This window comes from Myodes glareolus, chromosome 16 (genome assembly GCF_982192425.1).
Source record: "Myodes glareolus chromosome 16, mMyoGla1.1, whole genome shotgun sequence".
Taxonomy (NCBI): Eukaryota; Metazoa; Chordata; class Mammalia; order Rodentia; family Cricetidae; genus Myodes; species Myodes glareolus.
In genome coordinates, this window is record NC_142041.1 from 4,417,045 (window position 1) to 4,489,133 (window position 72,089).

General features: G+C 39.5%; 1 long non-coding RNA gene across 1 annotated transcript; it reads right to left on the bottom strand.

Annotated features, from left to right (window-relative positions):
• Positions 1-25,430: 25,430 nt before the first annotated feature.
• LOC146891371 (uncharacterized) lies at positions 25,431-47,443 on the bottom strand. Its single transcript, XR_014997427.2, has 3 exons — positions 47,292-47,443; positions 28,266-28,429; positions 25,431-28,153 (listed from the first exon to the last, which is right to left on the bottom strand). It is a non-coding gene; the product is annotated as an uncharacterized LOC146891371 (long non-coding RNA).
• Between the last annotated feature and the right edge of the window lie 24,646 nt (positions 47,444-72,089).

A 72,089-nucleotide genomic window follows, 5' to 3' on the forward strand; every position in this document is an offset into this window, starting at 1 on the left:
GATGGGCAGACGCCAAGGCAAGACCTCCTCCAACAATCTGAAAAACAACATGAAAATATCAGATCCCAATGACCCTACAACAGAAGGATTTTAACACTCTAACCCAGATGAAGTGGAAAAAAGTGCCATTATGAAAGCAATAGAGTCCCTTAAACAGGATATGAATAACTCCCTTAAGGAACTGGTCGAGAAGTATAACAAAAAGTTTGAAGAAATGAGTATAGAAATGGATGAGAAATATAACAAAAAGTTTGAAGAAATAAGTAAATCCGTGAGTGATACCCTGAGAAACCAAGAAAAAACAATCAAACAAGTAAAGGAAACAGTCCAAGAATTGAAAACTGAAATGGAGGCAATGAAGAAAACACAAAATGAGAACCGGCTGGATATGGAAAACCTAGGTAAATGAGCGGAGACTACAGAATCAAGCATAACCAATAGAATACAAGAGATAGAAGAACGAATCTCAGATTCTGAAGATACCATAGAGAAAATAAATGCTCTGGTCAGAGAAAACGGCAAATCCAACAAATTCTCTTCACAAAACATTCAGGAAATCTGGGACACAATAAAAAAACCAAATCTAAGAATAATAGGGATTGAAGAAGGAGAAGAACTGCAGATCGAAGGCCCAGAAAATATATTCAACAAAATTATAGAAGAAAACTTTCCCAACCTAAAGAACGATATTCCTATGAAGGTTCAAGAAGCATACAGAACACCGAATAGATTGGATCAGAAAAAAACATCCCCGCGCCATATAATAATCAAAACACAAAACATAAATATTAAAGAAAAAATTTTAAGAGCTGCAAAGGAAAAAGGTCAAGTAACTTATAAAGGTAAACCTATCAGGCTTACACCGGATTTCTCTATGGAAACCATGAAAGCCAGAAGATCCTGGATAGAGGTACTGCAGAAACTAAGAGACCATGGATGCAAACCCAGACTACTATACCCAGCCAAGCTATTGTTCACTATCAACGGAGAAAATAAAATATTCCAGGATAAAAACAAATTTAAACAATACGTAGCTACTAATCCAGCCTTACAGAGAATATTAGAAGGAAAATCACTACCGAAGGAATCCAACATTCCCAACACGATCTACAATAACTCAAACATCTAGCGACCATTCACAAGCACAAATCAAAGAAGAAAAACACATACACTCTACTACTTAAAAAAAAAAAATGACCGGAGTCAACAACCACTGGTCATTAATATCACTTAATATCAATGGACTCAATTCACCTATAAAGAGGCACAGACTTAGAGATTGGATACGAAAACAGGATCCAACATTCTGCTGTTTACAAGAAACACACCTCAACCACAAAGACAGACACTTACTCAGAGTAAAGGGTTGGGAAAAGGTTTTCCAAGCAAATGGACCTAAGAAACAAGCGGGCGTGGCCATTCTAATATCTAACAAAATCGACTTCAAACTAAAATCAATCAGAAGAAATGGAGATGGACATTTCATACTCATAACTGGAACAATTCATCAGGAGGAAGTCTCAATCCTGAATATCTATGCTCCTAATATAAAGGCACCCACATATGTAAAAGAAACTCTTCTAGAACTCAAGGCGGTCATCAAACCACACACACTAATAGTAGGAGACTTCAACACTCCTCTCTCACCAATGGACAGGTCAATCAGACAGAAACCAAACAGAGAATTGAGAGACCTATTGGAGGTATTGAATCAAATGGACTTAACAGACATCTATAGAACACTCCACCCAAATAGGAAAGAATATACCTTTTTCTCTGCAGCTCATGGAACCTTCTCGAAAATTGACCACATACTCGGTAACAAAGCAAACTTCCACAGATACAAAAAAATATTAGTAACTACCTGTGTCTTGTCAGATCACCATGGACTAAAATTAGAATTCAACTACAATGCTCCCCCCAGGAAGCCAACAAACTCATGGAAACTGAACAGTCAACTACTAAATCACCCCTGGGTCAAGGAAGAAATAAAGAAAGAAATTAATCTCTTCCTTGAATTTAATGAAAACAAAGACACAACATACTCAAACCTATGGGACACTATGAAAGCAGTGCTAAGAGGAAAGTTCATAGCACTAAGTGCCCAATTAAAGAAAGCGGAGAAAGCACACATTGGAGACTTAACAGCACACTTGAAAGATCTAGAAAAAAAAGAAGCTGATTCACCCAGGAGGTCTAGAAGACTGGAAATAATCAAACTGAGGGCTGAAATCAACAAAATAGAAACAGAGAAAACAATCCAAAGAATCAATGAATCAAAAAGCTGGTTCTTGGAGAAAATCAACAAGATTGACAAACCCCTATCCAAGTTAATCAAACGGCAGAGAGAGAACATGCAAATTAATAAGATCAGAAATGAAAAGGGGGACATAACCACAGACACAGAGGAAATTCAGAGAATCATTAGATCTTACTATGAAAATTTATATGCCACAAAGTTGGAAAATGTAAAAGAAATGGACATTTTTTTAGATAAATACCATATACCAAAGTTGAACCAAGAACAGGTGAACAATCTAAATAGACCTGTTAGTCACGAAGAGTTAGAAGCTGTTATCAAAAATCTCCCTACCAAAAAAAGCCCATGACCAGATGGTTTCAATGCAGAATTCTACCAGAACTTCCAGGAAGAGCTAATACCCATACTCCTTAACGTATTCCACAATATAGAAACAGAAGAGTCACTGCCTAACTCCTTTTATGAAGCTACAGTTACCCTAATACCAAAACCACACAAAGACACAACCAAGAAAGAGAATTACAGGCCAATCTCACTCATGAACATCGACGCGAAAATTCTCAATAAAATACTGGCAAACCGAATCCAAGAGCACATTAGAAAAATTATCCATTATGATCAAGTCGGCTTCATTCCAGAGATGCAGGGCTGGTTCAACATACGCAAATCTATCAATGTAATCCATCATATAAATAAACTGAAAGAAAAAAACCATATGATCATCTCACTAGATGCTGAAAAAGCATTTGACAAAATTCAACACCCATTTATGATAAAGGTGTTGGAGAGACTGGGGATACAAGGATCATACCTAAATATAATAAAAGCAATATACACCAAGCCGACAGCTAACATCAAACTGAATGGAGAGAAACTCAAAGCCTTTCCACTAAAATCAGGAACGCGACAAGGCTGTCCACTCTCTCCATACCTCTTCAATATAGTGCTTGAAGTTCTAGCAATAGCAATAAGACAACATAAGGGGATCACGGGGATTCGAATTGGAAAGGATGAAGTTAAACTTTCGTTATTTGCTGACGATATGATAGTGTACATAAGCGACCCCAAAAACTCTACCAAAGAACTCCTACAGCTGATAAACACCTTTAGTAACGTGGCAGGATACAAGATCAACTCCAAAAAGTCAGTGGCCCTCCTATACACAAAGGATAAAGAAGCAGAGAGGGAAATCAGAGAAGCATCACCTTTCATGATAGCCACAAATAGCATAAAATATCTTGGGGTTACTCTAACCAAGGAAGTGAAAGACCTATTGGACAAAAACTTTAAGTCTTTGAAGAAAGAAATTGAGGAGGATACCAGAAAATGGAAAGACCTTCCCTGCTCTTGGATTGGGAGAATCAACATAGTAAAAATGGCAATTCTACCAAAAGCAATCTATAGATTCAATGCAATCCCCATCAAAATCCCATCAAACTTCTTCACAGACCTTGAGAGAACAATAATCAAGTTTATATGGCAAAACAAAAAACCCAGGATAGCCAAAACAATCTTATACAATAAAAGAACTTCTGGAGGCATTACCATCCCTGACTTCAAACTCTATTATAGAGCTACAGTATTGAAAACAGTTTGGTATTGGCATAAGAACAGAGAAGTCGACCTATGGAATCGAATAGAAGACCCAGATATTAACCCACAAACTTATGAACACCTAATTTTCGACAAGGGAGCTAAAGGTATACAATGGAAGAAGGAAAGCATCTTTAACAAATGGTGCTGGCATAACTGGATGTCAACCTGTAAAAAAATGAAAGTAGATCCATATCTATCACCATGCACAAAAATCAAGTCCAAATGGATTAAAGACATCAACATTAATCCGTCCACTTTGAACCTGATAGAAGAGAAAGTGGGAAGTAGTCTACAAGATTTAGGCACAGGAGGCCTCTTCCTAAGTAGGACCCCAGCAGCACAGACAATAAGAGAAACAATGAATAAATGGGATCTACTGAAACTGGGAAGCTTCTGTAAAGCAAAGGACACTGTCAGTAGGACAAAAAGGCTGCCTTCTGACTGGGAGAAGATCTTCACCAACCCCTCATCAGACAAAGGTCTGATCTCCAAAATATACAAAGATCTCAAGAAACTAGGCACTAAAACTCTAATTAACCCAATTAAAAAATGGGGTACTGAACTTAACAGAGAATTCACAACAGATGAACTTCGAATGGCCAGAAGACACTTAAGGTCATGCTCAACCTCCTTAGCGATCAGGGAAATGCAAATCAAAACCACTTTGAGATACCATCTTACACCTGTCAGAATAGCTAAAGTCAAAAACACCAACGATAGCCTATGCTGGAGAGGATGTGGGGTGAGGGGAACACTCATCCATTGTTGGTGGGAATGCAAACTCGTGCAGCCACTGTGGAAATCAGTGTGGCGGTTTCTCAGGAAACTGGGAGTCAACCTCCCTCAGGACCCAGCAATACCACTCTTGGGAATATACCCTAGAGATTTCCGAACATACTACAAAAGCATTTGTTCAACTATGTTCATAGCTGCACTATTTGTAATAGCCAGAACATGGAAACAACCTAGGTGCCCCTCAATAGAAGAATGGTTAAAAAAGGTGTGGAACATATACACATTAGAGTTTTACTCGGCGGTTAAAAACAATGGCATCTTGAATTTTGCAGGCAAATGGATGGAAATAGAAAACGCTTTACTGAGTGAGGTAAGTCAGACCCAAAAAGAGGAACACGGTATGTATTCACTCATAAGTGGATTCTAACCATAATTAAAGGTCTTTGAGCCTATTATTCGTGATCCTAGAGAAGCTAAATAAGAAGATGAACCTGATGAAGATTATTTAGCTATCCACCAGGAGGTAGGAAATAGACAAGAGTCCCAGGTAACCTCGGGTGCATGGGGGGGTGGGAGGGTCGATGGAGGAGGAGAGGGCTAGAGAGAAGGGAGTAGGGGAGGAACGGGGAAAGCTTGGTGGCCGCTGATGGAGGGGGGAGGGAGGTAGGATGAATATGGGATCAGGGAACAATATATTTCAACTAAGGGAGCCATTTTAGGGTTTACAGGAGACTTGATTATATATGGGATCCCAGGTCCAAGGAGAAATCCCCCAGATTGCTCTCTGGACAGAGGAGAGGGTGCCTGAATCGGCCGTGGCCCATGACCATACTGATGTATATTTTGCTTATCACCATAGATCCTTCATCTGGCGAAGGACGGCTATGCAGTCGGAGGCCCACATTGGAGCAACGAATTGAGCCCCCCGAGGTCCGGAGGGGGAGCGGAAGGAGGAGGAACATGAAAGACGAAATCAGTACTGCGAGGGATGCTATCACCCACTGATACAAGGGAACGGATCTGATGAGAGTTTACCAGGGCCAGTCGGACTGGGACTGAAGGAGGACGTGATCTAGCCAGATTCTCGGAATTTGGCCGGATTCTCTGACTGTGGCTGGCCCGGGGTCTTTCTGAAAAGCCATTGACTATGACACTGGGACCTGTTTCCTCTGCATATGCTGGATTTTGGGGATCCAGTCTGTTTGGAGGCTCGCCTTCCTGGACCTGGAGGGAGGGGGAGGGAGCTGGAGCTTCCCACAGGGCAGGAAACCCTGACTGCCCTGGGGGACGGAGGGGAAGGAGGGGGGGAGTGGGGGGAGTGGGAGGGTGTTGGGAGGGGGGGCGGAAATGGAAACTTTTATAATTTAATAAAATTTACAAAAAAAAAATATATATATATATACATGTATGGAAATGTCATAATGGAACCCAGTATTAAATGTAATTAATAAATACTAATGAAACATAAAAAGGATGTGTTTTCGAGGAAGTAATGTTGTTATGTATATATAGCTATCATAGTTACAGACCCAGAATTTACTACAGTATTATTAACTTATTACAGCTGCCAGAAAGAAACTAGGCGAAGAACACAAGAGACAAAGAGTAACTGTAGATTTTTGTTTGATGAAAGAAAGACTTCTGTATGCATGGCTTTCAGGAGATTAAAATATGTAAATGGGTTTGTCAAAGTAATGGCTCACAGCATGTCCTCATCCCAACTTTCCAGGTTGCTTAACAGGTTCTCAATGAGATTTTGGAAGACAGCGGTATGCCTGAGGAACCTCGGGTAAAACCAGTCCCTCACAAAACAGTTTGTGAAAAATTGAAAATGTAGATGTTGCAGTATTATAAAATCAAATTTCTAATAGACTATCTGGAGATCTCTGGCCCACAGACTGAGATTCAAGAGTAAAGAATTTCCGATCCTTTTATCACCAACAGCAGAAAACAATGTCCTCAGTTTGTTCCATTTCTTTGGAAAATGTCCTACATAGAAGTGGGAAACTACATAGAGGGGTTCATTTTGCAAAAGCAAGAGTCCTGGACATTCAAGCAAGTCCGTGTATTGCTATAAGACAGGCACACAGAAATACGAGTTCAAGGGAGATCAACGAGGTAAGATTGAAAAGGAGATTCACCATCAGAAAATAACTCTGTGTTGTTAATAGGAAATTTAGTTGTATTAAGTACCCAGAAGGCTAGGGTGGCATCAGATATTCAACAAAAAGAAGTACAGACGCTACCACCACAGAGCTGGAGGCAGAAGAACTTGACACAAAGCAGGCATGGGGAGATCAGGGGATAAAGCAGAGAGGAGTGCTCAGACAATGGAAACCGTGTCCAACCTACTCCATCTCCTAACACAGTCTGGCCACCAGAGCTCCTGCGTGTACCCCTAACCAGAATGTGACTGATCCCAGAGCCTCAGGTAGGAAAGAGTCTTAAGGATGATATCCTGGTTACGCAAAGATGAAAGAATAGCTAAAAGTCTCGTTCTATAGAAAAGCTAGCAGCCTCAGTTGAATTTCTTATTTTGACCTTTTGGCACATGACAATTGATGAAGGCTCTCTTCCTGCTTAAAACATATCTTAGTAGAAACGCTGCTAGGTTGGTGAAATTAGGACTATGTAGGCTAGAGCTACATAAAGTAAAATAAAGAAGGAATGGGGAATCCAGCTGTTCTCCCAACGTAGATGGACTGCTCACTTTTAACAAAACTTCTCAAGGCTCATCTACAAACACTTACCTGCCTTGCTGATTCACCGTGGTTGTAATATTTTGTCTCATCTTTATTTTTACAAGGAAAAAGATGGCTTTTTAGATACCATCATTAAAAATGATTTAAGGACAGTGAAACTTTTCCAAATTCTTTCCCTGTAAGATAGAAATAAAAAAAAATAGTCAAAAATAGAAAAAAAAAACTTGGAAAAAAAAGAGAGAAAACCCCAGGGAAAGAAAACAAAAATAGAAGCTCTTTCCTTGCACATTTGGTTTGTCACTTGTGGTTCAGATTGGGTGAAATGATGCCTAAGAACAGAATTGTAGCTTCCTTTGTATCAATGCAAAGATAGAACGTGATGTTCTGGTAATATAATATATCTATTTTCCTTAAAGTTTTGCCATTGTTTTCTTCAAGAAAACAGGGTTTTTTTTTTTTTTTTGAAAGATGGGTAGCTCGAAACACTCTCGTATGTCAACATCTTTTCTCACCTGACTCAAACCAGGATAAAAAAAGAGCTAAACATTCCACAGTGGTAATAATTGCAGTTTAAGTCAATGTTTACATTTTGTGTGCGAATTAGCACAAAAATACGTCAAGTAAAAGGAGTCCCCTGATTTACTAGGTGGCAAAAATAAAAAGTAAAGCAATATACGTTATTAATGACTTTGAAATGGCAGGATACACTATCATGAGAAATGGCTATTGTAGCAGCTGAGAATGTTGGTGACATCAATCACATGCAGAAATTATTAACCAGAGAGGCTAGAGCTTCGTTATGTCTCGTGAATGAATAAAGACTAAAAAGTTGGTTAAGCATTGGTGGAAGAGCATCATGTCTGGTGCAAAACATTTTTCATTTTTGGTGAATAAAAGAAGGCTAGGGTAAAGAGATGTTAGTTGGAGCCAGTCTCAAATATACACAGACCTGTCTGATTTTAGTTTAGAGACTCCAGGAGCAACTCTTGATGTACACGGCACAGAGCAGTAATTGGGGAAGATTATTACCCTAAATGGTAACCATAAGCAAGGGCTGGTGATTCTCAAATATAGAAACAAAATCAGCCTTGGCACGGGCTCTAGAGTAGCTCAAAACCAAAACTGGGAGCAATTGCGGTCCCATGGCCATCTGACAGCTATTTACATGTGTTTAATCTGAGGAGTAGAATACCTCAAACCATGTAAGGGCAGTGACAACCAAACTATTGAATAAACTTTCCAATAAAGAAATTTTCCTTACAAGTAGTAAGGAAACTGATAATGTGTGCTATCATCAATAGCACATATTCCTGTAGTCATTTTATTACTGCTTGTGTGTATCTCATGTATTTTTGGCTCAATATAGTAGACTTGATAAGCTTTTGAAACAACATTTTTTTTTAAATTGCAGGACTCATTTCTAAAGTATTTATTGAACATTAACCATGAGTCCATAAGCAGGAAATGAGATTCACCTTCTAGTCTTGTAGAAGCATTTTTGCTAATGGTATTATTTCTATTCTCCAGAGATGTTTTAAGAAATCGTTTTACCACTTCCTGTCTTGCTCTTTACTGAAGGCTCCGAGGGAATCTCTTCTCTATACTCCACACTTAACTTGACAAACTGTACAATGCGTTTGTAAGAACCTTCACACACTCACACTCCTGCCTAGGCATTGGCTCCAGGACCAAAGCAAGAGCAGGGAACTGAGGATAGACGTCGGAAGGAGCAAATAACAACAAAGTCAAATTCTATACATGTATGAAAATGTCATAGTGAAACTCAGCACTTTTGTGCTAACTAAAAATTGAACAAAAGATGATGTTTGAGACTACTTAGGTACACACTTGTAATCAGAGTGCTGATGGAGGCAGAGTCAGGATGCAACTCTCTACCCTAATTGCTGAGTTACTAAGGATAACACCTAAGGTTGTACACGCACACGCACACATACACACACACACACACACACACACACACATTCTGTACTCCTGGAACACACACTCATGTGTATGCACACATGTGAATGTACACACAACATATAAAATAAAATAAAGTACTCCAAAGTGTCTTTGTTCAAAGACGACGTTCAGACTCATAAAGAACAAATCATTATGAATGGGCCTTCAAAAACAGTCAGCAAATTTTGACTTCTCAAATTTATGAATCATGAAGAAAAAATAAAAACATTTACATTCAAGGTGTTTCTCTTCAAATGTATTTATCTTTTAAGCTTATTTTTATCAGTTTCCCAATATGCTGTTTGTTGTTATCACTAGCGTTGAAATTTAGACCTTAAATCTAAATTTAAGCCATGTACTAAATCACATGGTAGACTTTTTGCTATCTGTTAGTTTCATAGGCCCTAAATAGCAGTTTCTGCATTTCACATCGAGAACAGGAACAACAAAACATTAAAACCCCAATTTCAAAGGAATTCATCTGGTATATATACTTTAGACTTCATGGTGAATCACATGTGGTTCCAACTATGTCAATTCCAGCTTTTCTGGTTTGCTAGAAGTTGCATGAAAAGTTAAATTGTGTCATCCCTTGAAACCACTCTACTAATAAATGCCAACCATGTATGTTGCTCAGAAATGGGGCAGGGGGACACACAATAATGTTAGGGTTTTCCATTGCCATCATTGGTTAGATAAATTCCATTAGGTTTGGCCCCTTTCCTCAAAAGTCCAATTAGGGTAAATCCAACCCTCTATGAGAAACCTGGAGCCAATTACAATTATTTGGGGCATGCATGCTAATGATTCTCAGATGAGATGAGAATGAGTCCCAAGGCTTTTGACTTTCAAGTTACGGTGCCAAAAGCAGCTTAGAATTGGGTAGCAAGTGTGAAAGTGGAGACTCCTCTCTGTAGCCCCATGCCTGCTCTTTGGCATGCAGGCCTTCTGTTAATCATATCGGTCCACCCAGCACACAGGCTGCAGCAGCCTTTCAGGTACAGGCATCCTGCACTAGCAAGAGATCTTGGCTTTGCCCTTGAAAACGCTCCAGGTGATTTCTTCACTGCTTTCTTCAGGGGATTACCAGTTCAGTAATGATAATACAGTGAATGAGTGAGTGTGAGAAGCCAGGCAGAGAAAACAAACAAACAAACAAAAAACAACAACAACAACAAAAGTCAGCTAAAGTAGATTTCTGGGCTGACTACAGCTCCACACTTACACATTCTCACACAAACAAAACAGAAGACAAATAATCACTAATTAGACTGAGGAGGACCATTTGCAGGGAACGTTGGGATCGATCAGACAGGAAAAACGTGGAGGTTCTTGGTTTTAAGCGTATCTGTCGAGCACACTGTGAAAGAGTTACTGAGTTTGATTGCATGGAATAATCAATGAATCTTAGCTATGTAATGCCAGAGACTCACTAAGAAGCCTTATTTAGAGGATGCTTGCTCTAATTTCACTGAAATACTGGTCAGTTTTACTTATCATTCTATTTTGCTTAGGAATGTACTCAAATTAAACATTCTTTAAACACTGGCAACATAGAAGCGTTGTGCTCCAGAGATTCACATAAAATCCGGTTCCAGTTCTTAATTGCCTGACAATTAAGTCACCTGATAGGATGATTGGCAAGTAGGCAAAGTATGATTGCTAACCAACCTCCTGACACTCAGAAGCCACACCCCACCCATCTAAAAGTTCAATAAGCTCTTATTTCCTTTTGTAGGAGGCCGCTTGTTTGTTTCCAGCTGCCCAGACTTGAAATAACCACACAGAAACTATATTATTTGCAATACTGTTTGGCCAATAGCTTAAGCTCTTATATCCTAAACTAATCCATCTCCATTAATCTGTGCATCACCACGAGGTCATGGCCTACCAGCAAAGTTTCAGCGAGCTCCAGTGGAGGCATCTGTCTCAGGCGGAGGCTACATGGCTTCTCCCTGACTCCTCCTACTCTTTCTATATTTTTATCTGTATCATTTACAGCCTGGCTATATTCTGTGAAGCCATTGGCCAAAATCAGCTTCTTTATTCATTAACCAATAAAAGCAGTGTATATACAGAAGGACTTCCCACACAGCAGATCAACTTTTGTATGAGCTGGTGTGCATCTTGTTTTCTTCAAGGACATTCAGGTAGCAAGCCAAGGTCAGTTTTCTCTCTTTTCCTTGTACTGTGATACAATGCAAGAGATCAGCATACTTAAGACTCATGAAGAAATGGGCTGGCATTGTAAGTCATTCACCTGGGCTGGTTAACTCTTTATTACTTTCTTCTTTTAGACCATTAAGAATTCCATGAGTCTCACCTCAGTCAGTCTAAATATCTCTGGCTGGGCAAGACTATCAAGGAATCGTCACCATCTGGAGACAATCTTTCAAAGCCACCAGGTTGTTGTTTTTCATCTTCCAAAGAATTCTCATAGTCTTTGTTCCTATGTTTCTTCTGTAGTTAATGAATGCAAAGCACTTTCCCTCCTCATAGTGAGTCTTCGATTCTGGTAAGACATTCCCTACTGAGTCATGAGCATCCTGGTGCCTCTTACTTCTCCTTTCTATGAGAGGCTGTCTCTGCCTGGGCCCTGGGATGGTGGTCACTGAATCACTGCTTCATTTCCTACCATGTATTGAGCTATTACTTGATGCCCCATTCTTTACAGTCCTTTAATCCCCAAACAGTCTTTAAGGCAAGAATTATCTCTACTGTATTTTGGGGATAGTCAAACAAAGGCTCAAGATCTCAGAGCTACCAAATAATAGAGCAGGATTTAGTTCCAAGTCCTCTTTGCTCCTAAATTACATATAATCCTTCCAGGGATTAGTGGCAAGTTCATAACCCTTCTAAAGGCCTTCTGGATATAGCAGAGGATACAGCTCAAGATCGCCTTCCTACTGAAGCCACGTGCTTTCTATGGTCCTTAGGGCACAGGTCATGCAGAGGTGTGTGACTGACATGCCATATGTCTGAGGCAGGCTTCACCTCGTCCTTCCTGTCACAGTATGAAATAACCTTGAGACTTTTAGAATATAAAAAATATTTACATCATTAGATTTTTGAAGTTTGGGAACTGTAAATAAACATCTATTGGATACCACCATCTCCTTGATGGCTGATTACAGCCTCTTCTATTCTTCTTATTTCATTGTCTTTCTACCTAGAAGCAGATGATAGAGTAATCCTCTGACTCTAAGTGTCAGACTTTCAGGATTTTTCCATAAATGGTAGAAAGAAATTGGAGGGAACTTGGATAGAATTGTTACTTGGGCAGAAACAGAAACCTGGAATCCTCACTCTCCCTCTGCCCTCCCTCTGCCCTCCCTCTACCCTCCCTCTGCCTTCCCTCTACCCTCCCTCTGCCTTCCCACGCTCCTTCGCAGCATGATTTCCCCCATGTAGCATAAACTGATATCCAACTAATTATTGTCTTTTTCCAGACCCCTAAGTGAAGGGACCATAGGCATATACCACCATGCACAACTTGGAATTGATGATTTCTGGAACTGGGAAATCCCATCCTCATGTAGATAAGCAATTAGTGATGTTCATAGTACGTTCATCTCCCAGTACTAGGAGTCTTGATCTTGTTCTTACCTTGGTAACTTTATTATATAGCTAGAAAGACTCAACTAAAAATAGATTCTGTTAAATAATCTTCACTAATTCCTTTATTTGGAAGCACACATAACTGTGATACTCATGTTTTCTCTTAAATATCCCATGGCAAAACTTTGGACAAACAATCTGAATTATTTTATTCAGTATTCTCATTACAATGACATCAGTCTCTCATGTAGTTGGTCTACCCCAAGGATTCATATGAAAATGAGTTAAAAATATGTGAAGTTATACTTGAAGAATGGAGCTATTTGCATATAAAATACAATCATTAGTAATGCATTAATAGTTTGTTCTGATTACTGCCTGCTAATTTAAATTTGTTAAATGTTCTTCCAATATGAACAACATTATGAAAAAATTTAATGAATTATAAGTAAATCTTTCTCAGAACATGGGACTTATTTTTATGAATATGAATGCAATCAGTGGGCTTCTTTAGACAGAAAAAAATCAAGCAAAATTAGACAAGAAAAATCAATTCAAAAAATAAGATTAAAAGGAAAAGTTGGGAAGGGTGATTGGGGGACAGAGATACATAGAGCAGAACAAGATATTTAAGAAGGATTTTTTCCTGTACTGTATAAATATTAATTTTCTTTTCAAAATTATATATACATAAAAAACCTTTCCAAATCAGGGAGTAGCTATAAAAATGAGATTCAATAACCAGAAATTTAAAAATCATAAAAAATCAGAAAGTTTGATTGATGTTTTCTTTATGTGAATTTTTAAAAATTGTTGTAAATTACAATTTCCACATACAAAGGTAAGACTGAATCAAAGCTATATTATTGAATTCGAAATGTTGCTTTCAATTGCCCAGTTGACTTGATGAAGAGAGAAGTGTGATAAAAGGAATGTGAGCTTTGCAGTTGGGTCATAAATAACAGGTGATGATAAATGAAGACATTTAGGGTGTGGAGCAATCTCTCGTGGAGGGCCACAGGGGTTGGCATGAAGCTCTTGTCTCCTCTAACATCTGGATTATTGATGGTTAGCGTTAATGATCTAAAAGGCAGAGCACACAGCATGCTAATAAAATTTGCAGATGTTACAAATTTAGAAGCTGTTGCACACACCGGGAGACGAAGAATTAATACAAATGGACCTAATGAGATTACAAATATGGGGAGAAAAGAGGAAAATTAGATTCCATTTAGAAAAGTCTAACTAATCAACCTGAGGGGTGTGGAGGTACTCGTAAACTTGTTCACTCAGCCGGTCTGAGGACTAACCTGAAAAGAAATCAATTTCGATTAAAACCACACAGGCAGTAATAAGGGTGGGAATGAGAGTTGAAGCAGGACACAGAGATCACCCAGCACTGCTGCATGCAAATCTTTCCCGGTTGGGACAGCCCTTAGAGAAGACAGGACTAAGTGTGGGAACTGCAGAATAGAGAAGCTAAGAAGTAAGAACTCAGGTACGATGAATAACGATGCCAACAAGCACTCCCAGATTCTGGGTGGAGCAGTGACATGCTTGCTAACTCACTCCAGTTCTTTTTAAATAAAAAGGAAAGCAACAGCAAGGGTTTTGTTTCACTGGGGGAAGCCCATTTGGGTTTGCAGACTAGGCAGCTCTTTCTGGGGACAATGAATTTAAAAGCCCAGGAAACCCCAAAGCTGTAAGTTCATTTGATTCTCACAGAAAGCGGTAATAGGGCCTTGTAAAAGGATAGGGCTTTTTTTTTTGTCTGCTCTATGAACTATAATTCATAGAAATTATGTATTTTCAAGATGGTGATTTGTCTTGCTCTAAGTTATTCAGCTGCCACAACATTTTAACCCACTCTGAACCTCAGTTTTCTCATTTGTGAAGTGAATGTAATGGCGTCTGGTTTGGGAGTTGTGAAGGCGAGTGCAAAATGCCCATCAAGAAATTAGTACCGCCAACACCGTGAGTTCTTATGTAGTTGTCTCCCTAAAGGGATTCAGTTACTTGTTATTCTGTGAGCTTCTCGAGTGCATTGCAATCAGAATTCTAATGGGAAATTGTAAATCAGTCATTTCTGGACTGTAGGCTAAAATCTTAAGTATTAGAGCACACAAAAATAGAGGCAGGAATCGTGTCGGTCAGAAAAAGGAGTTCCCGCGGGGCTGCACAATGTGCAGTGATTGGAGTGGTGATTAGGGGACCAAATCGCCAGCCCCGCAAGTCCTTCACCTGGAGAAGGAAAAGAAGACCTAGGCCAAGCGTTGTAGCTGGGATTCAAGTGCAAGGACAGAGAGCGAAAACAGACACAGAGGCAGCACAAAGGCCCAGAAGTAGTCTCCATTGCCAAATTTGAAACACCAAAGGCCTCGATGTCAGAGGTTTCTCCTAAACTGGTTCAGCAAAAAGGATAAATAACAGCAGGAGTCCTGTAGATTTGCCATCAAGAAAGACGACCTGTGGTCATCCATAGCAAAGGCCAACTTTGAAGGACAGGAGACGGCCTTATGGGAGCACAGCGCGGAGAAGAGCTACGAGACAATAAGACGGTGACCCGGGGAATGGGCTGGGAAGGCAGGAAGAGGCAGGCAGCGCTCTGAGAGTCTGAGAATTTAATAACAGCTGAGGGTGCTATCGTGGGGGAAGCGATCTGGACCCTTTAGCAGGTAGCCGTCCAGTTGAAGGAAGGGAAGTGGGTTGCTGGGTGTATGCCCTCATGGACTGTATCTTGTGCCTCTCCTCTGCCATGCCCTTCAGAAGAACTCAGATGTACCTTACCACAACATAAAATGGAAAAAAAAATCAGTACCCTCATGCCAGATTCGAAATGAGCACACTAAAATGTGTAATACATTTCTCTCATCTAATATGATCCTTCTCTGCACAGAGGTTTATAGATGTTAACAAGTCAGGGGTTAACGAAAAAGTTTACTATAGTTCGTCCTACAAGGTCCTAAAAACAATTTTCTTTCTCCATTCAGTCATTTTACCACTAACTACAAGTAGCAGTTATTGAGTATGTTCTGTGTGGCAGCCATGATTCTATGTACCATCTTGGCCAATTTTTGTCATAATCACATGATCTAAGTATCGCTATCTTTTCCGTTCCATAGGCAAGACTGGTCAGATATGGAGCTCTGAGTGAACTTGACGGAACCAGCGCCTTAACTAGCAAAGTCACCTGTTTATTATTCAGCCTTTGCTTCCCAGTTTTCAAATGATTCACAAAGATTTCTTTAACGTCTCTCCCAGTGAGTTAAAAGCAATTTCTTCTAACAGTGCCTTAAACCCAGATCACTTGTTTAATTGTAATCAAACTCCTTAAGCTCAGAATTTGGGTAGTTGAGAGCAAAATAAAAATTATAACAAGCCAAAGACAGCAATGACTATTACCATGTTTGTAAAGCGTTAAGTGGTTTTTATATTTTCATATTTATTTCTCACAGTTAACTACTATATTTACTTTTTATTTAAACACTGAAACGTGTCAATATAAATCCTCACTATGTGCAATGAACTGGCATCAGTAACTCAACTTGAAGACATTATAAAAATCATAAGGAAAAAAACTTTTCACATTTTTAGAAACTTTGATGGACTGTTTTGCTGAGTGACAGTCAATGAGCACAGACAGGCAGCGTCCTGTGACGAGGAGGCTGCTACCGACAGAAGGAGCTGATGGATTTCTGAACCCCACGGGCACACAGAAATGGCAGAGCAGATTTTTGGGAAATTTTACACATTAGTACATAAACAGTCTGTCAAGAAATCCCACTTTTCAGATGTCTACCTCCTACGGTCTTCAAGACGTTACAGACTCTCAGAAATGTGGTTTACCAGGCCTCCATAGAAAATGATCGTCATCCCCAACCAAGCTCAGGAGGATGAATTGAAAAAGTGACAAAGCCTTTGAAAAAATTGACCTGACAGTGGATTGTGACCCACTGGGGTACTAGAGAATAACTTCATACCAAATTGTCTCTTGAAGACTTATGATATTGCCAGCAAGAGCAGATTCAAGTTGTGTTGAGTAGGAAACAGGATTGGAAAAGGGACATAAAAAAACATACATAGAGTGTAAAGTAACCCTGGAAATATATTAAAAAGGAAAAAAATCTTGGCAACAGTTTTCAAAACTGGGTGCATCAAAGCCAATTAGGAGATCAAACTGTATGGAGCCAGGATCATGAAAGTGAGGGTGACAATATAGGCAGCTTGGAAGCTAATTAGAATGGAGAGGTGATAATTGTATGCGCTGGGGTAAGGCAAACTGTAGAGTGTTGAATGGAAATGAGGGAGAGATTGAGAAGGGAAAGATCTCAAACACTTCTGCAGTGTGGTAGTAAATAGTCAAAAACAAAAATGTGAGAAATGAACCCTTGCTGAGGTGAGGAAAAACTCCCTAGGAACCCTGAGGTTGGTGGGGTGCTAGACTCCACAGATACCATGTTCCTTCAGAAAGGAAATTGTGGGTTTACTCGCAACCCCTCACTGAAAACATGTACCCCAGGCAGCCCTGTCACCTGCCTCTCTTGTAGAGATGATTTAAGAGAGTTTGAAGCCGTGGGATCAGTGCTCAACTTCCACTCCAAGTCCTAAGCTATTCATTTGGGCTTTGGGCCAACTCTTTTCTTTCTCGTTCGCCCTCTACGTTGTTACTCCTTTTCTATTCCCAATAAAGTTTGAGCTTATGGTAACTTCTTGCTGTTCGGCTTTGCTACAGATGGTTAGACTTGCCCAGAATTCAGTAAACTGTAGCTCCCTCCCTGAGGACAACCTGTTTGGACCAGAGGCCCATAAAGCTTGACTACAGGTGGCCAGCTCCTTCCTGGAACTATCCCAGACCAGACAGGGACGGAGAGCATCTTAAAGGTGGCGGCAGCACAAATGACTGTGTTTTCTTTTCCCTAACTTCCTTTATGAACACCCACGAGCATGACAGTCCCCCTGTCCGGCCTTTATCAGAGTAACAAGCTGCTTACCTCAACACTTTCTCAAGGCGACCTTTTCCAGGCAGCTGCCAGGAATTCTGTCTCTCCTCTCCGCTAAGTGCATGGTTGCTTCATTGAAGCAAGTTAAATGGCTTTTTGTTTGCTTGCTTGCTTGATTGTTGCCCAGCGAAGAAGTATTATAGATGAACGTCTGAAAGTATTTTTCAAAGGAAAAGTATTAAAGTCACAATGTAGCATTTTTAAGCTAATGAAGTACCCAAATTTTTTTTAAAAAAAATAATACACAATTGGCTAGCTGTGATTCTAATAAATGAAATTTTAATTTAGTATATCAAGCAAGTAAAATTGGAAGTAGATTCAGAAATTAATTTAGTGATAAACCAAATAAGATAAAGCATAATGGAGTGATTAGTTTTCTCTAAATAATTAATTCCTTTAGAGTACAGACAATTCCAAATCCCCAATGAAAACTTCGCAGTAGACAACGCTTGTTAAAATAACTGCTCAGTGTTCAGAGATCCTGAATGTCCTCTAAAGGTCCCTCTGCTAAAGGTTTGGTCCCCATCTTGAGGTTATGAGAAAATGGCACAACTTTAAGAAAGCGGGGACAGGAAGTCAAAGCGGGAGTGGGGCTCTGCCTCTTCCCTTTTCTCCCTTGCATTTCCTGCCATTGTCATGCCGCACTCTGCAAGAGGTCTGACATCACAGGATCTGCCTGAGTGTGTACAGAAACTCTCAAAAATGTAAGCTCATATTAACCTTTTCTTTGATCATCTTGGTCAATTTTTCACTGTAACAGGAACGTTTCCTGAGTGTGGTTTCTTTTTAAAACAATGAACAAAATGGCAAAATAAAACATACCACAATTATACATAACCACTCCTAAGCAGATGAACTGATTAAGACTAAGTAAAACTGGAATAGAGAACTGTATCAGCCAGCTAAGACCTTAAAAACATATATCACAATTACACGACATTCTTCAAATAACTACAGAACAGACAGTGTATGTTGACATCTGTAAGACACACGATTGAAACATCTGCAGGACATCCAGTATGAAATAGATTCGTTCCTACCTGTGGTGGTTTTAAAGAAAATGACTCCCGAAGGGAGTGGCACTATTAGGAGGTTTGGCCTTGGTGGAAGAGGTGTGGCCTTAGTGGAGGAAGTGTGTCAGTGCTGGAGAGGGCTTTGAGGTCTCCTATGCTTGAGCTACGCCCAGAGACAGAACTCCTCCTGTTGCCTTCAGAGCAAAGTGTAGAACTCTCCATTCCCTCTCCAGCACCATGTCTGCCTACATACCGCCATGTTCTGCCATCATGATCATGGACTCTGAATGGTTAGCGAGCTATGCCAGTTAATTGTTTTCCTTTGTAAGAGTTTCCATGGTCATGGTGTCTCTTCAAAGCGACAGAAACCCTAAGATGCCACCTAAAATTCTGTTTTTTAAAAAGAGAAAATTCAGATTTTAAAGATATGACACCTATTTTCAAACTGCTGAACATTCACTGAAAGGGAATTACCATTGATGATTATCAGCCTTCTCATCACCTTATGACAGCAGGAGACATCCATGACCTCGAAAAGACAGAAGCCTGTACAGAACCCGACAGAGTCCTTGAGTTGAGACCAAGCTGAGAATTCAGGGAATCCATGTAGGACAGTTTCCATGATGCAGGACTCTGTGGTGAGATCTGCACATATACCTAGTGGGGTCATTATACATGGGGCAGGAATGTAACTGATCAGCCAATAAGGAAAAGGCCCTAAAAGGCCTTGTCATAGTGGTGGGAGACAAATTAGCCCTAGAAAAATATTACAGCTATGATCCTACCCAACATATCCTGAAATGCCTGGAAAACCAAATCTGGTTAAGTAACTTATTTTTTTTTCTAAATCAATTATCAAGAGTATTTACAGGAATACAAAATACTCAAAAGAAAAAAATTTACCATGTCTGGTATTAAACCAAAAAAGTTTATTATATGCAAAGAAACAAGAACACAGATCACATGAAAAGAAAAATGAAGCAATGAAAGCTAAGCTGAACTGGGATAAACAAAACCTGACTGTTCAATTCTCTCACCTTGGCTGACTTTTTTTTTTAACCCATTGTTTTGTGAAACCTTTAATAGTAAATGCAAAGATTTCCTAAGTTCTGTGAATTGCTCTACCATGTCACCAAACCTAAGAAGATATCGGGAAAGTCCTGATTGTACAGTCAGAAGTGAGCATGGCATGGGAGCCCACAGATCTGTCACTTGCCTTGTGTTTGAAATGAAGACTTTTCCCTGAACTGTAGAACCTGTCCTAACGTCAACATTGGACCAACTCCATACAAAGCCAATATCCTAGTCACCAAATAGAAAATACTCTACCACCACATGCATAAGTACATATTTTAAAAAAATACTTAAGCAAACATATTTGCATGATAGATATTCCATAGCAATTATTGTTACCCTAACTTCTTCAACTATTCCTCAAGATTCATCTACTAGGGAGAGATTCTCTGTTAGAGAATATTATTTAACTAGGTAAGGCTGTGTTACACATTTTTCATGCTGTGGAATAACATTATTTTAATTGTATAAAGGTGTGTTATGTTTATTTATGCTGCATTTTTTAACGATGTAAAGATATGTGTTTAATTAGAAAAAAATGTGTTGTGTTTCACCTTGCCTGTTTAAGGCACCTGATTGGTCTAATAAAAAGCTGAATAACCAATAGCTGGGCAGAAGAGGAATAGACAGGGCTCCCAGGCAGAGAGAATACATAGAAGGAGGAACGAACGAGAAAGAGAGAGAAGGAAGAAGAGAACAAAGAGAAAGAAGAAAAGAAGGGGATTTTCATGGGGCCAGAAGCCAGGCACTCACCAGACAGTCAGAGAGACAGCAGAAAAGTAAGACATACAGAAAGAAAGAAAGAAAGAAAGAAAGAAAGAAAGAAAGAAAGAAAGAAAGAAAAAGAAAGAAAGAAAGAAAGAAAGAAAGAAAGAAAGAAAGAAAGAAAGAAAGAAAGAAAGAAAAAAAGCAAAAAAGCTCAAGGTAAAATGTGGGTAAAGAGAAAACAGGTTATGTTTAAAAAAACAGCCAGCAATAAGCATAAAATAATAAAATAGGCTGAGCATTCATAACTAATAAACCTTTGTATCATGATTTGGAAGCTGGTTGGTGGCCCAAAATAACAAGCCTGGTCCAATTCCCATTACTCTGTCTGAAATCTTAGACTTCCCCTCTAACACCTCAAATCTTTCATGCTTTTTTGCTCCCCTTTTTACTTACAGAGTTCGTGGACTTTATGTAACTTATTTTCATTCTTCTCTGCCTTCCCAACAGAATTCCAGCTCCCAGGAGGCTCCGACTGTGTTTCAGTCGTTCACAGTGCTATTGGCTGTGTGTGGAATGGGGCTAAAATGCGGTACATTTCTGAGTGAAAAAGATGACGGAATGAGGTGGAAATCAGAATGTAATGGAGTCAGCAAGGAGAAGTCTTTAAGTTGAAAATTCCTAACACAGAGAGAAAAAAAAACATATGCGTATCAATGATAGAAGAACTGAAGGTAGATGGTTAATGCTCAGCTTGGGTAGAGGTTGGCCCTGTAGGGCTTGGGGCCTGTTAGAGAGGAAGATAGTGAGGTAAGTGAAATCTTCAGCAACATAGGGAAGCAGGGAAGCAGGGAGAAATGGGGGGGGGGGGGGATGGATGAGGAAACAGGTCTAGATTAGAAAGAACAATAACCCAGCTTTTGGATGTGACATACAACTCCTTTCCAAATAGTGACTAGCACTATAGTGTTTAGAACATGATGGGGGACAGAGGTCGGGAGAGTTGGTGGGAGAGACTTCTGAATTCCGCAGGATTATCACAGATTCCTTCTGGCGAGAGCCATCCTCTAACTCTGTGGAGTAAAATACTGTTAAAGCCTATAGTGTTGGTTTAAATTTCTTTCTCTGTTTCATTTATGTCTTTGGGAGACTTGCAGGTGAACATGTAACATTAGATCGTAGCAGAATTACAATCCTGGAAAATCTCGGGTATAGACTTTCTGTTATTGTAGGCAAGCAAAGCTATTTACCCACTTCAGCATCTTCAAGACTCTTGAGAATTGAATGGATCTTCCCTTTATGGCTGAAAATAAACCTAGAGTACTTCATTATGCTCCTTAATAACAAAGCCCTTTTGCAAACAGGCAAGCCATGAGCCGCGCTGGAGATGAGTAATCACATCCTAGCAGGTTAGATGATCCATCATCTTACATATGCATAAAATATTCAACATAATGAACATGTTAGAGGGCTATTGATCTACTCCTGTCCAAGTCACAACAAAACATGATTGGTTTCTTCGTGATCGAGAGCATTTATTAGACCCTGGGGCTTATCCACGTGAATCTGTAGAAGGCCTTCCATGCTTGATTTCCAGTAGCGCTCAGACAGCTGAACTCCTAACTCACCCGAGAGCTCAGCAAGTGCTGGTTATTGAATTACTATGGAAAGGCTGTTACGCAAGAAGTCTTATATTTATGGCTGTTCTTATTTGTATCATTAATTTCACAGCCTCAAGTTCTGGGCCAATCACAAATCTCAAAAGTCATGGTCAACGTGTGGAGCTTCCATTCAGTCCCCATCCTCTAGTGTCTTCCCAAAACTTCTCCGCATTCCTCCTTGCTCCTCTACCTTTCTCTTTTCCACATGGCTCTCTCCTTCCACATCCCCAAGGCCATGTTCACACCTGTTCTTGTTGTATCTTGGTTCATCCACAAAACACATCTGTCCTTTCTTCTCATCCAGACAACTCCACCCATCTTTTTAAGACTGCAGGAATGGGGACAATTGTGAAGCACCTCAATTAAAATGACTTGGAGTAAGTATTAATTTCATCCAAGAATACTCATTCTTAGCAATGCTTAATAATAGTTCTCCTTCAACTGTACTGATCATTTCTATTTTAGCCAAGATATCACAGATCATGCCATCTATCTCTACTGCTCAATTAAGGTTCCAGACATGAGGGAGCTCTTTCTAGACCGTGGATCCCCAGATGATTTAGCCCACAAAAGAGAACCACTCAGGCAATGCACAGATTATAATATGTATTAAATAGTCATTGTTTTAAGCTATTGTATTTTGGGTGGAATGATGCAAAATAGAAGCTTTTTATCTCTCCCTCACCAAAGAGCAACCTTACTGTCTTCTATTCTTCGAAAGTGTTAGGATCTCAACACTAACGAGAGAAACCCCAGTCCGGTTTACTAAGTTCTAGATCCTATGCTAATCCGCATAAAATCTCCAGGTGAAATTAATGACAACACCATTTTATCAACATAGGATCTGTGGATTAAATAGATTACGTACACTGTTCAAGTTCACAGTAGCACTGGAGTTAATGGATCCTGTATTTGAACGCAAGACACATATTAATCCCGAGGATTAGCCCTGAGTCAAAGTTTATGTGTTTAGTTATCTGGCCTGAAAAATGGACCTACAATAACACTAGTTAAACTTTCCATTCATCGTTTCAGCCAGGTCCTTGTCATAATGCTTAGCACAGCAAAGGTATCTAACAAGTACTTACTGAACTCAAGTAGACGAACATTTCACTTCCTTCCAGTTCTGTTTCTGGTTTGTCTTTGTGCTTCTTGCCTACCGTGCCAACAAAACAAGCTAAAACTTGATGCGGGAGATGTATTGTGTCAATTATATTTTAATAAAACGCTGATTGGCCAGGCAGGCAATATAGGCGGGAAAGCCAGATAGGAAGTAGGAGTGGAGCAAAGAGACTGGGAGTATTCTGGAAGCAGAAGCTCTCTCAGCCACTCCTGCGCAGACCACCAAAGAGGCAGCATGTAACTTGCCCAGCTGAGAAAAGGTACGGAGCCATTATGGCTAACATAGATGAGAATAATGGGTTAATATAAGTTATAAGAGTTAACAAGAAGCCTGACCTAATGGGCCAATCAGTTTATAACCTGATGTAGACTCCGTGTGATTTTCCTTGGGACTTGCTGGCTTGTTGGGGTACTGGGCAGGACAGAAACCCCAACAAACTGGCCCCGTCATGTTACAAAAACTAGTCATATGGAAATAACACTTTTATATTAGGTATACTAATTTGAAGCATTTTTTAAAAATGGCTTTCCATCTCACTTTGAGGACTTTCATGTTTGGGTGTCTTGTAAGAGTCACAGTATTGGGTTGCCAGCTCACTGAGATTCTCTGGCTCTGACTCAGAGCTCAGTAGGGGAGCATTTGAATGGAAATTCCAAGATTTGGTCTCTAGTAAAAGGAACCTATTGGAATCAGTCAGAGTAGGGAACTATACATATCAGCTTCTCCAGAATAGGATTTTCTGAAATTTTAATTTAAATCCAGTTTGTTGGTTTGTTTTCAGTTTCCATCAAACAAATCAGTCACCTTTCATGTTTTATTGCCATTTGGTCACACAAAGTGCTGAGCCCTGTGTCTGATTTTAAGTGTACTGCAACACATTTAATGTCAAACTATTTTTCTATATACATACATACATACATATACATATATATGCTAGACACATCCTAGCTACCTGGTGAGTTCTCAGTTCTCTCCTCTTTCTCTCCCTATCTATCTCCACTCTCTTTTATCTTCATCTCACAGTATTTTTGAAAAATAATAGATATTTGGCGTTCTCTCTCTCTCTCTGTCTCTGCCACTCTGATTCTCTCTGTCTCTCTGTCTCTGTGTGTGTGTGCGCGCGCATGTGCATGCACATAGCATCACCGATGGGTGAGATTGTGGGGTTTTCACTGCTGCTCGTTGCTCTTGCTCATTGGATAGAGCGGGAGAGCAGGATAAAGCTCACAGCTTCCCCGAATTGAACTTCATTTCTTCTCCAGTCTGTCTGGCCTTATTTAAGAGTGTCAAAGTCTTCCAACATTTTCTCAAGGATCTGAAGTTTTCAGAAAACATATCTTGCTCCTAGGCAGTTTTCCCTTCATTTTAGAAAAAAAAATCTTTAAATAAATTCAGCATTTCTTATTGAAGTAAGCTTAAATCATTATAAAACAAAACATCCGTGATGCTCCAAACTGTTTAAGAATTTTAATCAGTCTTTTGTCTTATTTCTTAGCATTACTTTTCAAATGGTTTGGATTTAGGCAAACCTAAAATAGATTTTTGCCAAAACTCCCTCACACCCTTAATTTTTAAACCCATGTGTATTTTAAGGGAAATTTAATACATATGCTTCTAATTCATGGGCACTTAACTCATCAGAATGCTGTTTTGTAAGACCTGTTTGAAGTTAAAGAGTCTTTTTGGAGCCTTCTTTTAATAAGACTTTTCAAGCCTTTATTCTTAGAAGCAGGAAGTCATATTTTGCCAGGAGTAAATGAATTTCAACCCCCTTACTCAAGGTTCACATTTAGTCCAAAACTGGCAGCCAAGATACTTTGTGAACAACATGCAAAAGCAAGTTCTTTTGCTTTTAGGATTATTTTTAATAAATCAGTTTTATTTGTGTTATGCCTTAAACTCAGACAATAGATCAGTCTTTGTCAATCTTACTTGAACATGCAAAAGGTGTCACTATTTTTGAAAAAACCTACCTCTAAAGAACAACAACAACAACAACAACAACAAAAACAACCAAAAAATCAAAACAAAGAACTCTGTATGCATCATAAGTCCTTTAATATTTGCGGATGTATTTTACACAATGAGCCGATACAGACAGTTTTCTCGGGACAAGAAACAATAAAAGTATTACACATTGAGCCGGGCATAAGTGTTGGGAGGGGCATGATGAAAAACGGGGAGCGATCATTTACATAGTAACAGATGACAACACCTCTGTGCCTATAAATATAGCACAACAGGGACATTGATGGGTTTTAGCACAGGTCCATGTGTCAGAGAATCTGACACAAAATACAAAGATAAAGAACAAAGGGACTAAGATAAGACATTTAACAAGATGCCATTAATGAGTTATGAAGACAACAGCAATCTTCGAGTTGTTTTTTTTTTTTTTTTAATATGACTACTTGAACTATCACGTCTATTGATGGCCGCAGCTGCTCCTCTGTTGTCTAGCCTGGCACCACCTCTTAGCCTATAGCCGATGTCTAGGGAAGAGACGTGTCTTGTTTTGGTTTGCATAATGAAAAGCTAGTGAAAGCCACAAACTACAGAAAAGTACACTTATCTGGCATTCTTTGTGATTAATAAACCCATCGTGTTTAAACAAAGCCAGTGATTCTTATTATTGTAATCAGCTCTAATTATTGTGAGCATAACAAAAATTACTACATTTAAGCAATTTTTTTTTCTGTTGATAGAAATGAAAATGATTACAGTCCAGTCGCTATCATCAAGACAGACAGATGCTCTAAGGCCTGGGGAACCCCTAGAGTTTAAAAATTCTCTACTCAGCAGGCACAGGAGTACCATAGAGCTTTTGCCTGAGGTGAAGGAAGTTCTTGGTGTGGGAGGAAAAGTAGGAAGAACTGCATAGTTTTAGTGAGAATCAGGCAGTCCCGTGAGAGAGCACACACTTTTGGGGTGACCCGCAAAGATACATTTTGGAGGCTGAGTCAGTAAATCAACCAACATAGTCTTTTTGTTTTTCTCACTACTCAAGAAAAAAGATCCCCAGGGAAACCTAAAGGCTACATAAAAAGCCATTCATAACGCCCTTCCTTTGTATTCTCTTTTGGTTTTCCATGTTCTCTTCCTGACTTTTCTTTGTTCCTTTGTTGGATCTCTCTCTCTCTCTCTCTCTCCCTCCCTCCTCCCTCCTCCCTCCTTTTCTTTCTCTCTATTTCTACCCTCTCCTTAACACTCTGGCACTATTTATTTCACTCTGTTTGTGTTTATAGTGAATCTGCTTCTCGGTGCCCTCTTCACATTCCATCTGTTCTTTGTCCCCAGGTTCACCTCTTCTGCTTCTAACTAGTCTGCTCTGTTTTTTCTCCAGGACTAGAAACACAAAGGCAGAAACAACCTCTTTTTTTCCCCTTTTCTTCCTTAACATCCACTCTACCCCAAGCCTCAGACAGCACTAAACAGTAAATTAACACTGACAGTAGGAAAACTCACTTTAACCCTTGTGTGACAACAGAGGAGTCAAAAACAAACTTGCTGGTTAAAAACTGACTCAAAGCATAGGCACAGATATGCTTAACAAACCAGTGAGCCCTGGTGACATCAGTCACCAGGTTATGACCTACTATGGTTGTAGTCCTGCTGAGTTATCTAAGCTTCCATCAAGGCTTGACATGACATATCCATGTGGCTCATTCCCCATCCAATAAGTAAGCAGACCTTAGCAGCAAGACAGTCCCGCTCCTTCTGGCTGAATGCATCCAACCACAATGCTGTTCCTCCAGAAGGCTCTTGGTCTGTGCTTAGAAAGTGTTTGTTTTTAGAAAGCTTCCTGTTGCTAAGCTGAAAGCAGCCTCACTGGATGTTGCAAGCAGAAAGTTGAGGCACTCAGGTTTTAGTGTTGACACCTCATTCTCAGTGCAATGGGATTTGGAAAGACCTTGGGGGTGGTCTGCATGTGACATTTTGTTTATTGTGGATTGGTTGCTGGGTTTATGATTCTTCTGTGGCATCAGCAGGAGTGAACTGAGACACTGTGATGCTCCTTGCTGACCACAGACATCATCTGTTGAGTATTGATCTCTCTGTATTTAGACATTGTTGGCAACTTCCCTGGATTTAGAATCACCTGGGAGACCCATCTCCGGTCATGTCTCCAAGGATGTTTTCAAGATTTAAATCAGGAGAGAAGATGAATCATAAATGTGGGAGCTCCATCTGCTAGGGTGAGTGGGGAACAAAGTGTGGGAAAAGACGAAAACCACATGAGTGCCAAAATCCCCTCTCTATCTCCTGATTTATCCAGATGTGCACCACGTCTGCCACAGCAACGAGCTGTTCTAACTCCACAACATCCCCTTCATGGTAGACTTTATCCCAGTGAACTGTGTGCCCTAATATCTCCTTCTCTTTTAGTTTCTTTGTATCAGCTGTTCAGCAAACACTTTCACTCTGGTTTGTGAACTTTACTCGTGAATAGTCATGATAGTCAAGGGCTATGTGGTAACTAGCATAACTAGTGATAAGAAGGGACCTGAGATATGCTGAAATGCCTGGGAGAAGCAGAAACTTCTCAAGGGGAAACCACTCTAGCTGCAGCTGGCCCCATCCAACAGCCAAAATAAATGATTAGGACGAGTCTCACAGAATACCATGTCAGCCTGCTTAGAGACAAGATCCAGTGGACCGCATCTCACCTGTGGGAGATCATTCGCGGCCAAAGCAGCACAGATGGACCAAAAGGCCTCCCCTAAGTCTTAGCATCAGCTTATGTCTGTGGCCCCCATGCTTTCTCTGAAAAAAGGAGGAAAGACAAAAGCAGTTATCGAAAGGCAACAAGTTTCATAGTGAATTTACAGTGTGAAATTCACTCACTGAAAACAAGCTAACCTGAAAAAGCTCTTACCTTTCTCTCCTTTCTCATTCCCACTAGCAGAGAGTGAGGCACTCTGTAGCAAAACAAGTTGTTTTCTTTCTTCTTTTGTCATGTGTCAGAGCTTTGGAACCTTAGTTCTTCCAGGATGTTACTCAACCAGTCATGACGTATTACGTATCAAGCATCCCTCTAACCTGCAAGATATAATTACAAAATATGACAAATATGCATACATGTGAGAATAAAATCATCTACTTGGCATATAGAGGGCATCCGGCATGTCTTAGAGTTCCTATCGCTGAAAAGAGACACCATGACCATAATACTCTTATAAAGGAAAACACTTAATTGAGGAGGCTCATTTACAGTTTCAGAGGTTCAGTTCATTACTGTCATGGCAGGGAGTGTTGTGGTGTGCAAGCAGATGTGGTGCTGGAGCAGAGAGACGTACATCATGACTCAGAGGCAACAGGAAGTAGACTGACAGTCACATTGAGGGAAGCTTGAACAGAAAAGACCGCAAAGCCTGCCTCCACGATGACGCACTTCCTCCATCAAGGCCACAACTCCTAGTAGTGTCACTACCTTTGGAGGCCATTTTCTTTCAAACCACCACAACACACACATATATAATATGCAATGTAAAAAGTTTTACTTTAATGTTTGATAACTCTACATTTCTCTTTTTTTCCTTGACCAATCCTTTCTCATGAAAGGCTTTTAAACCTTCAGATTTTAAACCTAATATTAAAACCCAGATAATCATTCCTGTCAACTTGTTTTCACGCAAATGATGAAATAGCTGCTGACTTTTACTTGCCTGCCCCCCAATGTTACAGGTCATCTTAATAGCTGTTCAGAAGCCTTAAAGTCATGATTCTACTTTTAGGTTAACCTCCAAGTTCTTCTGCTATTAAAGGATCAAATAGGTGCTATCATTTTAGTTGATATAAAAATACCACAGGGATTTTTTCCCCATATGTTCACTATACAGGAGGAAGGGACTGTGGGAAATGCATACTTCTCATTTTTGTTTAAAATAAGTAGGATGAGTCATGATTGCTGAGTCTTTTGCCATCTGCATCTCCTCACTTTAGGAGAAGTTGCAATGAATATATCACTCAGACTTTTTGTCCCTGTGAAAAATACTGAGAGTAACGGTTTGTAGAAAGGAAGATTTATTTTGGATCACAATGCTCAGCTGGTCCCATTGCTTTTAGGCCCACAGTAGGACAGAAACATCATGGAGGAAGGAGGCAGTTCAGGGAAACTCTTACCCTCAGAGCCTATGAGGCAAAAAAGAGTACGTGCATCCTAGCAGACCTCATCTTCCCTTCCCTTTGAGTCCATCTGAAACCTCAACCTGCCAAAAAGCTGTCCAAGAATGGAGCGGTGTGAGCAGAATCCTGAATGCTTGTGAGCAAACTCCAAGAAAACAAGACAAGAGTCTTGTGACCTAAATTCATTTCTTCCTTCCTTCCTTCTTTCCTTCCTTCCTTCCTTCCTTCCTTCCTTCCTTCCTTCCTTCCTTCCTTCCTTCTTCCTTCCTTCCTTCTTCCTTCCTTCCTTCCTTTCCTTCCTTCTTTTGCTTTTTAAAATTTATTCTTCTCTCAAACAATATATCCCAACATCAATTTCCTCTCCTTTTACTCCTCCCAGCCCCCACCTCACTTCTCCTCTCCCCCAGATTCACCTCTCCTCCATTTCCAGTCAAAGAAAGACAGGCCTCCCAGGGGTATCAACTCAACACAGAATAAAAAGATGCCATAAGACTAGGCATAAACCCTCATATAAAGCCTGGAAGAGGCAACCCAGTAGGAGAAATGGGGTCCCAAGAGCAGGCAAGAGAGTGAGAGACACCACCTTGACTGTTAGGAGTCTCACAAGACCACCACGCTACAGAACCAACATGTGGAAGACCTAGAGCAGACCTATGCAGACTTGTTGACTGCTGCTTCAGTCTCTGTGGGCCCCTAGTGTTCTCCCGGTGTCCTTGAAGCACATACTTGTTCTTGGAATGTGCTTTCCTGTTTCTTCCAGGTGTAGAAGATGGGAGTGAGTTTGCTTTAGCCTATTCAGTGCAACTGGCTATTGTTATTTGTTTATACCCCTTTGTAGAAAAACGTGTTTTTGTCACATGTATCTTGCTGTTGTGATTGTACACTTGACTTACGTGACTCTTCTAAATTCTCAGAATATAGACTGGCTGATGTTCTGGATAAAGTTGGCTATTGCATGGGACTTTTGTCTGCCTTATGTTTGTGCTTCACTCTCCCAGGTTCACGTGGCCAACCAGAGCGGTAAGCACCAGCCTAGTAGATGGGATCCTCCACATTCAGGCAGGCCTTTCCCTCCTTCGTTAATGGTCACTGGAATCACATCACAGACACTCCTAGAGCTGTGCTTCACCAACCTAACTGTTCTCAATCCAATCAGCTTCACAGTGACAATTAACCGGTATGATGGCCCAGGCCTGAATGGAACCGTAAACAAGTTTTTCACAATGGGCATTCTTAAGTACTGCCATTAGTGGAAGTCTTAAACGATTGTTAGCTGGAACTAGAAAGAAAATTTTCTTTTTATGATGCTTTGGTCTTTTATCTGTGTCCCTCCACATAAGTGATTTTGTAAAATTAGGGCGGAAAGTATCAGCTGAAAGAGCATGCTGCCACCTTTGGGAGGACAATCAAAGCACCCCTGCAAAGGTCTTGGGGAAGTCGCACACTCTGTTCTCATCCTTCTCTTGACTAACTTTCCTTTCTTCTCCATCTCTGGGGAGCCAAAAGAGTAGCTTTGTCCCTGGAAGTGCGCTTTCTTGCACTAAAACATTCAAAACAAGAAAAAAAACCTATATTTTAGTTAGAGAAAAAAGGTGAAAAGCGAACTTAAGCAAGGTCAGGTCTAGGACTTAAGGAAAAGAGCTGCCCTTGGACTTTCTTCATTATAACAAATCTTCCTACTTTATGAAAGAGAAAAAAAACTATGTTCAGCAAGATTTTCTAATTTGCAAAATAAGTTATAAAGATTAACTCAGTCAGCTTACAGGGGGAAAACATCAGAGATTTCCAGCTAAAGACCCACTTAATACTATAAAGTACGATTTACCTACTGTGGTATCTGTTATAAATCCCAGGATAACTGCGCCTGCACAGGATACTAGTGAAAAATGGGAACTGTTGACCCAGTTCTTCTACATCTTAGGATGACAGCTAAAAGAAGTGTATTAGAAGCTGGGCTCCTGCAGAAGACGGGCTGAGAGAAGTCTGTGTAGCCTACCGTCTATGCAATCTCATTTATGCTCAATCGTGACGTAGTTTACAAACACTGCCGCTGACTCTTATTAAACCTTCATTTCCAAAAGTTTCCAGAATGACTGGGAACAGACATCTGTTTCCAGTATCCCAAGCCTTTCTCACTGAGTGACTTTGGGATTCCCTGTGAACTTTTGGAGCCTCAGAGTCTCCCTCCCGCCCCCCGATGTGTTAAAATGTGGGTTTTCACCAACTTCTTCTCCCCAAGATGTGTTAGAATGTGGGTTCTACCAGCTTCTTGTCTCCCCCAGATGTGAGTTTTCACCAGCTTTGTGTAACATGTTTTTTCTAATAGTGGTGGGTTATATAATTAACTGTGCTGCCGACCTATGTGGGCAAATAAACACAAGAGATATTTAACTGGCATAACATACTCCATTTATAAAATTAATCATCAAAGAAAAAGAGACCCTAAATCTGATAAAAGAGAGGGGGAGGGGATATAGAAGATGTTGAAAGAAAACATAGGAAGGGTTGGAGGGAAAAAAGAAAGAAGGGAGAAAAATTTTTCAGTTTCCCATGATTGTCTCAGAATATGAGGTTGCTTTTCAATTACCCAATGCGTGCATGTGTGTACTTAATCATAACGGCAGGGAGGCAGGTTCTGTTAATTCCTGTCCTGGGAGTCATTGCCTTTAGTCCTTTAGAAGCAGTGGTTCTTAACCTATGGGCCATGATCTCTTTGGGGTTGAATGACCCTTTCAAATGAGTCACATATCAGCTATCCTGCATCAGATATTTGCATTTTGATTTATAGCAGTAGCAAAATTACGATTATGAAGTAGCAATGAAATGACTTTATGCATGGGGGATCATGAGGAATTGTAGTTGAAGGTCACAGCATTAGGACGGTTAAGAGCCACTGTCTAGAGGATCCTGCGTATGCCATTCTAAGTGGCCTGACACCCTCATCGTTGTCTTCCCTTCAGATAGGTTAGAACTCAGCATGATGGTTAATCCGCATTGCCAACTTGATTGGGATCTGAATCACCATGGAAACACAGCTTTGGAAATGTTTGCCAGAATGGATGTGGATGACACCATCATTCAAGTGTCTTCCCAGACTGAACAAAAAGGAGAAAGTTAGTTGAGTACCAGCATTCATCACTTTCTGGTTCCCAACCATGGATGCAACAGAACCATACGTCTCGTGATCCTGCTGCCAAGATATCTCCACAATGCACTAGAACATTAAACTGTGAGGTAAAATAATCCATTCCTTTATTAGTTCTTTGACCCGATGTTTCCAGGAGAAAGTAACCTGCTCTCAGTCTCTCCAGTACCCTGGTCACCTTAGTTATCCTCTTGAGTTAAGTAGCCACAACTTCATGATAGCAGCATATATTTCATGGGATGGCTGTTTGTGTTGCCAAGAATTAAACCCGGTGCCCCAAACAAGCTAGACGAATACGTTCCTGACAAGCCACCCTCAAACGTCATCGAGTCTCTTCAGCTCTTCATTCTTTACAAGTTACTGTCCTGTACGCTCTTCCATTCCATGGGAGAGTGTGTACACACGACGGTGGGTGAATGCTGTTTTCCCCACCTATCAGGAGCTGAGACTGAACCTGGAATTGACAAGGAGACCTGCACATGACTAGAAACCAGTGTGGTGATACCAAGACTTGAACACAGAAATGTTTACAAATTCCATTATGGCTGCATTCTCCTGCCTGTGTCTGTTGGAGAGGGAAGGCATTGTGGTGGGTTTTCTTCCTTCACCAGCATGTACTTTAGTCATCTTTTAAAAGTTGTTTTATTTAATCTCTAGTCTAGTTTATGAAATGAGATTTTTCATATTGTTACGGTAACTGTCACAGTATTTGATATTTATATTATAGTATTTGAGTATTTGTCACAAAACAAATAAATACTCAGCCAGTTTCAATTTTCATAACAGCCGGAGGCAGTCAGAGTTGATTTAGTAGATAAGGGAGATTAGAAAAAGAGGTTTGAAGGAAAGAACAAGAATCTAAAATGATTGCAGAGAAACATAGCAAAGGTTGAGCCCTCAACATTGTTTTTTTTTTCTCAAAACTTCCTCTGCTCTAGTTAAATATTCTTTGATATTCCTATAATGTTCTCTATGCCAGAACCAATTCACTGCCAGCTTAAAAACTGAGCATTGTATGAATATATACTACAGTTATCAGCAAACACCACAAATCAGGGCTTTTTTCTCTCCATGAGAAGTTTTACAAGCACACCGTGAGAAATTCTTCACACTTAATATTAGCAAGAGTTTTTAAAGTGACAATAATCTAAGAAAATTAACTGGGTAACATCCAAAGAAAGAATTTACATATTGTTTTTAAGATATATTATTTTATGTGCATGAGTATTTCCTATGTATATATACGTACCACACGTATCCCTGGTGCCCATGGTGGTCAGAAGCCAGTGTCAGATCCCTAGAACTGGAGTTACACATATTTGTGAGATGTTCTGTGTGTATTTGGAACTGAACCTGGGTCTTTTGCCAAAATAAAATGGGTCCTTAACTACTAAGACAGTTCTGTGGCTCCTTTTTTATGATATGCCTTTTAAAAGTTAATCAGCATATCCTCATTGTATAGGATTATGGGTTTCATTATGAAATTTCTGTATGTGTACACATTATGACACTTGTATCATGTACTCTAATTGTATTCAACATTCTTCTTTGTCCTTGTTCTGTTTCCCTCCAATAGTTTAGAACAGCTTGTTAGTTATTTTTTGGCTTTTGTCTTCTTTTGTTCCTTGTTTGTGACAAGAGTGTAGCTTAATAGTCCAGACTAGTCAATATATATATATAGTGTGTGTGTGTATATGTATATATATATATATATATATATATATATATATATATATATATATATATATATATATATATACACACTCCAATCTGGCTTCTCTCAGCTTCCTGCCTCAGTCTCCCAGAGTATTGGGATTTTGGATATAAACCACTATTCCCAAAGGTATCTTCTCTCTCTCATTCAATGATCTAGATTGTTCTGGAATCCCCTACATAGTTGAGACTCGCTGGCCTCAAACTCATTGTTCTCCTGCCTTAACACCATTGTGTGACTTTTCCTGGAGAGGCATGAGCAAGTATATAAATACTCAAGATTGTATATTTGATATACAATAAATATCAAAGCAACAATTTCACCAAACTGCCTTGATGAACCAAGGAATTTACTGGGGTTACTTACAGGAGTTTGGGGAAGGGTTGATTTACAAGTGCGCGGATGACTCAATGGCCGCTACATTACCCCAAAGCCTACCTCAGGCTCGTTTATGACTCGGGAGAGCTGCATCCTCGGTGGCTTCCTACACAGCCTGCATGCAGTTGGGCAGGTTAGAGAGTCTCTTCTCTTAGTTGTAGTTAGTGTTTATGAAACCTTGGTGTGTTAGTTCCTTTTCTATTGCTGTGATAAAAGCCATGACCAAGGCAACTCATAAAAGAAAGTATTTAATTTGGCTTATGGTTGCAGGGGTTTAGAGTCCAAGACAGTAGAGCAAAGGTGAGGCAGCATTAATACCTGAAGGTTCCCAGCTTGAGTGCAGGCAGGAACCAGAGACAAAGTGGGCTTACCCCCAGTGATATACCTCCTCCAGCAAGGCCACACCTCCTAATTCTTCCAGACTGTTCCCTAACTAGAGATCAAATATTCAAACATGTGAGCTAATGGTGTGTGTGTGTGGGGGGGGAATTCTCATTTAAACAATCACGGAGAAGAGGGCTTTGTGGATCTTTTAAGTTCTAGGAATTTTCTGAGACTTTACTTTCTGAACCTAGCAAAGGTTTACTTCATACATCTTAAGAAGCCTCTCTCCAGAATTGGATGTTTCAATTTTAATTTAAATGAGTAAATTTTATTTTAATTCAGTTTAATTTGAAATTGCTACAAAATGGCTTAAAGACTGTCATAAGCCATCTAATGTCAAACTTGTCTTTCATTGTCCCATTCTGTTGTTATGGAAACTGAGGCCACCGAGCTGGTACTGATAGTTCTGGCCCTAAAATTAATTACCTCTGTGCCCTCTAAGATAATATCTTCTATACGGCCTAGTCTTTAGACCTGCCCACACGGACAACCTCACGTTAAGGTGGCTTTCTCTGTTTGGAGGAAACAGCGAAGCATGTTAGTTTTGTGTGGATTTTTCCAAAACAGGAAATGGATGTGAATTCTACTTACCGCTGATTATCTCTGGGATCTGGAACGCTTTCCCAGAGAACAGAACCCATATGGCCTGTGCTAAGGTTGACTTTTTTTAGCCCTCCTTTGCCACATCCCTCTGTTTGTTTTCTCCTAAATGTTAATTTCTAATTTGAAAAGCATGCTTAAAGAATATACACGAAACTCTTCAAGACTATTTTTAAATATGTTCCTGATTGTTTGGTTAAATCGAGTGTGCATATATTCTGAATTGACAGTTCTTAAGAGTGATGCCTTATTTATCCCTAGTTTAGAAATAGTACTGAAGAAAACTGTCCCCAAAAGCACCAGCTGGCCTTGTGGCATGCCTCACACACTGTCCTATGGCGGTTAGGGCATTAAATAGTGCTCTTGTTTAGGGCTGCCATCCTTGGTTTAGTTTAGTGTTCACAGAGCTGAAGCATTCAAGATAATTTCAATCGTGCTGTCTAATTATGAGGGATTGTGGTGAACAAAGAAAGGCCCAGTACTGTATTTAATAAGAGCCTGAACTGCACAAGTGTGTGAGCAAGTTGCTGCCTACCACACCCCCTCCACTGCCATGGCTTCTCACTCAGATTTAATAACCATAATACAACAAACGAGTAGCCGTGAACTCATTGCAGACATGCTGCAATGTTAAGAAGGAAGAGATGTGGAGTAGAATTAAAGGTGAATTCATGAATTCAATAAGTGATACGGTTTCTGGACTTATGACTCAACTCGTAGACACACGAGAGCAGCTGTCTTAGAGTTCCATATATGGATTGGGATATTTCTTCCTTTTCATGGTTTCAATGTACACTAAAGAAATGTAATTAGGTTGGGGGGATGGTCCAGTAGGTATTGCATTTGCATGAATGAAGTCATGTATTTGAATGATAACACCCTCATAATAGTTGAACCTAGGGTTACTTAGGGTGGAGAGAAGCGAATCCTGGGGTCTGAGTGGGTGTCGATTTGACTGAAACAGTCAGTTTCATGTTTGATAAGAGAGTATGTCTCAAAGTGTTTGAGGAAGACACTTGACATTAACCTTTGGTCTCCATACATGTCAGAATGGGTGTGTGTGCACTTGCACTTATATTTGCGTACACATGTTTACAGCATACATGCATAAGTAAAAACGTAATTAAGAAATTTAATGACAGCAATTTTTTAATTGTGCTGCATAGACAAATTAAGACAGCTGCTAAGTCACCAGGCTAAATAACAATATGGCTGTACTGTTGAATATGTAATCTATCATTGATCAATACAAAAATTCACAAAATCTGCTTACTCAAGTGGGTTATACAGTCTTAGTTACTTAATAAAGAACTCAGAAATACAGTAAACTATCATCTGACTGCATTTATTAGAATCAGTGTAGTGCTTACTGATAACTGGCCTCATTAACTGAACAATAAGATGCCCCTGGGTGGAAAGCCATGCTGGTATGCATTTAATCCATTCCGAGTTCTTTCATCTTTCTTCAGTTTTCTTAAGAGGCAGTGACTGGTTTCTAGTGTGTGTCTGTGTGTGCGTTTGGCTTTGGGGAAGCTCTTCTGTGGGTTACTCCATTGAGAAGAAGATTTCACGCGCTAGGATCTGAATGAAGCACAGCAGTTGTTATGAAGAGATGGAAAACACCGTGCCCTTAATCATGCCTCCACACCTGCATTTCTGAATTCCATTTTCAGATGCAGAAGGGAATGTGAAGGCAATTAAAGAAATTCCTGTATAGACGCTATTGGAAATGAGTTAGTTGGGTTCACAGGGCCGATGGTATATTGAAGAAAATCTAAGAGCCTGGAGAGATAAAGCAAGCACATGTTACTTAATTACTGGTTATAGCGGTTAGAGTCAAAATGAAATCATGACATTGTGTTAATAAAATCCACATTAATATCTTTTTTCATGGAAATACTTCTATTTAAAAGCCATGCGTCTCAAGAAATGAATGAGATTTTATTTTTAAAAGAGTAAGTTAAATTCTAAGTGCATCCCTAATTGGCATAACAACTGCTGAAAGATTATATTTCAACTGAACTTACTTAATCAGTCTTTAAATTTCACCAACAATTGTCTAAGCTTTGCAGCAAACTCAATGCAGTATATATCTGCTGAGAGCCTACTGAGTGCTCTGACCAGCATGATGCTGGTTTCTGAACATTTGATTTATCCCTTGGGGACAGTTGCTCTTTTTCATACTTATTCTACTGTTGATATGACTGGAAACTCAATCTGTTTACTGCGTCCTATCTCCCATGACAAACTCCCGGAGCAGATGCCAGCTTGCTGGGTAACACTGAACAAAGGTTGGTTAACACAATGTCTAAGTCCACAGGGCTCTGGTCTAGATGGCAGTGGGGTGAGTTTTAAACAGAGCAGTAGGAATGCTGTGGTTCTTCTGTGAAATAGGAAGCATCTTCTCCGTAGTTTCAATAAGAATCTTTTTGGTGGAAGAACAACGGGGAAACAGGAAAAGATCAACAACAGCATCCTCCATCCTCACCAGCCTGGGTGAAACAGGAGGTTGAGGACATGGGGCAGTCTAATGAACGAGGCACTAGACACTAAGATTCGGCATGTCACAACATAAATACTATGATAGCCATTTTAATTATTCTTCATTTACTCCAAACTTGAGTGATGGAACCAAGACAGATGGCTTGGCTCCAATTTGATGTCATTAAAAGAAAATCGTGCATATTTTTGCTCAGCATAATAATATAAGAGATCATTTTTGAAAACATTAAATAAATACTTTCTTGTGGAATGTGTTTGGGCATAAATATTTTCATTGTGACTAGAGGTCTCTACTACCCTTGGCACTCATTCTTTTTAAAAATCAACTCTTTCACCTTGCTGTCTAGTTTGCTTTTATCTTATCATAATCGTTTTACTCATGCAAATTAATTAAGCAGGATAAACTTCTCAGTGGACTTGGCCCTTTCCGGGATCTTACTAAATTACAAACTGTTTTTTTTTCTTTCCATAATCATCACTTCCAAATACATATCAACTACTGTGTGAACATATGGCTGAACCTCATTTCCTAAAATGCTGATCTCATAAACATGAAGAGAAGATGCAGCATCTCCATGGGTGGGGCAGTGTTGACAGAGGGGGTATTAGAAATGCTCTCTGAAGGACATGCAATTTCAGATATACAGCAGGAGTAAGTTCAAGAAATTAACCATAGCTGAAAATGTCTCTCAGGGGTAAAAAACTTGCTAGGAGTTAGCAGAAGCCCTGACTCCATCACCTGAGCAAGAGAAAGCTGCTACATAGCATGATGAGGCAGTTATGAAACAATGGGTTGTATTGTTGAAAATGCTACAAAAGTAAATTTTTAAGTGCTTTCTCCACAAAAATAAGAATGGAGAAGTAATGTACATGTTAATCAGCTCAAATTAGTCATTTCAGAATGTGTTTATGTTTCAAAGTCAGAAAGACAATGCATTTTCACAGAATTTAGCTAGCTAATTTTTAAAATGTGTAACTTTGTTAGACTTTTCCTTGTCTTATGGAGGATTTGTTGTTGTTGCTGCTGATTTTAGTAGCCATAAAACTGTTTATATACACAATTATTTAAATAGATCTTGAGAAAATTATGGAAAAACCAAACGCAAAATGTTATGTGCTATATGGTGGCATTTATAAGACTTAATTTCAATTAGTATATATTCATTGTACAAAATGAAGAATTTCATTTTGACATTTTCCTACAGATAAATTGTGTGCCTTTCATACTCACCCGCATTATGTGCTCTTGCTTTCTGCCTCTCTCACCCTTCTGGTCATTTCCTCTTCCCAAAGGGCTCAGCTTCTGAGCTACATCTTCTATCTCCATTAATACAATGGTCTCCTGTTCTAAGCACTCTCTGTAAGCCCCAGAATTAGAGCTGAGACTGAATCCCAATGATAGACAGAGTGCTGGCCTTGCATGTACAAGACACTGGGTTAGAATCCCAGCATCATGAAGTGGACGAAAAGAATATCTGTATTTTCTATTTTGAGATAAGGTCTTGATTTATAGTCCAGACTTGACTGGAACTCAGTATGCAAGCCAGTCTGTCCCCAGAATCAGTCCTCCAGCCTCAGCATTCCAAACGCTAAGATTGCAGATGCCCGCCATCCCATCTGGTTAGGTTCAATTTGTATTTCAGAAGAGTTTCAAAGGCTCTTAACAATTTAAAATGGCTCGGCTTGTTGCAGCCTGGACAACTAGAGCCACTTCTATTAGCAGAGATCTTTTCTTAGGGTTTCTAATGTTGCCAGCTCTGCCCATGGTTGCATAATTGATCTGTTCAAAAAAGTTACGTTTGTTGCTCTCTATGTTGCTCCTGTTGCATTGTTTTTATTATATTTTATAACTTGTTTCATAGCAATGTGCTAAACAGTAAATATAATAACTCATATCCCATTGTTAGCCAACTAAACACCATATAAACTTTCAATAAATAGTAGCTCAACACACTCACTCACTCACACACACACACACACACACACACACACACACACACACACACACGGAGCATGGTAATGCCGTTTAGCTTTCGACAGACAAGTTCTTGTTGAAGAGATTATAGGAGGCTATGAATTGTTTACTGGGCAAAGCGCACTGACATTAGCTCTTTACTTCCCGGTTCTCCCTCACTCATCAGTCAAATATTTGTTGACTCCCTCCAATGTGTGCAGAACTCTTCTTGGTGTTTAGATAGCTACCAAGTGGCATAAAACACTTCCTTCTTTCAAGCTATTATGATCTAGCCTTGGATATATCACTTCCACTTAAAGAACAGGTGTCCCCCGACCAACCGCAACTGAGCCTTCTTCAGTTCTCAGCTCGATAAATTGATCTGTTTTCTGTTATCACTAAAGGACTGAATCAAAACCCCAAGTTCTTCCAGATTTATTTATCTATCTAGAGTTTAAATTTTCCATATAAAAACCACTCAGAATTTAGACTGATATGGTCACAGGAAGAAGACGCTGACCTGAAACTGCGGAGTCTAGCCAGCTCTATGACCATGAATAAGTCACTTCCTCTTCTGGAACCTCAGTTTTATTTTTATAACCCAGAAGTCGAAAGAAAATATGATGGAGCCCCTTGGCAGCTGCAGCAGATGACAGCAAATTTGTTGCCCAGAATATAAAGTTCTTTGAGATTTTTCCTCTTTGCTAATGAGTCAACCATGCTGATTTCTCAGGAATATATACTAAACACTATCCTTGTAAACTATCATAATCTACATAAATTTCTTATGGGTATTCTTGGCTAAATTGTCAAAATTATGAGTTATTGTGTGTATATGTGTGTATGCATATGTGTTGGTGGGTGTGAGCGCACATATGTGCGGTGATAGCCAGGACCTGATGCTGAGCGTCTTCATCTTTCTACCGCTCTCCAGTTTATGCCTGAAGACAAGTTCTCGTCCTAACCTGGAGCCAAGTGCTTTACGACTCAGACATATCTTCAACCAATGAATAGTTTTTAAAGCATAGGAACTAGGGAGTAGAGCATTTCTCAGTAAAATCACATATTTATTTGTAAAACATTTATTTTTATTACTTTTTAATTGTGTGTGTGTGTGTTTCTGGGTGGGAATGTGTGCACATGTCTGCAGATGCCCTCAGTGGTCAGAGGGCTGAGGTCTTTATCAATATTGGAAAATGAAAAGATATAAGTATATTCCTATATGTTTGTAAGAAAAATCAGAACTGTATCATGTTTAAAAATTCTCTATATATTTTGTCTAGACAATGGATGCTCCTATAACCAAGAGTATATGGCCAGCTCAAATTAGGCTATGTTGTTTTGTGTTTGATATTTGAGGGTTTTTGTTGTTGTTGTTGTTGTTAAACTTTTTCTTAAGCACACAGAACTGGGTGAGTTAAGAGAGAGGGATGATACAAATCTTAATTAATAAGTAAGCCATAGTTAGGAGAATAGTGGCTAATGGGTCTATATTCTACCCTCCCCCGTTTCTCACATATCTATGAACTGAAGCCAGTGGTCTCTGGGATCAACAGTAATTCAAAAAGTGCCCAGCCACTTCCATCAAATCATGTCTGCCTCCTATGGTATAAACCTGGTATTGCTTACTCGAACTCCGTCACTTTCTAGCCTTTGAGAAATGCACTGGGAAATGCATTGTGGCCTATGATTGCCCTGTCTCCTAGTTCATATGTATCAGGACCGAGCCTCGGGCTGCCTGACTTTTAGTTTATGAATTAAAAGCTCACTCTTACAAATTAAGAGAAAGCATATCTTGGAGATTTCTTCCCATTATGTAGGCTGAACATTTGTCTCGCTGATCATGTCTGTTGCTTTAAAGAAGCTTTTCAGTTTCAGGGGGTCCTATTTAATAATTGTACTTAGGGTCTGTGCTACTGGGGTTATATTTAGAAAGTAGTCTCCTGTGCCAATGTGTCCCACTTTCTCTTCTATGAGGTTCAATGTGGTTGGTGTTATGTTGAGGTCTTTGATCCACTTGGACTTGCGTTTTATGCATGGTGATAGATATGGATCTATTTGCATTCTCCTACATGTTGATATCCAGTTATGCCAGCACCATTTGTTGAATATGCTTTCTTTTTTCTATGGTATAATTTTAGTTTCTTTGTCAAAATCATAGGTGTATGGATTGATATCCGGGTCTTTGATTCAATTCCATTTGTCCTCCTGTTTGTTTTTTTGCCAATACAAACTTGACATCAAAAGAACAAATAATTTAATAAGCATTGGTGTACAGACCTAAACAGAGAACTCTCAATAGACGAATCTCAGATGATTGAAAGACACCTAAGGAAATGCTCAACATCTTTAGCTTTATCAGAGAAATGTAAATCATAACAACTCTGAGATTCCATCTCACACCTGTCAGAATGGCCAAGATCAAAAGTACTGATGAAAGCTTATGCTAGAGAGGATGTGGTCTAACGGGAACACTCCTGCGTTGCTGGTGGGAGTACAAACTGGTACAGCTTCTTTGGATATTAGTACGGAAATTTCTCAGAAAATTAGTAAACAATATACCTCAAGACCCAGCAATATCTCTTTGGAGTATATACCCAAAGATGCCCAATCGTATCAGAAGGACATGTGCTCAACTATGTTTATAACAGCATTATTTGTCATAGTCAGAACCTGCAAACAACCTAAATGCCCCTCGACTGAAGAATGAATAAAGAAAATGTCGTACATTTACAAAGTAGAGTATAACAGCAGAAAAAAATTAATAACATCATTAAATTTGCAGGCATCTGGATAGATCTAGAAAACATTTTGAGTGAGGTAACCCAGACCTAGAAAGACAAATATCATATGTACTCACTCATAAGCAGATTTTACACATAAAACAAAGAAAAACCAGCCTATAATTCACAACCCCAGAGAACCTAGACAAAAAAGAGGACCCAAAGAGTGTCATGCATGGATCTAATCTACACGGGAAGTAGAAAAAGACAGGATCTCCTGAGCAAATAGTCATCATTGGGAGAGGGTAGAAAGGGAGAGGCGAGGAAGGGAGGGGAGTGGAGAAAAAGATATAGCTCAATAAAAACATTTTTTTAAAGAAAGAAACCATATTGTGGAGAATAGTACTTATCTGAAACCAGCAATTTGCAAAATCAAAGCAATAGGCAAAAGAATAGCTACATCATAGATACCATGCTGACAATTTTCCATGCCTGAAGACATTTACTCAGAACAACCTCATGAGAACTATGATACCCAAATTTATAAATGTTTTTCTCTTTGAAATAGTGAGTCAGGCAGGTATATTTAGAAATGCAATTTTTGAAGGTCTTTCAGGTGGAAAAGAGGAAACATAGCAGCTATGACTGGCAACTGGCTAATGTCCAAGAGCAAGCAACCGATTAGTAAACCTTTCCCATGTCAAGCAACCTAATGTGCATTCACAGGGGGATGCTTTAGGCTTTTCCTCAATGATGTCTTCATCCATGCCAAGTGCTGCACTGAAACCATGCTAATAACCCCACACAACTGAACAACTACTGCCAATTTGGCACAATCATGGGTCCTGGAGAATGGCAACGAGTTACTGCTTACTGCTATGCCTCTCAGGATATTCTAAATTAAGGTTTATTTGGGGTAAACCCATCAGAATGTCCTCACATTCAGAGACTGTGATTCAGCATCAAATATCCCAAGCAGGGCATCCACAGCAGAGGAGAAAGTACTTAAGCTGAAGGGTTGGGGTAATGTGGTAGGTGATGAATGCTGTGAATATGTTTTACTGCCATTGGTTAATATAGAAGATGCTTTTAACCAATGGCTTAACAGAGTAAAGCCAGGCTTAAAAAGATATATAGAAAGAATAAGCAGAGTCAGGGAAAAGCCGTGTAGCTGCCCACAGGAGAAGGACACCTCCATCAGAGTCCATGGAAAACTTGCCGGTAAACCACAGCCACGTGGCGATAAACAGATGTATAGAAATGGGTTAATTTAAGATATAAGAGTTAGCTGAAATTTTCTTAAGCTACTGGCCAAACAGTATTGTAATTAATTCAGATGTCTGTGTGATTATTTTGGGAGTCTGGGCAGTTGAAAAAGAAGCAGCTTCCACAGAACAGACTGACTACAAACTACACAAGTGGCAGCAACATGGATAAGTACATCAACATAGAACCTGGGCGAGCTTGGGAAGTAATTCTAGACACAAAAGAACAGAGTTAAACATGACTTCTTGGTAGCAGCTTTTCCTCAGGTGAGCTATGTTCGCTAGAAACAAGCATGTCTCATTTAGGAGAGGTTTCCTGACTCAGTTTTAGCTGTAAAAACCTTGCAGCTGTTTTAAGATGTACCACCACCAAACACTTAAGTGGTGTTTATGAATAGCTGACAGTGTGCTTCTTGGTGATGGCAGGGAAGATTATTGAATCTCCACAGAGTTGTGGCAATAAACAGGGCCCCTGCCAGTAACTTCACCATGAGGCTAAACACAGAAAGCAAAGGAATGGGGTGGATAAAGACGTCAAAACCACACTTTAATCCTAGCCACATCACTTAGCAAATTAAAGACTCGTGTGTCAGAAAAAAGAGAGATATATGGCAAAGATAGATTCAGAAGGGGGAAAAAAAACCTCTGAATGGTTTACAGTGAGTTTAAAAATATATGTAGGCTTGTGAGAGAAAAGAAAGAAAGAAAAAGAAAAGTTGGGTATAGTAGCAACACCTTTAAAACTAGTACTTGGGAGACAGAGGCAGGCAGATCTCTGTGAGTTCAAGGACATCCTGGTCTACAGAATGAGTTCCAGGACAGCCAAAGATACACAGAGAAACCCTGTCTCAAAAAAAACAAAAATTAAAAATAAAAATAAAAGAGAGTTTAAAATAAAGACCCAAAAAGATGGAAAATGCACAGAAAATCTGGAAACTGTATATTACTGTGTTGTCTTTAAATTGTTTTATGGCTGAGGAAGGAGAAATAGCCCCTAAAAGATATTTGATTATAAATGCTCCTGGATTAATCCAACATATATATATTTTGAAAATGCCTTGATTTCAAATTTTAAATCAAAAGATATGTTGCTTTGGAGAAGAGGTTTTGCTCTTGTTTCCATGAGAAATGAGGGCTGTCAATTCATTCTGGGTTAAGAAAAATCAGGTTTGACCAAAGAAGACCCCCTGCCGATAGGATCAGATGGCACAGATGACCCAACATTCTCGGTTGGAGTTCCCTCTGAGTTCTAAATCCAGAACAACCTCAAGACTGTTGGTTGAGATGATCAAACCTCATAGAATATCCCAGTCAGGATTTGGCCATAATCCTAAATTTTCTTAAGGTCCCCATAAGATTATTAGCACATTCAATCAGCATGAAGTAGTCTAGAAAACTATTCCCACATTCCCACAAAATGGATTATAGATGTTTTTCTTTGTTTAGAGTGTTTGTTACAAGTTATTATGGATAATGGTCAGGAAGAAAGCTAAGCAAAGGAGATTAGATTCAGAATTTTGGGGGTTTTGTTTTTAAGTAAAGTAGGAGACAATGGTCTTGTAACCTGTAAAAATTTGTCACTAGTACTGGTTTTAATAAAATGCTGATCCACCAGTAGCCAGGCAGGAAGTATAGGCAGGGCAACCAGAATAGGAAAATCCTGGGAAGATGAAAGGCTCAGTCTGCAGTCATCACCCAGACATAGAGGAAGCAAGATTAGAATGCTTCACTGATAAAAGGTACCAAGCTACATGGCTAACACAGACAAGAATTATGGGTTAATGTAAGAAATAAGAGTTAATAAGAAGCTTGAGCAAATAGGCCAACCAGTATTGCATAGAGGGCCTGTTTGTTCTTCCCATCTGACTGGCTAGCTCAGCCCTGAAATAGCCACAGAGAAACTGTATTAATTAAATTACTGTTTGGCCCATTAGCTCTAGCTTCTTATTGGCTAACACTTACATATTAATTTAACCCATTTCTATTAATCTATGTATCACCACGAGACTGTGGTTTACCGGGTAAAATTCCCAGCATTGGTCTCTGGCAGCTCCATGGCTTCTCTCTTACTCCTCCTTCTTTCTCCCAGCATTCAGTTTAGTTCTCCACTGTTCTACCCTTTCAGGCCAAGCCAGTTTCTTTATTCATTAACCAATAAAAGCAACACATAGACAAAAGGACCTCCCACACCAAACGAGTTTATAATTAACGTAGACCTCTGTGTGTTTCTTTGGAACTGAATGACTGCTGGACCAGCAGGGAAAGAAACCTTTGTCAACACTGGGGGATCTATTTCTAAGACTTAATGAAATTATTTGTCTGTTGAAAGTTTGGTAAACTGAATTTCTTTTTAGATTTTGCAGAATAGGGGTTCAGCCAAGGAAGGTATACTTTGTAGACTGGCATTGTAGCATAGAGTCAACTCTGTTTTATCAGAAGTTATTTGTTGGAAATGACAGAGGTCATCTTTCACCCCAAACCCCTGTACTGGATGTTTTCCACTCCAGATCTGTTTCCCAGCCTTTTGTCGTCAGCTGAGGCTAACCTGGAGAAAGAACACACCTTAAGTTCCAGTGACTTCTGGTTTCTGGCTGGACTCACTCAAAGGACACCCCATAGGAGACAAGCGGTATGAGTGACTTGTTCCTCCATCCTATCCTGCCACCCTTCCTCAGCCTAACTGTGTCTCCAACTAAAGGTGTCTGTCTTTTCAGGTTTAGGAAACTGATTTTTTTCCTTCTTCATTCCTTTAGACATACAAACTTAACAGCTGTCTGCAAGATACTGGCTTCTTCTGTTTGAAATTCTACAGTTACACCTGCAGACACCCCATTATAAAGAAACTCTTACTGAAGTAGCCATTTTGAGTCAGTCATCTGTTTGCTCTTGAAACAGTGATGGACAATCCTATCATTCCCAAATCCAGACATAAACCAGCTCCAGATTTACTATATATTTCCATTTGTATGCTTCTTTAGAATACACACATGCATCTACACCACACACACACACACACACACACACACACACACACACACACACACAAACACACAATCCTGGAGAAATCCCTTTGATCTTTACTTTTCTGCTTTCTATTCACCTTTTCCTTACCTTCCAAAAGGCTACAGTCACCACTTTCTTTATCCATTTCTTAATGTCAACCTGGAGCCTTTATTCCTGCTCTTGCTGATCTCCTATTTCTCCAGACATGAAAAACTCTGACAGCCAAATGGTTTACAGAGACTCAGAATTCCCTGTGAACACAAGCTGCAAGTGGCAGAAGTGACTCTTGCTAGCTGCCAGTGGCCTTGATAGCGCAGGTGGGGCTGTATGCAAATGAGCGCTGAAGTGACCACAGTTCTTCACTTGAGACTAATGTGTTTCAGGGGAAAAAAATTGTGAAGGGGTTGAGAGATTTCTGATAATTCTTATCTGTGCCAGGTGCTTTGAACCTCTTAACTGACCCTGAGATAATCAGTTCAACATTTTTCTTTCATTGCAGAATATAAAAACAAAATCTTTAAAGCTAAAGAGAAATGTTCATCATTGATTCAGTTGCCAAACATATTCAGGGCTTACTGTATAAAAGGTGTTGTGTTTGATGGTGTATACTTAAAAAATGGACAGCGCACAGTCTCTGCTTTCAAGAACTACATAGCTACCGATCAGGAGAGAAGTAAGCAGAGGAAAATACAGTGTTCCAAGAGCAGAAACTGGAAAACCATTAAGCTGTCCTAGGAGCATAATGAAGGGGTTGACGAGCTTTCTTGTGGGATCGTAGGTCTTCCAGAGGTGGTGTTTGGATTAAATCAGCAAAATAAACATGTGCAATGGCACACTTAGCAATCTCTTCAGTGCTCTGCAGAAAGCTTAAAATCAATTAAGCTGGGGCTGAACGAACAGGTAGGACCACTCGCTACACTATCTTGCGGACCTGGGTTCAAACGCCCAGCACCTAAGGAAAAAATACAGAGTGCGGCTCTGTACATGCTTGTAACCCAGCACTGGGAGAGAAGTGAGACAGGAAGATGACACAGCTTGCTGGTTGTCACTCCAGCTCCAGGTCACGACAAGACACTGTTCTCTTCAAAATAAGGAAGGCAGAGAGTGATGGAGAAGCACATCCTGACCTGAACGTACACACACGTACACACACACACAGACACACATATAAATACTACAACATACCACACACAAACTACATATACACACACTACAACACATATACACACATACCACATACAAACAGTCCCCCACACAATACAAACACACAGGCATGCGCAATATATACCACACTACAAACACACACAAAAAGAAACCACACAATACGTACACATCTACACCACACACAATCACACAAACACACTCCACATACATACTCACATATATACACAAAAAATCGAAGAGATTCAAAGTGTATGTATTATCCTTTCCTCTTTGTTTTTTGTTTGTTTTCTATGCTTTTTTTTTTGGTTATTGTTTGTCAGAATCTTGGTTTTGTTTCCCAATGCAGATCGTCTTGATTCAGCCTCCCCTCCAGAGTGATTACAGACATGTGTCACCGTGCCTGATGGTCCTCTATTACTTTGATAATTTTTTCCTGTATTTCTTTTCTATGTTTATTTCTGTTTAGTTACCTAAGCTACAAAGTAGGATAATAGCCATAGAAAATTTGTCTGATACCAAGTCCTGCCTACATGAATGGACAGAGAAGAGTGGACAGTGGTCAGGATAACACTGCGCTTGCAGATATAGGTGTGTTGCTCTTCGTATTTACAGGAATTCCCCCACACAAAAAATCCTAAACCTTTACCCCAAAACAGAGCTAAGTTGACTATAGAGTACCTTAACTTTTTAACTACAGAGATTTTTATCTAATACATTATTAATTTTTTAGAACTTTTAAATTTTACTTTTGAGATTATATAATTAAGTATAATTAAAACATTCATTTCTCTCCTTTCCTCCAAACCCTCCATATATCTCTCCCTTCTTTTCTTCAAATTCATGACCTCTTTTTTCACTAATTGTTATTTCATGTGTGTGTGTGTGTGTGTGTGTGTCTATATATATTTCTAAATATAACCTGGCAATTCTGCATAATGTTACTTGTACATATGTTTTCAGGACTGACCATTGATACTAGACAAACAACTGATGTTCTATTCTCTGGGGAAGGTCACCTATCCCATTCCTGGCTTTCCTCAGTTACCCTCAGTTCCTTTTGTTTTTATACAATATCTTTTGATCACACGTACTCTCCCCCTACACTTCCTCCTAGAGTAACTATCTCCCTTCCCCTCTCTGTCCAACCTTGAGTACTTAAAAGAAAACACCCACAGTGAGTCCAATTTTTGCTGTCCCTATATTCTTGTGGGTGAGGCCATCCACTGGAGAATGAGCCACCTACTAAAGGCCACAACTGTGAAGAAAATTAATTTTCTCTCTCCCAGCAGCCATCAATTACTGACTGCAGGGTACTCATCTTCAGTTAACACATTTACAGTGCACACCTTACACCTAGGATTCAGGGAACCTCACAGAAGATGGGGCAGAAATACTGTAAGAGCCAGAGAACCATGACAGTTGTTGAGAGATGTTTTTTTCTTTGAAAGAAAGAAAGAAAGAAAGAAAGAAAGAAAGAAAGAAAGAAAGAAAGAAAGAAAGAAAGAAAAAAGAAAGGTAAGGGAATTGACCGCAGTTGGGAACTGTGCTTGTTTGGGAAAGTGGCAGTAGTAGTAGATCTTTCTCTACAGTCATAAGTAATCGGATAAATGTATAGTGTGAGGCCTGAATTCCTTTCTATTGAGAAGTTCTTAACTCCAATTCTGTGACTGCTGGTTATCCCCAGGATATGACTGCCAAAACACACACACACACACACACACACACTACATATATGTAATATCTCGCCATGCTGGTCATTAATGTGGTTTTTGACATAAAGATGGAATAGGATTATTTGATTGTACTTCTCCACTGTCAGGTTGCATGGTTCCCTATGAAACTATAATAGCTAGTTTCCACATCTCAGTAGAGCAGTGTCTGGGAGTTTACATTTGATCTACAAGTAGGGGGGGGGGAGAGATTGGTAATGGTGTTGGATTTGAAACTTCAAAGCTCCAGATGACAATGACATATCTTCTCCAACAAGACCATACCTCTTGATCCTTCCAGACAGTCCCACCAAGTGACTAAGCATTCGAACATATGAACCTGTAGAAACCATTTTTATTCAAACCACCCCGGCCATCTTTCTTCCGAAATACTCTTTCCAGTCCCTGAAGTCACCACTTTATCTCTGCCTTTAAGAACAGCTCCCATATGCATGAGAACCTGTACAGTGAGTTTTCCTGAGTCCAGCTTATTTCACTTGAGAGGATGTCCTCCAGACTCATTTATTTTGCTACACATGATAAAATCTCACCATTTTTAATGCATGGATACTCCACTGTGTATACATATGACTTTTTTAAACCATTCAGCAGTCAATGGGCTATTAGGGAAAGCCGCTATACACATGGAAGCACAGTTGTTTCTTCAATACACTGACTTCTTCCCTTTAAATATGTGACCAATAAAGGAATTAGTGAGTCATACACATATAGATATTTTTGGAAATGTCTAAGCTTCCCAAATTTGAGAGTCCATTGACAATGCTAAGAGAACAAAGGAAGAGCAAGTCTTTGATCCTCTTCTCACTAGTTAGTCATCATACTAGTCTGCCTCTCAGGAAAGACACTACTGCCCTTGACTCTTCAGTTTTGTGATAAATTATTCTTAATATTTGAGCACACACAGAGCATGTGGTAATTTCATTTAAAATTACTACTATCAAAACCAAGGATTCACTTAGAAGTCTATTTAGAAATGATAGAAAATTGCTGGACATGGAGGCACACACCTTTAATCCTAGCACTCTGGAGGCAGAGGCAGGTGGATCTCTCTGAGTGTGATGCCATCTGGTCTATAAAGTGAGTTCCAGGACATTCAGGGCTACACAGAGAAACCCTGTCTCAAAAATCCAAAAAAAAAAAGTGCTAGAAAATTTAAACAATCTTTCTGTCAAGAATATGTTACCAGTGTTGAGAAAGTAAAAAAATTTGAATACAATATTAGAAAGAAATGAAGTTTAAATATTACTTAGAATATGAGTGGAAATCTGAATGTTTAACGCTATCCTTTAGTTTTTGCTCATTTTGCAAAGTAACAAAATCCAAATGTGAATACTCTAAAATTGCTTACGCTAAACAACATGGATCCTGCCTTCCTGTCTCAGCAGCAGCAAGGCTTGTTAGTTATTGCTCTCACTGGATGTTCTGCTACTTTGATGCTCACATTGAACCCTGATGCTGTTTGCTGTGCCAGAAACTTGAATGGAACAGGGTGAGCAATCTCACATTTCCCAAGCAGATGCTTGTTGTAAGGAGGCTCCTTATTTGTTCCCAGCTGCCCAGAACCAAAATAATCACACAGAAACTGTAATAATTACAACACTGCTCAGCCTATTAGCTTATGCATATTTCTAGCTCACTCTTTCTGCTTAAATTAACTCATTTCTAATATTTTATATTTTACCATGAAGCTAGTGGCCTACCAGAAAGGTTCCACCTAGCAGCTTGTGCTTTTCTCCTCTGGCAGCTCCATGGCATCTCATGACTCCGCCTTCTTTCTCCCAGCATTCAGTTTAGTTTTCCCTGCCTAGCTCTACTCTGCCCTATCATAGGCCAAGCAAGTTTCTTTATTCATTAACCAATAAAAGCAACACATATGCAGGACTTCCCAAACCAGACGCTCCTTGTTCTAGATCCTCCCACTGGTTTAAGAAAACACCATACAACTTAGAACCCACAAGGAGATCATGCACAGAGTACTGAGGCCAAACAACTGGCTCAAAGTTCCTACAACATCAATGTGTGAAGGCTGGTGCTAGAGGGCATTAACTAAGCCAAGCTGCTGACCACTGGCTCATGATTAACCTTGACTGCCCATAATTACGGTAAAATACCTGATGACAGTCAATCGATAAAAATGAAAGTTATATTGTATCAGGTATGACTAAATCTCAACCCACAGTTGATTGGCTCCAGGTGTTTGGCCCTTAAACACAGTAGAACCTCACAACAGTTTGCCTGTGAGCCAGCAAAGCAGCTGGGAAACCAGAGGAAGGTCAAGAAGACTGAGTGGGAGTAGCCCCTTCCAAGGGCATCCACTAGTGATTTATCTTCCTGCTCCTAGCCTATTCCTCCTGAAAGTCTGACCATCTTCCAACAGCACCATCAAGTAGGAGCTAAACCCTAACACCTATAATATGGGGGAATGGTGTAGAAGGTCCTTCTGTCTTTGTGTTGCTTTCATTGGTTAATAAAGAAACTGCTTTGGGCCTGTTGATAGGTAAGAACTGAGGCAGGCAGAGAAGACAGAACTGAATTCTGGGAGGAAGAAAGCAGAATCGAAGAGCCACCATAGATCTACCAGAGACTTCGCTGGGAATTTTACCTGGTAAGCCACTGCCATGTGGCGATACACAGATTAATAGAAATAGGTTAGATTAATATGTAAGAGTTAGCCAATAAGAAGTTACAGCTAATGGGCCAATCAGTGATTTAATGAATACAGTTTCCTTGTGATTATTTCGGGGCTAAGCTAGCTGGGTGGCTCACCTTGCAACAATTAGCACCCAAGCTAGCTGGGTGGCCAGGACGAACAAGCGGATCCCTGCTACAGGGGAATAGTTATGATCCAAATCATAACAACTACAGATACACAGGAAATCAAGAAAACAGGAGAGATGATGTCTTTTGCATGTCAGTGGCTTCAAAACATTTTTATTGCTCTCGTTTTATAACAATCAAATATAAGCTCAGAAAATGGATCCAGCATACAGTAATTCCATAACAGTAGAGTAGTAACCACAGATAGTGCAGAATGGTCAGTGTACACTGTTTCTGGCTGATAACTGAACTTTGGCTAAAGGACTCACTGTGCACTGTCTAGGGAAGGCTGATTAACTTTCTCTCTCCCTCTCCCTGGGATTTACTCCTTGTGCCAGAATAAATGCAGATGGATGACCCCGTTAGGCAGATGTGAATACCATAAACAATCATGAAGACACTGAAAAATGCTTACTATTGTGCATGTAAAGGAAAACCTTTGCCCTAATATGTTAAGATTTTGAATAGTAGATTTACTATAGTTATTCTACAAGAGCATAACACCGCCATTCTAAACATTAAGCTTATTCTCAGAGAAAAACCATTGGCCATGAGACCTGAGCTATTTCCAATGCCTGAGTTATGCCCTGCTATGAAGTTATTCAGATTGAGAGATTTATTATTTATCTTAAGCAATAAAGCTCTGGTAGCTCGATGGGCACACTGGAGACATACCTTTAATCCCAGCACTTCCAGGCATAGTAGATCTCTGGGAATTCAAAGCTGGCCTATTCCACATACCAAGCACCATTATAATGTTCTGCTCCATAGATGCACAGAATGAAGGATGGCCTGAGTTCAAACCCAGCTATTCCAAGCACAGGTTGTGTGATCTTTGCATAATACATTAACTAATTTTGTTTTCTTCCCTGAAAAAATGAGCATACCATGTTGGGTATGTCATAAATGTATTGAGAGGCCCAACTGAGTCAGTAGCTGTAAGACTACTACAATGTAGGGATTTAATTAGAATAAAACATGTTTATTATTTTCCTTTTCCTAGGCATATAAACGACTATATCAAAATAACGCATTAGTTTGAAACCTCTAGACTAGGACCATCAGTTGGAAAATAAAGTTTAAAGGTCCTCACATCATTAATCTCCTTATCCTTTTACCTGACTTTCACAGAACCCATGTTCTATTTTGTGTATTTATGCAATTAGGTGTAATAAATGCTGAAAAAGATTGTAACCTGTTGCTTATAACCCACATCCCTTCAGTGTCCCTCTCTGACTTCTGTCATCACACCTCTGTTTTTCAAGATAAAACAAAAGAAAGTTGAAATGAAGCGATGGCTCGTCAGCCTGCCTTCCCTTGCCAGGGAAGCAAGACAAATGAGGAGCTTGTTGTTCGTCTCAAGACAGCCTCCACACAGCCTGCGGCGGCCCTGTCAGCACCACCCTGCCAGCACCACCCTGCCATGCCAGGGAATTGCTGGGAGTGCCACTGTGCTGCCGCCAATTTGCTGCCTGTGCTCTTGCCGAGACCACTCAAAGATTTTGGCAGTTCCTGTCCTTCCTGCCCAGGCTCATGAGCGTGCATCGGATGTGTGGTCTTCCACCTCCTGCTCTTGCTTTCACCTCCCCTGACTGGGAAATCGGGTGAGCCTCTCTCTTTCTCCATCCTCCGGCTGCTGGACCCCGAAAACCTGTACTCACGGCAAAAGGATGATCGTATGATCGTATTAGAAAGTTAGTCTGTGGACAACATCCAACAAATAAATATTTCAAACTGCGATCATGAATAATTCTTCGAATATTCAAACGCACAACTTCCTCCAGAAGCACCAGGACTTTTATTGTTAGTGTAGAGTACTGGTAAAGGGAAAAGAAAACTAAGAAAGCCAATAAAAGACACCGAAGCTAAATCCCACGGGGAAGAGCTGTGAAGCAGAGCAAGATGCAAGCCTGGACCAGTAGCTGGTTTTCTGTGTCATCTTGGCTTGGCTCTGGTTCCTCTTTGTCTATCAAATACCAGACTAGGGGTTGCTATGAAGGTATTTTTTAGATTTGACTAATGTGTACCGACACTACACATTACCACGTGTTGGGTGGTCTTTTCCAATGGGTTCAAAGACTTAAAGAGATCAATTTTCCCACAAAAGGAATTCTGCCTCAAGTTTCCAAGAGACCCTACCTGAGTTTCCAGGGGTGTGTACTGTCCTGCAGGCATCAGACACAAGACGGCAGCAGCAATGGTCACCTACATTTCCAGCCTGCTTGCTGGTCTCTTAAATTTCATACTTGTTTGTCATTTCACTAATCTCAGTCAATTCCAAAAGTCTCTCTGTCTGTCTGTCTGTCTGTCTGTCTGTCTCTTTCTCTCTCTCTCTCCCCCCTCCCCACACACACACAGAGAGAGAGAGAGAGAGAGAGAGAGAGAGAGAGAGAGAGAGAGGTCCCACTTTACTGAAGAAAACAAGTTATAGTACACACACATGGTCAAATATATTGAGTACTGGTATACAAACATGCCTGATCATCAGTCAAAACTAATTCCAGAGGTAGTATAATATTAAGTACCTCCAGTAGGTATGTTCAAACTCTTGAACCGGACATGATGATACATTTGTGTGTGTGTGTGTGTGTGTGTGTGTGTGTGTGTGTGTGTGTAATTCCTCTTTTATTTATTTAAAAAGAATGCAAACTATCTTTTTTTTCCATTATACATACCAATCCAAGTTCCCACTCATTCCCCTCCCCCCATTCCCTCCACATACCCTCCCACCCCACCCCCATCCACTTTTCAGAGAGGGCAAGGCACATTGCTTTGAGGACAGTACAAGGCCCTCCCTACTATACCTAGACTGAGCAAGGTATCCATCCAAAGAGAACAGCTTCCCAAAAAGCCAGTATAAGCGGTAGGATAAATCTTGTTGTCACTGCCAGTGGCCCCTCAGTCTGTCCCAGGAATGGAACTGTTAACCACGTTCAGAGGGATTAGTTCCAGTCTGACTGGAATTTGTGAGTTCCCATTAGCTCAGGTAGACTGCTTTGGTGGGTGTCCCCATCATAGTCTATCTTATCGATTTTCTAAAAAAAAGAAAAGAAAAGAAAAGAAAAGAAAAAAGAAAAAAAACTCTTATTTCATTGATTCTTTTCTGTCTTTTCTGTGTTTCTATTTTGTTGATTTCAGCCCTCAGTTTTGATTATTTCCTGACTTCTACTCCTCCTGGATGAGTCTACTTCTTTTTGTTCTAGAGCTTTCAGGTGTGCTATTAAGTCACTGATATGAACTTTCTCCATTTTCTTTATGTGGGCACTTAGCACTGTGAACTTTCCTCTTAGCACTGCTTTCATAGTGTCCCATAGGTTTGGATACATTGTGCCTTCATTTTTGTTGAATTTAAGGAAGTCTTTAATTTCTTTATTTCTTCCTTAACCCAGGGTTCAGTAGTTCACTGTCAGTTTCTATGAGTTTGTAGGCTTTCTGGGTGGAATTGTTGTTACATTCTAACTTAAATCCATGGTGATCTGATAAGACACAGGAGTTTACTCCCATTTTTTTGTAACTGTGAAGGTTTGTTTTGTTACCAAGTATGTGATCAATTTTAGAGAAGGTTCCATGAGGTGCTAAGAAGAAGGTATATTCATTTGTGTTTGGGTGGAATGGTCTATAGATGTCTGTTAAGTCCATTTGATTCATTACATCTGTTAGTTCTCTTATTTCTCTGTTAAGTTTCTGTCTGGTTGACCTGTCCATTGGCAAGAGTGGAGTGTTGAAGTCTCCTACTATTAGTGGATAGGGTTTGATGTGAGATTTAAGTTTTAGTAATGTTTCTTTTGCATATGTGGTTGCTCTTGTATTAGGGGCATAGATGTTCAGAATTGAGATTACATCTTGATGGATTATTCATGTTATGAGTATAAAGTGTCCTCCATTTCTTCTGATTGATTTTAGTTTGAAATCTATTTTGTTAGGTATTAGGATAACTACACTCAGGAGGGAGAGGCAGAGGCAAGTGGGTCTCTGTGAGTTCAAGGCCAGCCTGGTCAATAAGAGGTAGTGTCAAGACAGGCTCCAAAGCTACACAGAGAAACCCTGTCTTGAAAATGACAAAAGAAAGAAAGAAAGAAAGAAAGAAAGAAAGAAAGAGAGAGAGAGAGAGAGAGAGAGAGAGAAAGAAAGAAAGAAAGAAAGAAAGAAAGAAAGAGGAAAAATTTCCCAGTGCTCATTTTCTTCTCAAACTATTTTGTATTTCTTTTAGCCCTGAATGCTCTTTTTCATTGTAGTCCTGCTTCAGAGTGATTAGTAATGACCATGCAACAGAGTTAATATTAGTCTGTCTTGAAATCTCCTCAGTCAAGGAAATAAATTTAATACTTTTCAATTTAGCCTCAAATTGTTAGGACAAAAGCCAAGGTCGGCTAAATTTTTTTTTGACAAAATATTACAAGAATGGTTTCTAGTCTGGTTGCTAATTTTATTCCCCTCTGTAACCTTGTCTATTGAGCCTTTACAATCCACCATGATCTCAACACTATTCTTTTCAAAGTTCCTACTATGGTGGCCCTATTAAGACCCACTTATAGTATTTAACTACATCCCTGGTCCAAAGTCCCAAAGTCTTGCATATTTCTCAAAAACAAACAAACAACAACAAAATGGCCAGTCCTGTAACAACAATATTCTACTCCCTGATACCAGCTTCTGTCTTAGTTCCTTTTTATTGCAAAGATAATACAACAAATAGAAGAAAGTGCTTATTAGGGCTTACAGTTTTAGAGGGTTAGAGTCCTTGTCCATGAAGGTAGAGAACACAGCAATAGGCAGGCAGGCCCAGTACTGGAGCAGTAGCTGAGTCACACATATTAATCCTCAAGCATAAAACAAAAACAGCAAAGTGAGGATGGTGTGTACTTTTGAAAGATGAAAGCCTGCCTACAGTGACGTACCTTCTCTAATAGATTCATGCTTCCTAACACTTTTCTAACCCTAACACCCATTCTATAAATTAGGGACACAATGTTCAAATACATGAGGTAGTCTCCAAAAATATGTTCAAATATATGAGCTATTCTCATTTGAACCACTGCAACCATATATTCAGTTTGCTTTTAGCAAGTGGAAAGATTATATCTTTCAACATCTCCTCAACTTGAATAGAGCAAACCAGATTAGGGTATAATGAATGAACTTCACACCAATTCTGAGTCGTTGAATTCACTTCAGTCAGTTTTCCTTCACTGTGGCAAAATTTCTGGGATGGCTAACTTAAAAAGAAAAGAAGATACATTTTGGTTGATAGTTTTTGAACTTTCAGTTTGTGGCCACTTGACCTCCATCACACTGGTTCTGAAGAAAATACAGAAAGATTCTTACTTTATGGTATCAAGAAAGCAAATAGATAGATATAAGAGTCCAGAACACTGATGTCTCTTTTAAGGATGCCTCCCAATGTCCTAACTTCTTCTACTAGGCCATATACCTTCGTTATATCTCATTTAATGCTAAGAAGCCTTCAATAGATGACTTTTGAGAGATGTTTAAAATCCAAGTCATAACAGTATTAAATGCCACATGAATTGATTTTTCTTCTGCCACCTTTCCTTCTTAGCCAGTCCTAAACATAGGAGGAGTTATCTTTACAACAAGGTGAACAATGTCATGAGCATAAATATGCTGTCTGTGTTAATCCATTGATGCTTATTGAATCAGTTAACATGTGAAGACAATACCTGATTTTTAATATCTCTGTTATTTATCTGATTAGCTGAAGCTCCTTGTCTAATTATTTGAGAAACCTTAACTGAAACTATGAACAATGTTTTAAAGAACATTGTAAAATTATTATCTGTGACTTTAAATTTAAATACTAGTCTTTTAATATAGTTTATATACATTTTGTATACAACAACAAATAGATATAGTTTTGTTTTACTTTCCTTCCCTGAGATTTTGCAGGCAATACCAGCTGTGGCCTAGCATTTATTGTCACCATAGGGATGTCAAGGTAAGCCTGAATGTTTATAATTTGTAGATTGTTGGCCTTTCATTGATAAACAGAATACTTTGGCTTCTGAAGTTCAGTAAAAATTATAGCATATATTCAGTATTTGTCACTCCATGCTGCTTCTCAGTATAGGTTTCATTTTGTTTTCACTTTCACAGGAGAGCATAGTTATTCTTGGACAGGGGGCGGGGATTTAAGACCAATGCCATTGTTTTGCACGCTAAACTTCAGAGTTTGCTAGTACAGCAAGCTGTCATCCTGTGATAATGAACTTAGTACAGTGCACTATTGTTATTTAAAAAGTTGGCCTAAATGGGCCAGATGAAACCATATTAGCCCTTTTAACCCAAGACTTCTCAGGTTGAGACCAGAAATCAGAGAGACGAGAATCAAGACTTTGATGTGTTGGGGGACTCTGTACTGTGAGGGCTATGAACAGTCTCTAAAACATGAGTGTGGCCCACAGCTAAGAGCCAGAAAGAAAAATCCTCACACTGGAAACAGCAAAACTAGAGTTTTGCCAATAGTAAGAATGAACTAAAATCAATTATTTCCATGATGGGTCAACTCCTTCATTCCAGCCCTTCCTTCAAAACTCTTTTCAGAGGACTCAGTTGAGTTGGACTGTATTTCTAGCCTTCATAATCTAGAGAGTGATAAACAGATATTGCTTTAGGCTAAGAAAACATGTGGAATTTATTAGATAACAATACAAAATGACGATGTTTGGTACCAGGTGTGATGGTACCTCCTTGCAATCCCAGCACATGGGCAATATGATATGAATGATATTATAGGAATAATATGAATCATTCTCAGTTATACAGTAGGTTTGAGAATCGCCTGGGCTTTATGAGGCCCTACCAGAAAAAGAGAGATAAAGAGAGAAGTGAAGGGAGAGAGAAAAACCTTTTTAAGTATTTCTACAATTCTTTGCTCCCAGAATCCACTTATCTACCTTTAATCATGGACATTTCTCAGTCCACACCTACATACCTTTTAAAACTGTTGCTTGTTTATTTTTTTTATATATAGATCTTCCCACAAATATTCTAGACATTTTCTCAGCCACATTTCTTCTTTATTAAGAACAGAGTCTGAGTTTGAATTAGACCTCAATGCAGTGTGGGCAAGGAGGAAGAGATTTGACCAGGTGGTCAAATTAATTGTCTTTTGGATTTCTTAAGATAAAGTAGATAACTTAAAAAAGATAGTAAATATTTCTATCTATATCATTATGTCAACCCCCCCCCAACACACCTAGAAAACATCATGAGAAAGAAGGGGGAAAGAATCCAGAAGCCAGAGGGTGGGGAGGGGAGTTGTGACATGACATGGCTGTAGCCCAGATGAACCCACAGCAGCTGCTTCTGTAAACAAGAGCAAGCCAGTTAGGACTTCCAGCACAAAGACAGGAGCTGCGCCCAAGGCTTTATTCCTACTTGAGGAAGTATTGGCACTTGATGACTGCTACAGTAAGTAATGTCACTGGGTGGGGGGTGGCACAGGCAGGGTCACCCATGTCCCAGTGGATGCATGCACACCCTCAAATAGGCAGCACTTATTGGACTCAGTGCGTTAAACTATTTTTTTGAAAGAGGACATAGATCGTAAGTTATTAGGAAGATGTGTTGTGGGTTCTCTTGGGGGAGTTTGAGGGAGGCTGTGTGAGGATATGTTGCAAGGTGAGGGTTCACTTGTTTGTCTCAGCCACCCAGCTAGCTTACACCCAAAATAATCACACAGAAACTGTATTAATTAAAACACTGCTTGGCCATTAGCTCTAACTTCTGATTGGCTAACTCTTACATATTAGTTTAACCCATCTCCATTAGTCTATGTATTGCCACGTGGCAGTGGCTTACCAGAGATTCTAATAGGCATCCGTCCCACATGGAGGATCCATGGTTTCTCCCTGACTCTTCTTCCGTCCTCCCCACATTCAGTTCTGTTTTCCACACCTACCTAAGTTCTGCCCTATCAAAAGGCCAAGGCAGTTTCTTTATTCATTAACCAGTGAAAGCAACACATGAACAGAAGAACCTCCTACACCAAGGATATATAATCAAGATGCATGAACTAGTGCCTCTGGGCCAGAGGTTGCTCTGTTGACTTGGCTCCTTTAGTGAATTTAGTAACAATAACGTTGGAAATAACATTGGAAGGGTGTATGATTATGAAATTTTTTCACTGAATAAATAAATTTTTACTACAACCAGACTGCTGATTACCTGGAGGAGGATTTTCTAGATGAAAAATAATGGGGAATCAGGTATTAGCTGTGCTTTTCATTATGATATGCAGAACTTAAACGTTAACATTTTCTTATCATCCCAAATTCATTATATGAAAAAACCATCAATGTATATGCAGAAATCACATGTGATTAAAAGTAAACAGGCTATAAAGGAGGATAAGAGAGGCAATGGGAAAATCTGCATAAAAGCTATGAGAGTGTAAACAGTCTAACTGAAGCCTATACTTTAGGAAGCAGTCCCTTTGGGATTATTCAAGAACAAAAATCAATGGATCTGAAGAAGCACAAACTAAAACCTAATTAAAAAGACCAGAAAGTTCTAGAGTAAACCCATATTTATGCCATAAAAATACATATGCATTCATTGGCATTATTTCTACCTGAAACCTTTCTGAAGTTACAACAGATAGATCACAATAGAGGTCATAATTGTTCTTCCTAATACTTACCTCTTTGGATATATGCTTCTCCTCAAGACTTGAGGTCAAACCCTGCCTTAGGAGAAGTATATTCAGGGACAAGTGAGGAGGTACACGGTACATACAGGATCACTGATATCTGGGGTAGAGACAACAGCCCTTCAAGGTGGACCAGATACAGTAGAGGTCAACCTTGCACAAAGAAAATCTCCTTGGAAGTGTCTTCCCACTCAGGTCAATGAAAAGAATGGATTTCCCCATAATAAATTCTTTAGAAACTTTTGTCTCATATAATGTCATTGACAAATTACATAAAACCTTTTGTATTCTTAAGATTCTTTCATGTGCCTTTGTTTTTTCATGTGGATCACAAGTTCATGGATTATAATTCTTCTCTCACAACAACCGTGAGGACCATAGACACTTAGTAGCTCAATATAACACTAAATTTGCTTTAGAAATCCAAAACATTTATCTCCAACTTGAGGTTTTATTCACAGATTATAACTAACAGGAGGTACATAAAAATTTCTCTTCCTTAAATGAACTTTCAGTAAAAGTAAGTACTTCACTTCTTCTATTTCTAAAATGAAATATCTGACAAATGCATCTTGAAGAGCAGAGGGCTTTGTTGTTTTGCTTTGTTCTTGTTTCGTATTCAAAGTTGGCAATGAAGTCAAGGTGGCAAACGTGTGAGTGAGGCCTGTGGCCACAATGCATCTACCGTCAGGAGCAGGGAGAGATGAATATTGGGACTTGACCCCCTTTCTTCATTTCACTCATTCCAAGACTCTAACCCACAGGACAAGTGGGTAGGAATTTCTTCTCAGGGCAGCCTTGCTGAGAACACCCTCTTAGATACTCCCAGAGTTGGTTTTCCACACACCTTCTTCAAGCAGGCTCCATGTTTTATGTTTCACATTTAAATGCTGGTGAAAAGTAAAGTGGTCCCGCCACTATCAAATCAGCACAGAGAGTTCTCAATAAGCTAGAAGCAGAAGTACCAAAGAGTCAGCCATATTAATCCTGGGCATACACACCTGAAGGATGCTAAGCCAGGGTACCACACAGAGTAACACAGGCAAGCTTTTTCCAGCTGCACTTGTCACAATAGCCAGCATAATACACACCAGCAGAAGAATGAACTTAAAAATGGGAGACATATACACAAAATGGAATTCCATTCAACTATAAGGAAGAATAAAATACCAATATTTATGAGGAAATTGATGGCACTGAAGATCATTATGTTTTTCAAAATAAACCACACACAAAAAGACAAATATATTTTTTCTCTTGTATATGGAATTTAGGTGCATATTTAGCTTTGTCTCGGTCACTCCCACACTCGTGTGTGTGTGTGTGTGTGTATGTGTGTGTGTGTGTGTGTGTGTGTGTGTGTGTGTGAGAGAGAGAGAGAGAGAGAGAGAGAGAGAACGAGAGAGAGAGAGGTACATGTAATCTCTGTGACATAAAAGTATAAAGAGAACGAGGGAATGATAAGAGGCAAGGAAAAACTCTAAATAGAGGTGGTGATGAGAGAAGATGATTAAATACGTATATCATAGGAGCAGAAGGAGACCAGCAAGAATGGGGAAAGAGGGATGGAAGGACACTGGGAGCAGTGGATGAAAGGATCCTGACACATGTGTATGACGCTCTCACAGGGAGAACGATGTCTTTGGATGTCAGAAGTATCATTTCACTTACTTCTTCCCGGTCCCCTTGATATGGATTATAGAGTGTTCCCACTTCAGAAACAATTTTTTGAAGCACATATGGGCTCTTACTGTCCATAAGCAATGATTGGGCACTAAAAGATGATGCCCTGAAACTCAATTGTGTTACAGCAATCTAGTGAGCATTTCTCCCTTCAGAGACTTTAGAAACACCCCATAAACCAGCCTCCTTTAGCATGTGGGCAAACTCTGCTTTAATTCTAGCTATCTTTTCATGTTGTTGCATTTAGCTAATTCCACACTAGCAAAATGTGATGATACCTTGGCTGGTTTATTAGGTGAGTTCTTCCCTCTGTATTTTGGTGTTGGCTATTTCCTCTCATATCAGTTCTGACCACGCTAGCAGGCAGACGCTCTCTTTCCTCCAAGTTTGTTCTGCATTACACCAACTTTCATCATTATGATGTTTCATTGCAAATGTAAGAGTCTATAGCATTAAGGGACAAAATCTTTTTTCTTATATCTCCTGTTTCAGAAAATATGGTGCAAACATAGTTTGCTGATTTCACACAGACTTTGATAATATGTCTATCGCTGCTCTTTCTGTCCGGAAAGAATACTTGTCTAGAGAAATGCTTCTCAATTCTTTTAAAAGTTTGTATCACTTTAAAAGAAGTGAAACTGTAACAGGAAATAACACTCGTGACTCTATAAGCCAAGCCTCTTGCTCCACCCTTCACTTCACTGACTGACACTGCCAATCACAAACTGAAGAGGAAACACAGTGATTCACTCCAAATAGCTCCGACTCTCAAGCCATCCAGAAGTCGTCATCTACATAATTAGACGAGCTTCTCATTGTCTTTCTTGCTCAGTCTTTCCTCCCTCTCTACCACAGTGACCTGGAAAATCAGAGCAGGGCTATAAAGCAAACCGCAAATGGAAAGCTCTGGAAGACGCATCGAATCCCCATGTCCTTCCCTGCCAGCCTGGATGGTTGCTTATGTCTGGGTGCTCTTTCTATCAAACTTCTGTCTTGTATCAATTTTTAGCAGCATGGATAATTTATTGCATCTAGGATGATAGAGAACCAGCTTTATACATCATTCAGCTTGCAAAAGATGTGTGGCTTCAGCTCCTTAATGGTGTCATTTTGGCTGAATGCTATTAGCAGATTACCCCTGCCTAGGGCAGTGGAGCATGTGTGGCAGAGAGATAACCTTGTGTTCGTAATTTAATATTAACTGTTTTCTCCATAGTACCTCTTTCCAGTACATTAACAACAAACCAATATGGCCTTGTCCCCTGCGGTCGTAGTCCTCAGCAGAAAAAAAAAAAAAAAGGATTACACGATTGCAAGTTCCTGAAGATTCCAGTGTAGTATTACAAATCACTCAACACCCGTGCTGCAGAAACGAAAAATAAACAGGCTTAGATTCAATCAAATTTAATTCCTCCAATTTAGCTTACCGCACTTCAAAGGGTGCTCTTATTAATATCTTGGTGAACAAATTCAACAGCCTCTTTTCCCCTCCTTATACAAAAGCCTCCAGTTGTGTTCAACATACAGTGAGATCAAGAAACTGTTTTACTTTTTTATATTTTATTTTATTTTTAGCAAGCACTTTGTCACAGTTTGATATAAAAGTGTAAGGCATTTACAGAAAACTCTTTATGGAATTTTTATCCTATTCCATTCCCGGGAGCTAAATTTATATCCTGCATTAGCTATCATAGCATGGGAGTATTAGTCTTCTCCCTCCGCAAGCAGTTCAGGGCAGCTGGAATCCCTATCGCTTGCCACCACTCACATACACAGGCATTATGAATTTATCTCATCTTCGGCAGCAAGTGCCAGGCCCGATTCATTCCTTTAGGCTACTTTACTAATAACCTATTTCTTATCAGGGCCTCTCCACCTCAGCTTGTGATCAAAGACCCAATTAATGGAACGGAGAAAGGTGAAGCATTCAAAGAATGGAGACAGCTGTTTTTCTCTGTTAGAGAAAATCCATTTGTATTGTTATCGCGCACGCTTGTTCCATGGCTCCTGTTTAATTCAGTCTTCCCTCTATTCCTGCTGCAGATTTCAAAAAAAAAAAAAGCACAATGAATGCTGGAGAGAATGGCAGAAACATCACTGTGTTTCAACTCAGCCTGGGAGTTATCAACTCAAAAGCAGAATACAAGGTGATAAAAAGAGGAGATGTCTAACAGAGACCACATCAAAAAGAATTTAAATTTTGCAAGCAATATTTTCTAGCCATCATTCTGAGATTTTTTTATTGTTGTTGTTGTTCAGTTTCTTCCCTTATATCATATGACTCAACTGTCTATTTCAGTAAAGCGGACATTGATAATATCTGGAGTTCCACATCAGTTGAAAAGTAATTAAGGCAAAGAATAATCATAATTGCCCAGTAAGCACATTTTTATGAACATTGTGCCCTTCTTAGCTCAGGGTCCGTTTTTCATCTGACTTTAAGGAGGCTATTTCTCTTCTAGTTGTATTGTTTCTCCTAAATTAATTTTTAACCTCTTTTTCTGCCTTTAAACATTTGAAGCATTTCCTCCCCTCAAGGACATGAATGCCTTTCTTACCTGAGCACCCTCCAACATGAAAATATTTTTATCAGTGATTCTCAGGGAAGAAAAACAAAAGTCTGACCACAGTCATGTAATTCCTCCACTAAGAATTTAGCTTGTCCCTAAGTGCTCTGCCTTTGCTGTTTGGCAATGGAGCAGGAACTTTTGCTTTCGAGTTAATGCTGCACTGTCTATATTTCCTCTTAATAAAACAGCTCAGATGCAGAACTGGAAGAGAAACAAAGACAGCCCTTTGCTCAGACTGCTGTGGAACGTATTCCCTCGTAAGGGTCTAAATCCTGGATTGTTTTTGGTTGTGTCGAATAAGAAAAGAAACATGTATATTGTTTTTCTCCCCTCAGGAGAATTCCCTTGGAAAGCCAGAATGAGAACCACATATTTGAATTCCTGCCCGAACACATATAACTAGCAAAATAAACATGTACAAAGCTATAGTATATGCAATGAATAGAGACAGTTGAATCTTAAAGAGCTGTTCTCCAGGCTGATAGCTCACAGGGGATTCCAAAGTGTGTGTGTGTGTGTGTGTGTGAAGAATTATGCATTTGCCTGCAAAACGAACATTTAAAACAAGATTTGGGGGAAATTAAGATAATCTGCACCCAACATGGATTGGTAAGCAGACCAGGCTTTTCAAGCATTTCTCCTTGTCTTCAGCCTTTAGAAACAAACAAAATCTTTAATAGGCCTTTTATGTCTGTATTTCAAGAAAATAAAACTTCCTTTATTTGAAGGCTGTAGGCCAGTATGCCATTTTCTTGCCTTGAACCTAGTCCAAGTAAATATAAAATAAAAACAGATCACCTTTCTAAAATGACACAAAATAGTAAGAGTAGAGCAATCAATAATTTCCGGGGGGAATCCAGAAGTTCAGCGACACTTGGTGCCATTGGAGTAGAAAACAGACATGAAATGCAGCTGCAGTCCTTTGGATGCAAAAGGAAAGAAGCTTTCAGCTCTGTGTGTTTTTAGCTTTATCTTTATGGAAACTATATATATATATATATAATTTTTAATAATTTATATATAATTATATAATATAATATATAATAATTATATTATATATATAATTTTTCTCTAGAAATCAGAATTACAGGAACATTTTTTACTAGAAGATTTTTTTTTGGGATTTTGATAGGGATTGCCTTGAATCTATAGATTGTCTTTGATAGAATTGCCATTTTTACTATGTTGATCCTCCCAATCCAAGAGCATGGGAGATCCTTTCATTTTCTGGTGTCCTCTTAAATTTCTTTCTTCAAAGCCTTAAAGTTCTTGTCAAATAGATCTTTCACTTCCTTGGTTAGTGTTTCCCCAAGATACTTTATGCTATTTGTGGCTATCATGAAAGGTGATGTTTCTCTGATTTCCCTCTCAGCTTCTTTATCCTTTGTGTATAGTAGGGCTACTGATTTTTTTGAGTTGATCCTGTATCCTGCCACATCACTGAAGGTATTTATCAGCTGTAGGAGTTATTTGGTAGAGTTTTGGGGGTCACTTATGTACACTATCATATTATCTGCAAATAACGAAAGTTTGACTTCTTCCTTTCCAATTCAAATCCCCTTGATCTCCTTATGTTGTCTTATTGCTATTGCTAGAACTCCAAGCACTATATTGAAGAGATATGGAGAGAGTGTACAGCCTTGTCTTGTTCCTGATTTTAGTGAAATGGCTTTGAGTTTCTCTCCATTTAATTTGATATTAACTGTCTGCTTGCTCTATATTTCCTTTATTATATTTAGGTATGATCCTTGTATCCCTAATCTCTCCAAGACCTTTATCATAAAGGGGTGTACCATTCATGAAAACCTGGTTATATGGGGTGACAAAGGGTGAAAACTGCTCACGAAAATCTCAGTGGTTAAAAGCATTTGCTTCCCAGTTTGTATGAAGAGGCTATGTGGTCATAAGGATATGGAAAGACAAAAGTTCTGTCACCCCATGGTATCACCTTTCCAACACAATGCTTCAGCATCTGCCAAAGGACAGGGAGGACTGTGGGCAGTATGTCTAGTAGCAATTAAGATTCAATTCAGAAAGGATCGTCATCCCCATGACTCATCCTCATTGGCCAGAATAAGTCACATGGCCATGCCTACTATCAAGGACAATGTGTGCCCTAAAGCAGAGCCACAGCCTTGGTGAGCCCTACTGTCTACCAGAGGAGCTACCTATACTTGTTTCAAAGATTAAGAATGGAGAATGTAATTAGTGGTCTGCTTTCAATACCCCATCATAAAAGACAGCATAATAATATGATGTCAAGAAAGACATATCCAGGTTTGTCCTTATCAAGAAGATGTTAATAGAGGATATTGAGGAGATAGGATTCTAGTCAGCACCACCTGTTCAGTGTTGGAGAAATAGGCTTTGTGCTGCAGCTCTGCCTTCCTGTACAATATGAATGCTGAGGGAGGTCCTACTGTCTATGTGTTGCTTTTATTGGTTAATGAATAAAGAAATTGCCTTGGCCTGTTGATAGGGCAAAACTTAGATTGGCAGGGAAAACTGGACTAAATGCAGGGAGAAGAAGGTGGGAAGAGAGAAGTCATGGAGTCAGAGTCAGACATACTGAAACTTTGCTGGTAAGCCACTGCCACATGACAATATACAGATTCATAGAAATGGGTTAAATTAATATAAGAGTTAGTCAATAAGAAGCTAGAGCTAAAGGGTCAAAAAATGATTTAATGAATACAGTTTCTGTGTGATTATTTCGGTTCTGGGTGGCCAGGACCAACAAGCGGCTTGCAGCTACAAGGAAAACCTTGGGTTTGTATACAAAAACATTTCCTGATTCAGATCTGCTTGCTCTATTGAATAAAAGCAAGTAACATGCTCCATAATTTTAGCTAGATAGTATCCTCAGACTGAAGCTTTAAGAAGAGAGTATCCTGGCCTAGAATAATCAAGATTAAATCAATGACATTTCCTTTGCTTTTTTGAGTTCCTTAGACAGGATTAAAAATACTAGAGATAGTATCTTTCCATATCTCAGAACAGGGAAAAGCACGCTCCCATCCCTCAAGAAATACAACTTAGAGAAAGAACCAGGACGTAAATATCAGCTAAAGTACCCGAGGAAGAAGTGCAGAGTACTGCGCATTCTCCAGTTTGCAGTCACCATCAGTGATAGCAGCCAGGGTTCTAAACATTCAACATTACACAGCTCTGTGTACACTCTTATCTAACCGTTTTCGCTTCCATTCTTTCCTTTTTTATTAGTTAAGTGATAAGGAACTCAAAAAATGTGTACCTCTCCTTCCAATTCATAGCTATGTGTTCTTTCTCTCTGAACCCCAGAATTGCTCTACATCCAACCACTGACCTAAGAATCGAGCCAATCATTGACATTTGCCTACAGTCTGGTCTTCCTATGACTCAAACACCTTCATCTTTCTCCCCAGTTCTGTTTATCTCCCTTATCCTCAGTCTTATTCTACCCTCTGTGCCCCAAAGACTCTGAAGTCCACTGAAACGTTGTTACTCTCTCGTTCCTATGATTCCCAGTACACAACGCTTCTCTTCACAGCTTCTCAGCGTTACAGCGGCAGGAAAAGGACACACATTCCACAGAGCCACAGTCTGAATTCAGATCCAGTCCTGTCTAAGGATGCTGGATGCGGTATCAAGCTGCAGCTCCAAGTAAGCCACACCAATGGAGAGGAAAAGAACATCTCTACCCTACAACACTGGGCTGCAGCCTGTAGTGTGTGGGAGGTGAGGAAAGATCACAGTGCTTCAACTTACAGTAACGTGAGAGCGTAACTTTATTGTTAAGTCAAGGAGCATACATACATCCACTGGTTAAAATTTATATAATCCTTGGTAGCATATAGACAGATATATGTACATGTCAGTATATACATACATATATATGTTTGTATATGTATGTACATATGTATGTATTTATGTGTGTGTCGACTGAGCAAAATTTATATAATTCTTGGCAGACTAAGAAGCCAAATAATCTTCACATCTTCTTTTATCACAGCATCATACGAATATGTAGTTATGATCCAAGATCCAGGTACTATATTTTATTTCCAATTGTCTAAATCTGTTCTTGAATTGCTGAAACATAGATGCTGGGTCAAACAAATTATATCCTCTTCTAACCAGATTCTTTTCTCAGAATTCTCATTTTGCTAATGCTTCATCCAGTCACGAAACTTGAGTACTCTAATCACCAAACGCTGTGAGATCCCTCCTATAAATCACTCCCTGACGCCTCTTCCCTCTACCACGAATACCATGCAGACTTTGGCAGTTTCCTCTTGTATTTCTAAATGGGCCTCTCATCATGTATTATGACTTCTGTCTTCCTTATTCCTAACTACCTATTCTATTACTGTAAATTAAGCTTTTCTAACAAAAGTTATGTTATATTTATTATTCACTGGAACACATTCATGTTCAGCAGCTATGATGGTTAATTGCATGTGTGCGTGTGGCATGGCCATGGGATGCCCACAAACCTGAGAAAAGGTATTTTTAGAGTGTCTGTGGAAAGTACCTCTTGAAGCAGATAGCGATTGAACGGGCAGACTGGAGAAAGCAGTTTGCCCTCCCCAATGAGTGGGCATTCTCCAGCTTGTTCACTGCTGAACAGAGCACGAAGACAGAGGATGAACTGACTTTATCTGCCTTGCTCTTTACCATATGACATCAGCCTTCTGCCATCTTTTAAGGAGCCTTACATCATTGGCTGCCCTGTTCTTCAGTCTTTCACACTTAGACTTTAGCACAAGCACCCATCTTCCCTGAGTCTCCCAGCTTGCAGTGACTGATCTCAGGAGTCTCCGCTTCCATCATTACTTCAGACACCATTTCTTGCAGTAAATGTCTTCGATTGGTTCTGTTTCTCTGGAATAGCCCCACTGATGCACCACATGAAGACAATTTCCAGTTGCTTACAGAGTTAAAAACAATATTTACCTCATGTTTGATAGCATCCAGCCTGACATTCTCAGTGTGCTCTCTTCCTTTCCCATTTTGCTCCTCAACTCTCTGTCCAATGCAGATCATTGGCTCTATTTGAGTTGGTTGTTAGAAACACAGAGCTTGTGTTTCTACAAGTAAGTGCTCATATTGTCTTAGGAGTTGAAAAATTCCACTCTCTTAAAGTACAATTCAAACCTACTGTTTAAGAACCTTCTCTATACAGAGTATTAATGTTGTCTGTGATCCAAACACTTTATTGGTTCTTTCTTATTCAACTTTTCCTCCCTTGTTTTTTCGATGTTCGCATGTATAATTTCTATAAGCTATGAGAGTCAGGTAGACTTTGCTCAATAATTCACACCATTTTCTCACCTTTTGTAAGAGCCACAAATGCTCCACATGAAATGCCTAGTATTTGTTAACCGTATGAAGAAAACTATGTAAGATATTTTTTCAATATTTATTCATATTCCATGCCACAATACTTTATGTTTAATTTTAGTTCATGAATGTGATTTGAATCAGTTGTAGAATTGTCTTACATTTTTTTCTGATTTCCATTTGAAAGTACACTCTTTTAGCTGGACACGGTGGCTCAGAATTGTAATCCTAGCACTTGGGAGGCCTCGGCAACAGCACTGAGAGCTATAAAATAAAGCCCTGTCTTAAGCAAACAATAAAAAATAACACAGTGTATTTTAATGTTAAATGTGAACACTGAGAATAAAATTAAAAGTATATAAGTACAGTGTGTTTTTAAATGGTATTTTAAATTTATTCTTTGAAAATTTCATACATTATAAAATTTATCACAAACATATCCAAATCTAATTTCACCCAGGACACCTTCTCCCCAAATAAATGTCATTTTTAAAAGAACTTATTGAATATAATTACTGCTGCTCATACACACATAGCTATGAGACCATCTACTGGACCATGGGCAACCTATCAGGGACCATCCTCCCAAAGAAAACTGACTCCATTCCCTACTGCAATCAACTTCTAATAGCTCCTCAGCTGGGCACGGGCCTTGGAAGCCTCTCGCTGATCCATACTAGAATTTTTAGAAGCATATCTTATTCAGGTTTTTGGGTCAATAAGCAGAGATGCTATGAATCCATGTGTACAACAGCCATGTCAGTTCCAGAAAACAGTACTTTACAGCTAGTCTCTCCAACCCTTGGCCCACATCCTTTCTCCATCCTCTTTTGCGGTGTCCTTTGAATCTTGGAGGGGAAAGGATAGAGCCGCTGCTTCTATGGCTGCCATAGATTGGCACTCACAGCCACTCACTACTCTGAGAAGTTATAGCTCTGCAACAGGAAGC